General features: G+C 45.1%; 1 protein-coding gene across 8 annotated transcripts; it reads left to right on the top strand.

Moving 5' to 3' along the window:
- The first annotated feature begins 1,318 nt into the window (after nucleotides 1-1,318).
- On the top strand, nucleotides 1,319-30,225 carry LOC128328437 (solute carrier organic anion transporter family member 1A2-like). Of its 8 annotated transcripts, none has more exons than XR_008309216.1 (16): nucleotides 1,343-1,585; nucleotides 2,028-2,062; nucleotides 3,965-4,069; nucleotides 4,367-4,508; nucleotides 6,288-6,420; nucleotides 7,589-7,698; nucleotides 8,278-8,427; nucleotides 13,720-13,818; nucleotides 15,903-16,136; nucleotides 17,918-18,082; nucleotides 20,096-20,291; nucleotides 21,563-21,728; nucleotides 23,253-23,437; nucleotides 25,904-25,991; nucleotides 28,282-28,399; nucleotides 29,855-29,990. XR_008309216.1 is itself a non-coding variant. In XM_053258422.1 (16 exons), exons 3-16 carry the CDS (start codon nucleotides 3,998-4,000, stop codon nucleotides 30,078-30,080), a joined length of 2,061 nt encoding a protein of 686 aa, XP_053114397.1. In that variant the 5' UTR covers nucleotides 1,396-1,585; nucleotides 2,028-2,062; nucleotides 3,965-3,997; the 3' UTR covers nucleotides 30,081-30,225. The 8 variants fall into 8 exon arrangements, 5 of the variants coding, with proteins under 5 accessions (XP_053114397.1, XP_053114400.1, XP_053114398.1 ...); XM_053258422.1 differs by having other exon boundaries at nucleotides 1,396-1,585; nucleotides 25,904-25,968; nucleotides 29,855-30,225; XM_053258425.1 differs by lacking the exon at nucleotides 2,028-2,062 and having other exon boundaries at nucleotides 1,396-1,585; nucleotides 25,904-25,968; nucleotides 29,855-30,225.
- The last annotated feature ends 30,723 nt before the right edge of the window (nucleotides 30,226-60,948 follow it).

The raw sequence follows: 60,948 nt of genomic DNA, 5'->3' as shown, positions 1-60,948 counted from the left end.
GCCAAGGGTAGACAAACAAGTTCCAAGATTTTGATGCAATAAGCACACAACTGGGGTAAGTGCTGAAATAGTTTATGGTCTATAAGCAATGATTTGAAAAGAATGTGATACAGAGTAAAGAACAGATGTCTTAGGTCCCTTCTGCTTGTCAGGATCCTCCAGAGATGGCAGAGGATGGATCCCTGGGGCTGGCGGGTACATAACACCATCCAGGGACTTTGGTCTATATGCTGAGGTCCATCTCTGAAGGCAATCTGCTGATTTATATATGATTGCCTTACTTAATTGCCTTTATTGCTGACACTTTCTGATTGGTCAGTGAAACATTGCCCAGATAAGATAACATTATGAGGCTGTACTTATTCTGACCTCCCTTCTCCAGGTAGTTGGCCTGGAAGGCCGCCAACAAACATCACATGGACAAACACTCCGTAAACTATACCCAAATATACAGATAGGCAAAAAAAGGGGTTCACACCACTGAACCTCCTTGCCATTTCCTTCCGCTGTACCACTAGAGGGCGGGAATTCCATTTCTACTCTGGACAGTGTACCCGAGCACACTATCCTTTAAGAATAATGCCCGAATAAGGCATCCTTTAAGAATAAGGGCTCCTATTTCACAATGTGGACAACAGACATCCTGACTAATGAAGACCTCGTGAAAGGACATAGCGCTTGTCCAACAAGCAAGCCAGTTCTGCGACATCAGGATCTTCTGTTTGAGACTAGCATTATGCTTCCGCAACCACCCTAGCACAAACTGGGCTCAAACTGGGCACCAGTGCAACCAAAGCATACAACCCGTGCTGTAGCTGAAGCAGTGTGCCCTGGCCCAAGCATCTTGTATGATCTGTGCTTGTGCTGTGCTTGTGCCTTTGGTGATGGCGCAGTGACTCTCTCTCTCTCTGCAGCGATGCAACTTTGTTAGTTACACAAATGCTTCATTAGGATGTCAGCCTGGGCATGTATGTATTTCTCCCAGCTAATTCACTTGTTTACAGTGGAATACGGGAGCAGATCATTCAGAAAGGTCAATGTACAGTGTGTTCCGGCAACTAACATTCTGTACTCTTTCTTTTCTGCTCGGGCGTCCAGCACATGTGTTGGGTGGGGGGAGGAGATCTAATTGGCTTCTTAACAAGATCATGTCTGTAACAAAGGCAAGATTTTCACTTCTCAGCAAATAATAGTTTCCTGATGACAAAAACCTCTCTTGGGACTGATGAGGTCCAATTCCATTTCCCCCCCCAAGAACTGAAGGAAACATGTTATTTGTTTGGAAGAAGGGGGCCCTGGCACCCTGCAAGCAAATTTAGCAATCATGCACCAAGAGAGAGAGAGAGAGAGAGAGAGAGAGAGAGAGAAGAAAAAAGGCCGTGTGTGTGTTTTTAGTGCTTTTGCTTCAGTGACTGTGGGGACATTTGGAAGCATGTAAAACAAGGTGAGCCAAAGTTCTGCAATGCTGTGAACTCATCTCTTCCCCCACCACCACCAAAGGAGGCAGATCCCTGACAGTAATGCTGGTCTGGCTCCCTGCCCTAAGACTACCAAGAATCGCGGTCTGATCAAACAAGTGGCACAAGTAAGTTCTTGCTCTGCCTATTGCAATCTCTTCATACTTTCCCTGAAGAGAAAGTGACTTGATGCTTGTTGGAATGTTATAGCAAGAAAATGGCATCGTCTTGACTGAGGGTGCTTTTAACATGGAGGAGACCCTTTAAAACTCTGCAGAAGTCAAGATTCAGAAGAACTGGTGTTGAATTAGTTTGGACAAGAAGGCAGGCGATGTGATACTCAGGGCCTTTTTAATTTTTAAAGTACACAGCATTCTACTATTGAACTGCAATGTGTTGACTGGGAAGTCTCTTATGAGCTATTTGTAGACTTACTTTCAATTGCTCACTTATTATGTCTTCCTTGTTCTTATGTTACTTAATATTGGCAGAGATATAAAAGAGCAACATTAGCGTTTTTTATTGTTAAGATGGACTAAGTTTTGTTGCGGTAACAATATTTCTTTTTAGATTGTGAACCTTCTGGGGACATCTTATGTATGTATGTATGTATTATTTCTCTGTGTAAAGCGCTTTGAACACTTTTGCTAAAAAGCAGTATATAAATATTTGTTGAAATACTTGTTGAAACTTTTAAAAGGGACTTTTAAAACACATTTAGAGAGGGATTTTCCGCTATTAGCCATGATAGTTAAAAAGAATTGCTATGTGGAGGCAGTGGCTGAGGAAGGGAGTGCTGATGCAGCAAGAGGAGCAAGCTGACAGCACTACCCAACTGCACTGGAGAAGGTGTTCGAGTTCGGAGGGGGTAACTTATATATCTGCCCCACCTGCAGCCGAAGTGTACAAGTAAAAAGGGCACTGCTAATTCATATTGTCTGGAGACATGGAGTTAAAGTTCCAAGTAAAGTAGTTTATTTTGGAAATCCGTCAGATAGAAAGTCTATGTGCCTAGCTGCTCACCACATCACGAGAGAAGTAGGAAGAAGACTGTCCAGAGGTGCACCTAGTTAATTTCGGAGCCTGGACCTAAAAGCCTTTGGAGGCCCCCCGCCCTGCAAATTAAACATCAATTAAGCATCATTATGCTTGGCCGGGCGACCACACACCCAGGGACAGACTATTGGTTTCCGGGCAAAATACAAAGTAATAGTTATAACTTTAAAAGCCCTAAACAGCTTAGGCCCTGGGTATTTAAGAGAGCATCTTCTTCACTATGAGCCACACCTCCCATTGAGGTAATCTGAGGAGGTCCATCTCCAGTTACCGCCAACTTGTCTGGTGGCTACACAGAGACGGACCTTCTTGGTTACTGCCCCGAGACTGTGGAATGCGCTACCTGCGCAGAGGCGTATCTAGGGAAAATAGCGCCTAGGGCAAGCACTGAAATTGTGCCCCCTGTCCAAACATCTGACACCCATCTTTCAGATAACTTTACCATAATATCAACTGAAAAATACAAGTCAAACTCGTTAATCTTTTAATATTTTGAAAACTATTTAGCTGTGGACGTAGCCAGACCAAAAAATGCTGGAAAACTACAAATTTCAGTATGCTGGGGCTCATGAAATACCCAAAGACTATGTAGAGGTGTACTTGGAAAACTAAACAGAAGTGCCTGTCTAATCCTCTACTATGCATTGTAGCATCACTATTACATAAGTTTTAAAAATCAATGGAGAATTTGACTGTTCCCAGATACTCTGAAAATAATTAAAGGATATGCAGAGTAAACTGTGTCACTGCTTGGAATATATTATAGTATTTCAGAAAGACAGTTAAAATGAGAGAAAGAGAGCAAGAAACTCTCAGTGGGCCTTAATACTAAGGATTTCACACTGATTCAAAGACAAACTCACAATTCAGCTCAGTATTCACAAGCCCTGATTCTCTGTACATAGTGCCAAACTGAATATGTGTAAAGTGACTTATGTTATATTTATTTATTTAAAAAATTACCTGTAGCCTCTTCAGGGGGCTTCCTAAAGGCCATGGGGGGGGCAGTCTGCAAATGTTCCCCCTCCCCCCACCAGCCTCTTAATTCACCGCCGCAGCCCGTCCCAGGCTGATTTTCAGGCCTGTTTGGGCCTGCAAAGATCAGCGTAGTGACCATTTTGGAGGCCACCACACATGCTCAGATGGCCTCTGTGAGGCCTGGCATGGCTCATTTGAGCATGCGCAGATGAACCAAACATGGGAAACTCCTATATCGGGCAGCAGCGATATAGGAAGGTGCTGAAAGGCATCACTAACATTAATCTGCACCTAAATTGCATTTATTTGCTGGTAGATAGGTATACCTAGGACTGCAGCCCAACACTTGAAAACACTATTTGGCTTTGGAAGAGTTCTTAGCATCACTTGGGGAAAGCACCCTACATCTTTTCGGTTTCTATGACCATTCTAGAAGTTATTACCAATATTCTTTCTTTCTTTTTCTTTCAAAGGTATTTTAATAAAAACACTACAAGGAAGACTCCATGGCCACTTCGAAGAACAAAATGAGAGATGCTAAGAAGCCAGTTAGATACTGTTGTATGTCCAAGCTAAAGGTATCAGGATATTATAGTTCCCTTGTCCATTTAACCCCGTTTGTTACAGCTGCTCTGTAGAGATGTTTCAAGGAAATTTCTGAGTGACAAGAAAAATCACTTACCTCAAAGCCTCATAGGATCATTCACACAAAGTCCTGGGACCCATTTTGGTAGCTATGGCAATGGCCAGTTGTGCTCCAGTCCTCTAGCCCTTCATTTTGCAGTCCCTGGGGATCAGAAAACTGAGGGCCCACATTAATTCTACATAACAATGTCCTGTTATATATTTAAGGTGTTTCCCTCATTCTCTTCTAGGTGTTTCTAGTGGCATTATTTTTTGCCTATCTGGCCAAGACCATGTCTGGGGCTTACATGAGCAGCGTGCTTACACAGCTCGAGCGTCGGTTCAACATCTCTGCCTCGCTGGTTGGAGTTATTAGTGGAAGCTTTGAAATGGGTATGCAGGTGGTTAAGATTATCCCTTCCTTCGAGATGTCTAGCTGGCAGCTGCACCTCACCCTCTCTAAGGGTTTGTCTTAAGGCTGATTCAAAGCACCCTCCATTTTCCCTGCCTCATTCTCAGATGGCAAAAACGGAGGGTAAATTTTGCTGATTATTCAGGAGAGAAAAAACCCAGCAAATCAGCATTTTTGTTGAGAAATTTCTCAGCCCACTGGCAGCTGCTGTTTTCTCCTCAGAAATTCCCTTGAAATGACACTAGGTCAGTGGTTCCCAAACTGGGAGCCTCCAGATGTTGCTGAACTGTTATTATTATTAATTATTATGAGTGATTATATTTATTTATTTAACATATTTTTATACCGCCCAAAACTTACATCTCTGGGCAGTTTACAACAAAATAAAAAACAGAAAGTAAAACAAGAGTTAAAACAAAAACAAAAAGTTTAAACTACAGCTCCCATCAGCCCCAGCTATAATTTATTGTGGCTGGGGATGATGGGAGCTGTACTTCAGCAACATCTGGAGGTTCCCAGTTGGGGAGCCACTGCACTAGGTCATGACCTAGCATCATTTGCATGATAATGCGGAGGTAACTTTGTGGCAGCCAACAGCACCTGGCTGTTGGGAAATGCCATACACCACTTCTGTTTCCTCAGTCACTACAAAAGAGGTCATGAGAAATCATTGACCTGAAGAAAATCTGCTTGCCACCATAAATTGACAAGGTGCCCCCCCAAAACCTTCTTAGAATTTATCTTGGTGCACTTCCAAATCACCCCTGATTTTGGCACTTCCAAATTTTGCCCAAGACGCCAAGGCCCAAAATGAGAATGTTTGACTTAGCATTAGCCTATCCAGATGATTAAAAACAAGTCCCAAGTCCCAGAGGCTATTCTTTGTGCTAAATTAATGGCCAAATCCGTCACCAATCACATAATGGCCTGTTTCACACAACCATTTGAATCTAGGATTAATGTGGGTTACCAACATTTGCATGATTGTGTCAGAATCTTTATTATTACAGTCATTGATCAGTGGAAGGAAAGACACTCAACAACACACAATAGGTTTATGTATATGATATACATAAGATAAAATAGTAAAGAGGAATCTCAGATTCATCTCAGGCCATAAACCACCTTGGCATGAGTTCACACAATTATGCTAATGTCGGTAACCCACATTAAACCTAGACTGGTTTAATGGTTGTGTGAATCAGGCCAATTTCCTGTCACAAAATGGATGGGGGTGGGAATAATCTATTTGACACTCTATAAAAAAGTATTGCAAACTGATGTGTGCTCTAGTAACAGCCTGGAATTAATGAAAGAGAAAAAGAAAAATTGTTCACAAAATGTTTGGTGATGTTTGAGGACAATTGGAACCTTGCTGCAACTGTCCCTTGATTGGATGTTTTCCCAAGCCAGCCCAACCCTATAGGCAGTATAGGCAGATGCCTGTGGCACAATTCCAGTATTTCTAGACATACTGGGAAAATCCTCCAGAAGACAAAACTTCTCCTCACTTTACTCAGTTCTCTTCCATGGGGCAGGGAAATGAGGCTGCAGTGAGGAAGCCACTTGAGGAGTAAACCCAATCACCCTCCTCTTCAGTTGCATAATAAAACAAGATTGTTTGGAGGGGAAAACTTTAATTTTTGCTTAGGCCAATGAAATGGCTCAAGTAAGCCTACTTAACACACCACTTTCAATGCATTATACTTTGAAGTGCTTAACTGTAGCAAGACCATGTTCTGTTTTCTTTTTTTCTGTAGGCAACTTGCTGGTGATGGCGCTTGTGAGCTACTTGGGAACAAAACTCCACCGACCTCGCATAATTGCTTTTGGTTGTATAGTCATGGCTCTGGGGTGTTTTTTGATAGCACTGCCTCATTTCCTGATGGGAAGGTGAATCAGAGCACACTTTATTTTATTACATTTATGTGAGCATGTAAAAATGAACTGGTGTGGATTTACCTATGTACACATGGCTGAATTAGTGGGTTTACCACTAATTATTTTCCTTTGAGCTCACACGAAGGCAGTTCACACGATCACTAAGAGGGTAGGATAAGCATCCTACCCAGCTTTGGGAGCTGTGCACACACCCAATTTTCAATTTTCTGTTTACTAACAACTAGGTAAGAGGAGAGGGGAGTGAGATGGGAGCTGTCCTACCCAGTGCTAGCTCCCAGCACCTTAATGAGCTAGGAGGAAGAACCGTCCTACCCAACTTCTATTTCACGCTCCCCAATCTTCCTATCTAGCTGTTTGCTAACAAACGATCAATAAGATGACAAGTGTCCTGCTCATTTTTGGAAACTGAGCATGCTCCCCAAACAACGGTATGATCAAGGGATGCACATGAGCACTCCCCCCTCCTACCCTGTTTACTCAGAGATGATCAAAAATGGGGAGCACGCACAGCACCTGAAACTGGGTAGGATGCTTATTAATGATAGTCAGAACAATTTTAAATGCCTACTATTTTAAAGCTCATCTCATCATTCCTAGCATAAAATAGATTGAGGTCTTTCACATGACCTTGCTGGGTAGGGAGGGCTGCAACAAAGGCAGGATCTTGCCTGCCTTTCCTGGCAGACAAGCAGCTGCTGTCCGCCCTCCACCACACTACGTGCCCACGTGAGCAGTGGTGTGGTAGATGGTGGCACTGGGAGTGGGAGGATTTCCTCCTCCTCCCACATACCAGGATGCCCCAGGGCATGAGTGTGGCAGCTGCTCTCATTAAAGCAGCTGCTGCACTCGGCACGGCCGCTCCTCCCCTCCATCTCACTGCCAGTAATGGTGGTGGGCCAGTGGAGAGCCATTCAACCCAGCGGTGATCATCCAGATGGGTTGGCATAACCCCAGCTAAACACTGGGTTAAAAAGTGGTGCTTGGCACAAGGGCTTCACATGCACATCTAGCCCAGGTTGGGCTGCCCAACCCTGGGTTAGGCTATGTGTGTGAATACCCTTATTGTCATGGCATCCAATATAATACACTGAAGAACATAAAATAAGGAAAGCGAGAGAGCTTACCTTCATTTTGTGTACATTTGATTTTGCTTTAACAGGTACCAGTATGAAAGCAGTGCTTCCTTGGCAGAAAACTCTTCCGCAGACCTGGCTCTTTGCTTTGCAAGTCAGAACCACTTTTCCTTGCCTTCCGAAGAACCCTCAGAAGGTGAGGTTCCTCTTTATAGTTGATATTTGCCCTGGTCTTTCTATTTAACTAGATGTTCCGTGAACTGAATTCTTGGATGAAGAGAGCTGGTCTTGTGGTAGCAAAGTCCCCTTTGCTAAGCAGAGTGCTCTCTGGTTTGCATTTGAATGGGAGACTACATGTGGGAGCACAGTAAGATATTCCCCTTATGGGATGGGGCTGCTCTAGGAGGAACATCTAGGTTTTAAGTCCCCTTCCTGGCGTCTCCAAGATAGGGCTGAGAGAGACTCCTGCTTGCAGCCTTGGAGAAGCTGCAGCCAGCAAGATGGACCAATGGTCGGACTCAGTATAAAGCAGCTTCCTATGTTCCCTGGTCTTTATAAGGGAGTTTCAGACTAATACTTTTTTTCTGGGTGAGGTAGAAAAAAGAACTGACATTCCCATCAAACTAGACCCGCAGTCCTCTGCAAAGCCAGCCACCACAAAGGGTGGATAATCCCTGTGGGCAATCCGTATTTCATTACCTATGGATGGAAAAATATGTGAATGCTGTACCTATGAAAGCCTTTGTGCAGATCTTTTTGTTTCTCCTATTTGCAGAATGTGATGAGAAACAGGCTGGATCCTTGATGTGGGTATTTCTGCTGGTGGGAAACCTCATTCGTGGCATTGGTGAAACTCCTATTGCTCCTCTAGGCGTTTCGTATGTGGAGGATTTTGCAAGGACAGAGAATTCTCCTTTCTACATTGGTAAATTTACACACACCCCAGTTTAGGGTCAAATTACAGGTACTTAAAGCAGGTGCATTGCAAGTGCATGCACCATCTTTAATGTAATTTATCAGTCAGATAGCTCCGCCTTCTGCAGATCAGAACCGTGGTGGGAGGAGACAAGCTTCAACCCTCTTTCCCCCATTTTGGTCCTTATCCTGACTGGAGCCCTCACAGATGCTATTTGTCAAAGAAAAACATTCTTGGTAGTGCCAAAAGCAGCAGGGGAAGAGATAATCCTCACTGTTACAGTGCGAGGAGGACTACTAGGGATAAGTATCATTCCCCACTGTGGTGTTGATCCATGAGAGTCTTGATTTGGCTTCTAGGGAACATTAAAAAGGAAATATGCAGTTCAAAGCACATGCATAAGGTCAGGGGCATAGCAAGGTTGACGTGGGCCCAGAGACGAGATTTTAAAATGGGCCCCTCCCTCACTGAAGCTCAGCTCATGAAGTAAAGATATAGGAGATATAGGAGCTCATGAAGTAAAGATATAGGAGCCCAATATAGGATAGGATAAAGATATAGGATAGGATACAGATATAGGAGCTCATGAAGTAAAGATGTAGGAGCCCAATATAGGAGTTTCCGATAATCTGGGAAACAAACCAGCAACTTCTTGCTCCCTAGGCAAGTTACTTCCCCACTGCGCCATTAGGTGGCTCAGTTATGAACTTGGGTAAGCCCCCTTTAAGAAACAGGTCAGGGGCGTAGCAAGGTTGACGTGGGCCCAGAGACGAGATTTTAAAATGGGCCCCTCCCTCACTGAAGCTCAGCTCATGAAGTAAAGAAATCTTAAATGAGGCTGAACAGAGGTAACAAAAAGCATAGTAAAATTTATATCCTATGTGCCACAATAGAACATCATCCTAAATTATTTTAAAGAAGGTTTTGTAAATTGTGAATGATGCAAGTCATTTAATGGTACTAGAGAATGCTGTTCTGGTAGCTCCAGGTCTTAACACTCACATCAGTTTTGGAGGATGAATACAACTGAGGGAAGCTGGGTGCGCAGCTGGGGGAGTCAGTCATGTGACTTGCCTCTGGGGCCCTCCCCAAGGCAGTGGGCCCCCAGACAACTGTCTCCCCTTGCCCTATTATAGTTACGCCCCTGCATAAGGTAGTGTGTAGGCTGGCCCTTAGTATTAAGGTTTGGATTAAATGCAGGTTCTAATAAAGTTGTGGGTTTTTACATGTAGCCATCCAGGGTTTTCTTTGTGTAGAAGAGAAGAATATGAATTCAGTGACACAAGTAAACTTTGGGGCATTCAAGATCCAACTACACTTGATTTCAACTACCTTTCACATTGGCAGAACTGGGTCTTTAAGCCCAGAAGAGAAAAGAAAGTGTATATGTCTCATTTGAAGAGCTAAAGGGATATGTGGATGGAGGATGGCGCACAGCTTAACTCCTTAACTCCATGTACAGCTTAACTCCTTAGCTGGCACCAACATCACCTTTCACTGAGTTTCAATATCTGAAGTAGATCTTGCCGGGGGGCAGGGTGGGGGGAGACACTTCAGGGGAAGTAAGCAGACTTGAGTATTTGAAGACTTTGAGTATTCTGCCACTGTGTTTACTTTTAGGACTCAGTTCTTTATGAGGGTCATATAAAGCTTTATGATACCTGCTTTCAAGGACTTCTGTGATTTCAAGAGATATAAATCTCTCCCTCTCCTAATAGCAGCTAATCTCACCTAGGATTGCTACATCCTGGTTATTTGGCTGTTTTCTAGGTGTTGGGTATCTGATACCTGTTTGGGCCATTAGCTTCATTTCTAAAAAAATGAAGGCTTTAGCCCTTTAGCCCTTTGTATCCAGAGATACAAAGCAAAAGGTGCAGGCAATATTCTGCCCTGTTGTCTATGTATGAGAGAAGTCTGTTCCCACTTCCCATTGGTTCAGCCAATGAAGTATGTTCATTTGACATGTAGGGATGCAGTGATATCTTGCTTTGTTTCTTTCTTCAATATGGTGCCCAGGAAAACGTACCATTTATGAACCTTCCCTCCCTTAAAACACATGATCCAGCTTCCCCCAATTTCATTTGCTCTTCATTCCAGGATGTGGAGAAATGGTCTGAGAAAATCCACAAGTATTTCTTCTTGGGAGGGCCCCTGAAATTCCTCTTTGAATTTTGGTTTATCCTTTGAAGAATTTTGAATTTCTCTCTTTCTGCTTTCACTTTGGCAACATTGGGTTCCAACTCTACCTGGGGGGTGGGGGGAGGGAAAGTTTGCATAATTCAATTAGTTTTATTCTGCCCCCCCGTTAGTATTGTAGTCAAAGATAAAGATGACACTTTAAAGTATTTAGCTTGGAAAGGGAGGGAGGGAGGGAGGAAGCAAACTACATACAGTAGGAATTACATTAATGATTTTCCATGCTTAAGAAAAGCAAGGACTAATTATGAAGGGTACTGCAATCTCTGCAAGTGTTGCTTTTCTGTACTTGGATATCTTACACCAGGGTTTCTTAACCTTGGACCCCCAGATGTTGTTGGACTACAACTTCCATCATCTTCAGCCACAAAGGCCATGTCTGGGGATGTTGGGAATTGTAGTCCAACAACATCGGGGGCCCAAGGTAAAGAAACCCTGTCTTACACCAGTGCTTCTCAACCTTGTGTCCCCAGATGTTGGACTACAACTCCCATCATCCCCAGACACAATGGCCTTCAGGAATTATGGGAGCTGTAGTCTTACTACATCTGGGGACACAAGGCTAGAAATCCCTGTCTTACCTTGCTTCCACACAACCAAAAATGGGGAGCACACACAGCCCCCAAACCTGGGTAGAACACAGTTTTTGATTGTGTGAATGTCCTCACTGTATGTGCTTGATTTGTACATTCGACATACAGTTTGCATAATATAGCTGGATTCTCACAATCACAACTAGGTGAAAAATTTAATCAAGATCAGCGAGGCCCATGATTGTGAGAATGCAGCACCAGCATCTGTCTATCTATCTATCTATCTATCAATCATATTTTTATACCACCTGATATGTACATCTCTAGGTGGTGTACAAAATTTGAAATAATATTCAAAAATCAACACAGATTAAAATACATGAAACAATTAAAACAGTAGCATAAATAGCAATAGCACTTAGCACTTACATTTATATACCGCTTTATAGCCGGAGCTCTCTAAGCGGTTTACAATGATTTAGCATATTGCCCCCAACATTCTGGGTACTCAATGTACTAAAACAATTATTAAAACAAATTATTTAAAATAATTTAATAATTTAACCAGCATATATAACTAGGCTCGTCTATCAGATTGTTTGACCAGGATTGCTTTGAAATTCTGCATTCTCACAATTTATTCTGCAGAGTTTGCTAATCCTGATTAATTTTTGAACCAGGACCTTTGTGACTGTGAGAATGCAATCTATGCAAATTAGGTTGCTCAGATTTCAAAAACTGAGCTAAGCCAACCATAATCCTACCCCAAACAGTAGGCATCAGAAGCATGACTTCACTTTTCTTTTTTGTGGCATCATGGCCTGCCAGATGCTTGTCAACACACACCTCCCTCTCCCAGGAGGTCTATGAACCCCCTAGTAGCTGCTGTGAACAGTTGCTGGGCTGCCTTCAGCTCCAGCAAGTTGCAACTTGTGCAAGCTTACTTTCATGGCATTTGCTGTTCTTTTCTCTTTCTCTTTTTCTAAAAATTAAATTATACACATTACACTTACAATGCAAATAGTTCCAAAAACTCAGACCAAATCCCCTCGTGCTTAGTTAGAAAAACAAAATATAGTCTTTAAAAAAAAACATTTGTGGGCTGCTAAAGTAAGTAAATCAAAGATCCATTTTTCAATGGGGCTATTCTCACGATTAACAAAATTCGGGCTAGGAGAGCCTAGCCGGATTTTTGTTAATCGTAAGAACTACCGGGCTCACAAGCAAGCCCGGTGGTTCTTAAGCGGCTAACCCGCTCAAGTAGCCCGCCCCTTAGCCCGGGTTTGCGGAGTGAGCGCTCCGCAAACCCGGGCTATCTGCTCTTGAGTAGCTGTGCCATGGCTACTCGCGAGTAGACCCATGACCAGGAGGCAAAAAGCCACCTCCTGGCTCCAGGGGTTTCCCCAGTATGACCTGCGCACTCCCCAGTATGCCCTGAGCAGACATACTGGGGCTTCTGGGGGCTGGGTGACCCCCACTCCCCCCAGCCCCCACCGGCTCCGTCACGGAGCCGGCAACCTTGTGGGCAGCCGATCTGGCCACCCAGGGCTCCCTGCTCGGTCATCTCCTTGCTCGGTCATCAGCTAAGCCCGCTCTCCCCGCAGTTTTGCAGAAAGCGCGTCTCATGGATTGTGAGACCCGCCTCAATACCTGGAGGGTATTTACATTTCCAGTTTTGTAGAATAATGCATTTAGCCACCAGAAAGGCCCTAGTAAGCCATTTCCATTGATTAAGGGTTATTCCTTCTACATAAGAAGGCAATCCCAACAACACTCAAATAGGATCTAGGAGATATTCCCTTGCTATGACTTATCTTTTTCCAGAATGGAGATATTACCTTACAATTAAGGAACAGATGTAAAAGTCCTGCATCATCATCCCCACATTTGGCAAATTTGCTCAAGCCTCATTCACAGAGTCTAATTGCCAGCGTGGTGTAGTGGCTAGAGTGCTGGACTAGGACCGGGGAGACCCGAGTTCAAATCCCCATTCAGCCACGAAACTAGCTGGGTGACTCTGGGCCAGTCACTTCTCTCTTAGCCTAAGCTACTTCACAGGGTTGTTGTTGTGAGGAGAAACCTAAGTATGTAGTACACCGCTCTGGGCTCCTTGCAGGAAGAGCGGGATATAAAATGTAAAATAATAATAATAATTATTATTATTGGAGTCCAATAAGAACGAAAAACTATTTTTGTTCGACTAATTTAAGATTCAAATAATAAGATACTTTGGCATTTTCAGCCAAAATCACACCCCATTGATGTTGTGAAATCAAAACATTCAATTACAAACTCAATTTAATTCTTTCAGAATCAACTGGAGGTGCTACATAGGCTTGGATAAAGCATATTATGAGCCTGATTAGATTCACATTTGCTGTTCTCAGTCACAATACTTTATTGCACCCAGAAGTCAACCACAACGTTGACACATCTGTAGAAGCCTATTATAAAGAAATATTAACAAGTGGCTGAAACAGCAACACAGACAAGTTTCAGAAAAGAAGCAACTTTTTCATGAAAAGTATTGTTCCTATATATTTTATATGTTTTTCTCTTTCCTCTGCTTTAGGCTGCCTACAGATCGCAACTATCCTGGGTCCTTTGTTTGGTTTAATGACTGCTTCATACTCTGCTGAGCTATTTGTTGATGCTGGATTCATAGACCTAGGTAATACAATTACAATGGTCAAAATCCATATGCATTGATCAACAGGAATGAGTTGCTAGGCCTGTGCAGTGCCAAAAACGTTGGATTCCAACGTGACAGTAGCATTGTTGAGGGGGGCCACACCAGCCCCTCTCAACTGTTGTGTTGGGTCAAAGATCCGACCTTCCCTCCCTTGCTGTCTCTTCCTCCTTCTCCACTACCACTATCTGTGATTGGTGTTGCATTGCTTCAGCTTTGTTCTTGAGTGGGGAATGCACCCACCCAAGGAGGCTTTACACACAGGGCTTCTACCCCGAATATCCTCCGGGAAAGAGTGTGTGCATTCACACACCAGTCAAACTTACCCCGAGGTCCCTTCAAGATCCTTGGACCCACTCCACACACAAGTTGGGCTTTGTCTTGCGAATCCTATCTGATCTTGAGGTATTTCCGGGTTTTTAAAATGCTGGTTTTAAACTCCTTTTTCTGAAAATGCTGGAGTAAATAGGGAGAGGCACAGGAGTAAATAGGGAGTAAATAGGGAGAGGTCTAATGATGTAGAATCATTAGCATGATAAGAAGGATACTCTCTTTACAAATGAAGATGTAGCTCTTCAGTCCTTTCTCCCTCTCCCTGCCCCCCACCATTGGCTAGAAGGAAAACACAAAGGAAAACATGTGAACTTGCATCAAAAGCAAACTGAGAGCAGAGAGGAGGGGCTGCTTCCCTCAATGCCACGAGTGTACTTTGAAGTGGCTTCACTCAACATTTACCCGCAGCATGAAGCCATGTGCAAATAACTCCCAGGAACTGCTTTCCTCAGCTTGAGAACAAAAGGGATTGTTCATTAACCTTTCCTTAACTTTCCCTCTAGGTCCTGTTAATGACATACATTTTCCTGGGATTGGCAGCTTTTTTGGACTCTGCAGTCATGGCTGCAGCCTCAGAAAGAGCTCAAAACTCTCATTGGAGGCTCCAAGCTCTGCTTAGGTGGGCTGGGTTGCTCGTCCCACATTTATAGCATCGCTTCCCCACAGTCTGCTGCTCTCCAAATTTGGCCTCTGGGTTATTAGGACCATGTATGTCCTCTAAGGCCACTTCTTCCAGAACTGTAATAGCATCTTTACTGGATAAGGATATGGTGCCATCCCCTTCTCTTCATCAGCATCCGACTTGCAGTGTAAAGCAATGACTGACACCCAGGTACAGTCACTACCGTTTAGTTTGGGAGTGAGGCTGGCTAGGAAAGAACTATTCCTGAATCTCTGTGAAGCTGTTGCCAACATCGTAAGCAGGACTTGTCTAGAATGTATATAATAGAGTGCTCAGAGCACTTAAGATAAAGGCTGCATTCTCACATAATGGGAGACAAGAGTTGTAGGGACCTGTGGTTTCCTTACTGCTACGTCCAAACATATGCAACTCCAGTCCTGTCCATAGTGCGACCTGAGGTTTCGCTACTGGGACTCCAATTTGAACCCTCCTTCAGGGTTTGTAGTGAGTTTTGCTGCTCTAAACTGAGGGTAGACAGAGCCTCTGTTCTGTCTGAATGCAGCACTTGAGCACTGAATGCAGCATTCGGCTAGCCTGGAGTTGAGGGAGGAAGCTCCTCTCTTGCTTCTTCCCTGATTGGCTGTGCGGGCTGCCCTTCAAGCAAGAAGGAAGCCCTCACAGACAGTTCTTCCTCCTTTCCACAGTCTTGCTAATGCAGAGAGGACGCTCGCCCGAATGTGGACAGTAGAGCAGGGGTGGGGGTGGGGGGAGCGGAACCATGGGTCCATTGTACCCACGGTTCCTTTTGACATGCGAATGTGGCCAGTGTCTCAGTAATCCTTACAACAACACTGTGGCTTGCTTGAGGCTGCCTGGTGAGGTCAGCATGGCAATTAAACAGGGACCTCCTAGTTCACAGCTTGGGCTCTTGCAGTCTTTTGGATCTGGTTGTCAGATGTCCACAGTTGATCAGTTCATGGAGGTTCTACTGTATTTCCTTTCTAGAATTAAATGTTCTTGTTAATAAATATAATGCCATGATTTATCCCAATCAAAGCACCATCAAGGGGGGAAACCAAATTCTGAGGATTTATTCTTCATTTCTCTCTAGAGGATGTAACACTGAACCTCACCGATGCTCGCTGGGTTGGGGCCTGGTGGCTGGGAATTCTGGTATGCGCAGCGGTGAACGTCCTTGTTGCAGTCCCCTTCTACTTCCTGCCCAAATCTCTGCCAAAGGAAGGCGAGGAAGACAACACAGAATTGGCAACCAAAGGAAACAAAACATTACTCCAAACCGAAAGTCCGGGTAGTACCAGAGAGAAAATACGTGAAATTGCTAAAGGTGAGCAAAATAACTTTTACACTTCTTTTTCTCTGTTTCATCTTTTTTTAAACAGAAAAGACTCTGTTTTAGTCCCATCAACCTCAATGTGATCTATGTTGTCATTTACATCTAGAAGAAGGGAGTCCCCTTTCCTTCATCAAAATCCCAAATGGTCAGAGGAGGACTCCCATCCACATATCCCCTCATTAGAAGGGCCAATGTGTGAGCAGAGCCATCATCTTTTGTAACTGGTCTCAAGGTTTGAAAGATGGATGTATAGTTGCACATATATTGGGTGCCTTCACATGTAACGGTGGTATGTAAGTAGAAGGGAACCACCATTCCTGGTGAGTGCATTCTCGTGGTGTGAGCCGGTACTTCTGCCCCTTTCCGTGTTGTCCATACTCAGAAATGCAAAATCAGTTGTCCAAACTCAGGGATCCAGGGGGGATCCGGGAAATTACAGGCCAGTTAGCTTAACCTCAGTGCCAGGTGAATTGATGGAAAGCATACTTAAGTACAAAATTGTTAAACATATAGAAGAACAGGCCTTGCTGAGGGAGAACCAGCCTGCCTTCTGCAAGGACAAGTCTTGCCTCACCAACCTTCTAGAGTTCTTTGAGAGTGTCAACAGGCATGTGGATAAAGGTGATCTGGTTGACATACTGTAGTATTCTTGGACTTCCAAAAAGCATCTATCTATCTGTCTGTCTATCTATCTATCTATCTATCTATCTATCTATCTATCTATCTATCATATTTTTACACCACCCAAAACTTACGTCTCTGGGCGGTTTACAACAAGATTAAAAAAAGTAAAACATTAGTTAAAAACAAAAACAAAAAAAATTAAAAGCCATAAATTTAAAACACAATTTAAAATTTTAAAACAATATTCTAAAAACAACATTAAAACAATCAAAACAATATCAGTTAAAAGTCTGGGTGAAGAAATGCATCTTTAGAGACTTTTTAAAAGATGTCAGAGATGGGGAGGCTCTTATTTCACTAGGGAGCGCATTCCAAAGCCTCGGGACAGCAACGGAGAAGGCCCGTCCCTGAGTAGCCACCAGACGAGCTGGTGGCAAATGCAGATGGACCTCTCCTGATGATCTCAATGGGCGGCAGGGTTCATAACGAAGAAGACGTTCTCTTAAAAACCCAGGGCCCAAGTTGTTTAGTGCTTTATAGGTTATGATCAACACCTTGTATTTTGCCCGGAAACATATTGGCAGCCAGTGTAACTCCTTCAATATGGGAGTAATATGGTCTCTCCTAGACAAAGTCCCCCACCAAAGACTCTTGAATAAACTTAGCAGACATGGGATAAGAGGATAGGTTCATGTGTGGATTGGTAACTGGTTGAAGGACAGGAAACAGAGGGTGGGAATAAATGGACAGTTTTCACAATGGAGGTAGGTAGGAACTGGGGTCCCCCAGGTATTGGGACCAGTGCTATTTAACTTTTTCATAAATGATCTAGAAGTTAGGCTAAGCAGCGAAGTGGCCAAATTTTCAGATGACAGTTTTTGATTGCATTGTATTGTATTTTGGATTTCATTTTCCTCCCTTTTTGGTCTGTTGTGATTTGATTTGATGTGTTTGTTTTAATGCTGTGTTGTGACCCACAGTGGCCCAGAGGACAATTTGTTATGGGGCAGCTAACAAATAAAGTTTGTTGTTGTTGTTACATGTGGAGCCATCCATAGCTTCCTTCAAAGAGTCAGATCCTCTATTGTGGCTATAAGACTGTACTGTCACTGTGACTGAGAATCAGTGTTCTCTTCTTTTGTTTGCAGATTTCTTCCCCTACTTGAAAAGTCTTTTTCACAACAGGGTGTATGTACTTTTTTTGTGTATCACTGTGTTGCAGTTCAGTGCTGACATTGGGATGATTACGTTTTTGCCAAAATATCTCGAGCAGCAGTTTGGAATATCTGCATCAGATGCTATATTTTTAATAGGTAAGAGAAGTGTGTGTGTGTGTGTGTGTGTGTGCGTGTGTGTGTGTGTTTTCACTGGAGGATTTGCAAAAATGGAAGAATAGTACATGGATGCCTCGAAGAGATTCCAGAGGAAAGAGCAGAACTGCTAGGATTGCCTGAGAGCACTATAGCTTTAATAGAGATAGAAGCACCTCAAAGACTCAGGTGTGGCTAGATGTTTTCAGCTCAGGGTCTGCTGCCCACTCAGCACCCAGAGCCCCAAAGGCTTCAAAGCAGTCCCTCACCCCATACAGCAGTATAGTACTGAAAATATTCAAAAGAAGGCTGTATTCCTTAGGAGACAAATTGCTTAGAATCTCTGGAGCTGTACAGGCAGCTCTTAGTTGCCTGTGTAACTGATTTCCCCAGTCCATTTATGTATATATTACCAGACTATGGCAAACACCTACATCAAACAGCAGAGATATAGGAAGATGCTGAAAGGCATCATCTCATACTGCATGGGAGAAGGCAATAGTAAACCCCTCCTGTATTCTGCCAAAGGAAACCACAGGGCTCTGTGGGCGCCAGGAGTCAAAATTGACTTGACGGCACACTTTACCTTACCAGAGGTGTAGCTATAATTGAGCAGATGGGTTCAAAGAACCCGCACCCACCCCAAGCTCCAAAAGGACCCCTAGCACCACCTCTCCTTATTTTCTTCATTATCTCCCTCACTCAAAGGGGCCGCTGGGTAGAGGGGTGAACAGTACACAGGCTATGCCCCAATACACACACACACACACACACACACACACACACACACACACACACACTTCAAAAAAATCTAACAAGAGTATCTAAGGTCTTCATTGCTGTTTAAAGAGTAGAACCGATTATTGCAGGAAATATGGGCTGCCAGCCCATATTCCCTTCCTCCTCCATAGTGTGTCCTAAACGTTAGCCTGTGCCAAGTGAACCAACAAGTTGTACAGTCCCCTGCCTTCAGGTCAATGGCTTACATTCTAAGCAGCAAGCCACCAATTCAAGGGAGATTCAATTCAAGCTGCCAGTTCAAGGGATGAGTGCTCACTGATTCCTATCCATTGTACATACGCCAGCAGTCTCTGCTGCTACTGAGGATTGGGAGGCTGCATGCCTACTAAGGAATCACACCAGCTATGGTAATCTCTTTGGGAGTGATTGGAGCATCATTACGACTGTGATGGTGCACCCCTTAGCAGGAGCCTTCCCACCTTCGGAAAACAGTGTGGGTGCAGTGTATAGTGGATTAGAAGCTGTGAGCATGCCTCTCCCTTGAAATGGCTGGCCTCCCACTCTACAGAATGTAAGCCAATATCATTAGATGTCCAAGTTGCATGCAAAGAGAAGGATCAAATGGCTTTTATCAAATGGCCAGGCTTTTATGTTAATATTTTATATATATAAATATATATAATATATATATATATATAATATATATATATATATATTATATATATATATATATATATATATATATATATATATAATATATATATATATTATATATATATATATATATATATATATATATATATATATATATATATATATATATATATATATATATATATATATATATATATATATATATATATATAATATATATATATATATATATATATGAATGACCAGGAAACCTGATCGTGTGTGTGTGTGTGTGTGTGTGTATATATATATATATATATATATATATATATATATATATATATATATACATATACACACACACACACACGATCAGGTTTCCAACAATAATATTTATTTAATTTTATTTAACACACTTTTATACCACCCCATATGCAGGTCTCTGAGTGGTTCATAATCTAAAAACACACGAGCTATACAAAAGCATCTGAGGGGATCCTTGTGGTCCCTGGATCAAATGTTTCCCTATCACATTCACACTGAAATTCTACTGGATGGATTTTGTATTTTGGCAGCAGCTTTGATGTGAGATGTACTTCCTGATCAGTCTAAAACCATTTTATTTTCTTTCTTTCCCTGTAGCTGTTTACAATTTACCTGTAATATGTGCTGGATATTTTTTTGGAGGCCTTATGATGAAGAAATTCAAGATAAGCACCTATACAGCTGCCCACATTGGCTTTTGGAGTTATGTGGCTCAATATCTCCTCTACTTTACTGCTTTTCTCATGGTCTGCAAAAGTGCTGCTTTTGCCGGCTTAACTGTCTCCTATGGAGGGTATGCGCCCATTCTAAGCCAGTATTTATATTGCCTGAGCATAGGGTTACCAGTGGTCTGTTTTTCCACAGGACCAGACCGATTTTCAGATTTTGCAATGACAGGGTTGTAAAAGGGGAAACCATTTCTCCCAGTTTATTCTTGCATGCATTTGTTTATGTATATTTCTTTCGTATGCCCATGTTGCACAGGCAAGATTTACAGTGCATAGGTAGGAGGAGAGATGGTGGCAGTAACAGCAGTGTGCCATGTTTTATGGTGAGCTGGCTTGACCCGAGGAGTTCATCGTTTGGGACTGCTTGTGGCAGCAGTGGCAATGCAGATGCTGGTTTCTCCATGTTATTGCCAGAATTTAGCCCCTCCTAACTGAGCAAAGAGACACCTTTTAAAGTGATGGTTCTCTTACGTTTAGCAGAGGGAGACAACTGGCCCTATCCAACTTCCGCACAGCATCCCTCCAGAGGCTGTTGCTGGAAACTGCCTTATGTTTCTTTGCAGAATGTGAGCCCTTTGGGGACAGGCATCCATCTTATTTATGTATTATTTATTTTTCTATGTAAACCACTTTGAGAACTTTGGTTGAAGAGTGGTGAAGAAGAGGAGGAAGAAGAATTATTTCCACTATTATTTTATTATTACATTTTTATCTTGCTTTTCCTCCAAGGAGCCCAGAGTGGTGTACTACACACTTACGTTTCTCTCCTCACAACAACCCTGTGAAGTAGGTTAGGCTGAGAGAGCCCAGAGTCACTCAGCAAGTATCATGGCTGAATGAAGATTTTAACTTGGGTCTCCCCGGTCCTAGTCCAGCACTCTAACCACTACACCATGATGGCTTTCTCTATGGAAAGCACCAAGGAGGACAAACTCTAGCACTAAGTCCGAGGAATAGAATTGTCCCTGGTGTTCTCTGGTCTTTCCCTCTGTTCCCTGCAGCTGAGATTGGCCCTTTCCCTTACAACAGAGTGGCTCACAGGTACAAGTAGCTGCCAGCCAGACTCCGTGATATCTCTGGAGACTCGACACTTCCCCACCTTTAAAGTCTTCTCTTGCTCCCCCTCAACCTTTACCTCACCTTCTATGAGGAAAATGGAAAAGATGGCAGGAGGACCTTGATAATTTTTCTGACTGCCCTAGAATGCTAGGGCAACTTAGTTATTCACATATTAACACATAGATAAGCTCCTTTTGTGGTGCTATCACCCGAAGTCAGCCATTGAGTTCTTTCAGCTTTTCCTATACTCCTTGCTCATCTTTTGCATATTTTTCAGGATCAATCAAGTCTCCTATGAAGAAACAACCTTGTATGCGGACTGCAATCGTGGTTGTGGCTGCCCAGCCAAAGTGTGGGACCCGGTTTGTGGAGAGAACGGAATAGCCTACATCTCGCCATGCCTTGCTGGATGTGAAGTCTCAAATGGAACTGGGAAAAATACAGTAAGGCATACCTCTGAGAAGACTGATGACTGTCATTAAACATATGTAAATTCAGTAACCCAAAAACCTTCAGTTTAAGATGATAGTTAAGATGCTTTACATTTTCATTGTGCTCTAAAAAGAATGGAAATTGCAAATTAATGCGCCCATCTCAACTTCTGCACTATATAAGCTGTAAAGATTTTGTACAGTCTGGTATATGATGATGGCTTTAGAAATGAGGCTCCATACACCCACACTTTGCCTTGATCAGAGATGCATCGGGCTGAAATTTATCAGGGGCATCTCTTGAGGGTCTGCAGAACCAATTTGATTCGAACCAGGTTCTGCTCGAACTGGGCTGGTTTGACTGGTTCAAACTCAAACTGGACCAACCTCAACAAAGGCAGTCAGTTTGAGTTTGAACTGGAATGGTCCTGGTCCAATACAGACTGGCTGAACCTGGTTTCAGGGGCTTTGCTTGTAAAGGGGAATCTGGTGAGGATTCTCCTTTACAAGCAAAGGGGGATCCTTCCTCAAAAAGGGTTCTAAGGGCAGCTCCGGGGGAGGAGACGAGAGGGCACCTAACCAGATTTGGTGGCGGTGGCAGATCTTACATAGGAACATAGGAAACTGCCATATACTGAGTCAGACCATTGGTCTATCTAGCTCAGTATCGTCTTCACAGACTGGCAGCGGCTTCTCCAAGGTTGCCAGCAGGAATCTCTCTCAGCCCTGTCTTGGAGATGCTGCCAGGGAGGGAACTTGAAACCTTCTGCTCTTCCCAGAGCAGCTTCATCCCCTGAGGGGAATCTCTTCCAGTGCTCACACATCAAGTCTCCCATTCAGATGCAACCAGGGCAGACCCTGCTTAGCTATGGGGACAAGTCATGCTTGCTACCACAAGACCAGCTCTCCTCTTCCTCCAACTCCCCCAGCAGCAGGGGCTGGCAGTGGCCTGCGTTGCTGGCAGGGGGGTGGGTGCACTGGCAGGGTTTAGAAGAGCTGCTGCCACTGCAACCAAAGCCTGTAAGGTGCCCTCTTTCTGTGCCCCCCGGCTACCTTTAGAACCCTTTTAGAGGAAGGAGACCCCTTTGCTTGTAAAAGGGGAATCCCGGATTCCCCTTGACAAGCAAGGCCTCTTGAACCAGGTCGAGCCAGTTTGAACCAGTTTGGCCAAAGAGATCAAACAGACTGAACTGCCTCGCCCCTAGTTTGCATTTTAATGTGAGGCTACACGTGAGCACTGTAAGATCCCTTAGGGGATGGGGCAGCTCTGGGAAGAACAGCTTGCATGCTTGAATGCAGAAGGTTCCAAGCTCCCTCCTGGCATCTCCAAGACAGGTCTGAGAGAGACACCTGCCTGTAACCTTGGAGGAGATTCTGCCAGTCTGTGTAGACAATCCTGAGCTAGATGGACCAGTGGTCTGACACAGTATAAGGAAGCTCCCTATGTTCCTGAGTCTGTTCTACCACCAATATCCGCTGCTGGATTTAGGAACTGCCCAATAAGTCTTTAAATAATTTCAAATGATGTTTTGGCAGGTATTTGGAAACTGCGCCTGCATGTCAGCATCAGGATTTCCAGCTGGAAGTGGCTCGGCGGTGCTTGGCCAATGTGACAGAAAGGAGGACTGTGGCATGATGCTGCACTATTACTTAATTTTGTGCTTAATCTGCTGTTTAATTTATTCTTTTGGCGCCATGCCTGGTTACATGGTCCTAATAAGGTATTTTTTTTTTAGGGGGGCACCTGCTTAAAAGAAAGCAGTTGCAATTAGGGATGAGCAGATTTCCTCCGCTCCATTATTATTATTATTATTATTATTATTATTATTATTATTATTATTATTATTATTATTTTACTGCATTTTTGCTGAGGCACACAAGAGTGGAGGCTAGCCCGATTTTTGCTGATCGTTAGAATAGCCCTAATCGAAAACTTTTCGAAAACCTGGGTAGCAGTGATTGTGTGGAAGCAAGGTAGGAGAAAAAGCTACCCAGGTTTTCCACTAACCTTGCTTCCACACAATCACTTCTACCCAGATTTTCCGCTAACCTTGCTTCCACACAATCAAAAACTGGGAGTACACACAGTTCCCAAACCTAGGTAGAACACAGTTTTTGATTGTGTGAATGACCTCGCTGTATGACATAAAAACAGTTCGAGACAATCCAGTCATTAGGAAAATAAAACACAGCAAAAATACAATAAAATAAAACAGCAACAAATATTAGATTGAATTAGTCAGTCTATAAAGAAAATCAGCCATCAGAAGTCTGTCTGAATGAAATGGTCTTTGCTGCCTGATTAAAGGCAGGTAATTATGAGGCGAGGAGCACTTCTGTAATTATCCATAGCCTGGCATTTCACTGACTTCCATCAGGCGGGGGATGTATTTTGTGATGAATGTTTGGGAATCTCAATGTAAGGATGGAATGTCTTATGCTAAGCAGCTCAGAATGTGCAGCCCCGGAATGACACTGCCCACTCAGTGCATGCTGGGTGTGACGATTCTGTCCCACCTACCCTTTGATAAAGCACAAGGCTGATGGACTTATTTTACTGGTGGAGTAATAATAATAATAATAATAATAATAATAATAATAATAATAATAATAATTCGATTTCTATACCGCCCTTCCAAAAATGGCTCAGGGCGGTTTACAAAGAATAATAACAAACAAATAAGATGGATCCCTGTCCCCAAAAGGCTCACAATAAAAAAGCAACGTAAGATAAGACACCAGCCAACAGTCACTGGAGGTACTGTGCTGGGGGTGGATAGGGCCAGTTACTCTCCCCCTGCTAAATAAAGAGAATCACCATGGTAGGGGTGGGGTCGGGGGACTGAGAGAGCTGATAGAGCTCTCTCCCACAGAAACCATCAGTTGGTGTTTGAGTGTCCCTCCCTCCCTGGAGAATTGTTTGGTTCTTGGCCAGTTGTTCTTTTAGGCCCCGGGCGGGTAAGAATGTTGGCTCCTCATTGAATTGGCTGGCGTGGAGGGGGGAGGGGGGCTACCTCATGCTTTTCGGGAGGGGGGGAGGCTACCTCATGCTGTTCTCCATAGTTAGCAAGGTTTCTTGGTCACAGGGACAGGTGCAATGCAGGTTCACAGGGCTGTCCTTAGAGAGCCCTGGCGAGATAAGGGCTTGGGGGCAAATCAGCCAGTGTGGGGCCCCCTTCCAGTTAATTTTAATGGGGGTTAAAAGAGCAGGGCCTGGGGCAGCTGTCCTACCCCAAGGACAGCTGGCCTGGTTAGCTCCAGCCTATTGTTGAGCACTCTAAGGCACATGGCTTTGTGTAATGGGGAGTTTCAGTCATTCCCTAGAGGCTTCACAGCTCAGGGTAGTTGGGCTGGGTCTTCTTTTGGCACTGGGGCAGCCTTAAAAGCTGCACAGTTTGAATGGAAGGGGGAGATTTCTTGCGGGCCCCTTGGCCCTACATGGGTTGGCTAAGAAGAGCCGTGTTCAGCCTTTGGGCCATGAGGCTTCTTCAAGTGGGGGTGTAATTACCAAACAAGGGCTGGATATATAGGTGTGACATCTTGGCTCAGAAGCAATCATGCTTACATGTAGGGGGCTGGAGAGCCCATTTCTGCTGCAGCATTGGCTGGGTTTGACTCAATAAAGTTGTGGCCCTTAACCTCGAAGAAGGTTAAGGGCCACAACTCATATCTTTATTCGTGTGGGGGCAACGACACACCCAGAGGAAAGGAAAGAACAGTTACACCTTAGGAGTAAATGACGGTGGCACACTCTCTTTCAGTACAAGAATCTCCTAATTAGATGCCTGCAGGAGGCTTCTGCAAAGAGAATGCAAATGGAGCTGAGTTGTAAATCACACATTACATTTTTTAGATGTCCACCTAAAGATGTGGTGAATGCGACCAATGCATGTTTGCAAAGATGCTTATTCAACACATATAGCTTCTCATTCAGGAGCCAGGATTGGCTGTGGTGCCCTGATGAGTGTTCAGTCTCTGGCAAACCTCATTTGCTGCTATGTAATGTGTGAAACGGCTCTTGCCTTTCGGGATCTGAAAAGAAATTGCCTTTTTAAAGAGAAGTGGTTAAGGATATTGAAGCATGAGAGTAAATTGCTTTAACTGGAGGCAGTTCAACAGCAATAAGAGGCAAAAAGCCAACAGTAGTAAGTATCTTGTCTTTATTATAAAATGCTTTAATTATGCAGGTCTATGAAGCCTGAGGAGATGTCGTTTGGTGTGGGTCTCCATACCCTGGCAGAAAGACTATTTGGTAAGACTTGGAAAGACTATTTGGTAAGACTATGAATTACACTATTATTCACACACTATCTTGAACACACACATATATCAGTACACTCCCTATCTGTATCCAGGTTGATTTTTTAAATGAATGCAGGAACATACAAAAATGTGTAAGAATATACAGACATCTGTACAACATAGTAAGGCTGTTCACAAGAGCAGCCCTATCCAGCTTGTGCAGCCCTAACTGAGTAGAAACAGCATCGAGGCGAATCTTGGTGCTGTCCCGCCAAGTAGCCCGGGGGTTTCCTCCATGCTTTTACTGAGGTAAGAAGGTGCGCTTGCACCTAATTACCCCAGTCCCCAGTTGTGGGTCTGCTTGAGCTGCCTTCAGCCCGAGCAAACACAGAGCCGGGCACCTAGAGCGGCTGACTCACAAGGAAACCCCTCAGTGCACCATGCTCCTCTCACAGTGCATTGTGGGATTTCTGGAGACTGGGCTGCATTTTCCCGTCCTCCAGGATGCCACGTGGCTCATGGCAGCACCGATTGTGTCGGAGCACGAGCCACGTGGCCTCAAGAGCACATCGGATCGTCTGGGGGGAAGGCAGGTGCAATCCTTACAGTGGCTGTTCCTGATGTCTCACTTGCATTCTTTTAGATTGCGAGCCCCTTTGAAACAGGGAAACATTTTCTCATTCTTTTTCTTATTTTTTTTGTTCCCTTTGCTGTGTAAAAGCTTTGTTGAAATGTGGTAGATAAATAAACTTAATAATAATAACAACTCTGGGGATAGAAGGCAGTTTCTAGTTTTGTACTGGAGACTTGTATTATATCAAACAAATTACAGAGTACAAAATACCTGAAGACTCTTTATTGACGCTATCTCCATAGACTTCCCGAAGAGACTGATGTGGAAGTGATAACAAGCCTGTTAACAGCAGTCAAAATGGACATAGTTCATTTCAAAAAATCAGTTCCTCCTCCTCTGAGAGGTTCTATAGCATATGAGACGATAAGCTCATTCACACGACCAAAATCCCTGGGGGCAGAGTGGGCTGGGGGAAAGGCAGGAGCCTGTCTCCCCTCCCTCACATGATTGAAGCTCCTCCTGGGCTCTGCAGCACCACACACCCACACAAACAGTGCACAAGTGCTCTGGGAGTGGCAAAGGGGAGGGGGGAAAGCAGGCTGTGTCCTCCTGCATCCTACAATGCACTGCACGTGGAACATGGTACATTGGAGTATTTCTCAACTGCTGGCAGCCCAAACACCCACGCCACCAGGTGGTAAGGGAGGACACATGTGCTCCCTCCTCCCTCACAACCTGGTTGATTAGTGCCAGGATTAGGACAGATCCCGGCACTTCTCATAACCTCATTGTAATCATATTGAAAATGACACAATAGGCTTGTTCATCTGGTCATTAACTGAGTAGGGTAAGTGTCCTTTTTGCCCTCCCAATTTTTGGTCAGGTGTGAATAAAAAGTGAGGTAGGACATGGAGAACATGATTGTCTGCTAAGCATCAGATGAGTAGGGCAGTTTTTCCTCCTACCTTGTCCAGAAGCTGGGGATGGAATCTGAGTAGAGCAAGCTCATCCTACCCGGCTGATGCTTAGCAGGAGATCATGCTCTCCACCTCCTCCCTTGCTTTACTCACACATGACTGAAAATTGGGAGTTGGTGCAGCTCCTGAAACTAGGTAAGATGCGTGTCCTACCCAGTTAATGGACATATGGATAAGCCTGTTTTGTAACATGAAGGTCTTGCAACATAAACCATTCTTACTGAAAATGAGCTATGTTTGAATTATCCTGCATTGATAAATTCCAGGATGTTTGAGCTTTCCCCCCCTAATTCGATACAGTGGGCATGTTCAGAAGACCCATGAAAAGTAAGAAGGAAGAAAAGAATGGTTCCCAATGAGTTCATGCTCCAGCAACTCACTGGTATGTCTTCTACCCATTTCTGTGTTGTCTGAACCCAGAAATGTTGGGTGGAGAATGTTAAAACCCCTCCATCAACCTGACATTCATAACCAACATTTGAAGTTGGCTTCACAATTGTGGAAGGATCCTGACTTGAGTGCAGCAGGAGTGCATGCTCACCGGGAACTACCACTTCCTTCCTTCCTACTTACTTTCCTCAGGTCGTCGGAACTCACTCCGACAACCTAGGTTTTCCTCCCATAAATACATATATTATTTCCCTAAAACTAATGTGATGTTTTCTGTTTTAGAAGCTAGCTTGTATGAGACAAATGATTTTAATTTAATTTTTCCCCAAAATAATAAAAACCCCTAAAATGATCCTTACCTTCATGTCATGTTCTCACATAGCTGGAATTCCATCACCCATTTATTTTGGAGCTGTGATAGACACCACGTGCTTGAAATGGGGAACCAAGAGCTGTGGTGCAGAAGGAGCATGTCGGCTATACGATGTTGACACATTCAGGTATCATTATCAGATGACTCTCTTTGTCGCTTTATCAACGCTGCCAGACTGTTGAGCTTCAAGGGCTAATTACACAACACAAACTACTCTATGCAACAGTACCCACATGTCTTTTTTTATTTATTTTAACAAACCCATTTGGAGAGGAGGTAATTGAGATCAGTGAAGCAGTAGGGCTCTCTGCTCTTATTTACCCTGCTCCAAATCATCTCCCCAAGTGACTTTTCCCTCAGCAAGTTAATACTTCTTAAAATTGCAAAATTGCTGTAATGAAAATGATATTGAACATCAGTACGATAGTTTTTCATCCAAAACATTTGCCATTTATACAAGCTGTTGCGTCGGAGATCTAAGTTAGGGTAATTGGTGAATGGGGCTATGGGTAGAGATGCATATTAACAAAAAGGCAGAGCTCTCACCCAAACCATGTTCCATGGAAAGAACAAGGTCCTCGCTTGAATGCTGGAACTGCGAGATATAGTGGTCACGGTCACACATAATGCAGAACCGCTCCCTCCTCCCCCTGCACTCCTGTCCGAATTCAGACGTCACGGAGAGCTCCCTCTTGCAGCCAGGGAGACTGCAGAGAGGAGGGAGAACTGGCTGCCTAGGCTTCTTTCTGGGCTGAAGGACAGCCCTGGCAGCCAATAGCAGCCAGAGTGAGGGAGGAGCTTCCTCCCTTAACTCCAGTTGCAAAACTGCCAGTCTGCGGTGCTGAGTTCAGATGATGATGACGATGATAAAACACTGGCACCACAGAACCAGAAGTCCAGGTGGCAAACCTCACTACAAAACGAAGGCACAAATCAGTCTGGGGAGGGAAACTGCGGGTCCATTTGCTGCTGTAACTGCAGTTGCCCACATTTGGATGTACATAAATTGAAACCAGAGGCCCTTTCACCTCTGGTTTTGTGTCACATGCATATGTGGCCTGTGATTTGTGGCTTTTCTTTGTTGATGCAGTCATTGGTGCTCTTACCCCTGGACTTGGGGGCTGAGGTCCAGGGTCTCCACACCCCCTGGGCCCCCCCAAATCCTCTTTATACTGTCCTGGGTGGTGTGGTTGCTGCTGGCCCGCATTGTGCTAGGCAGCCAAGTGTGACTGTGACCTGTGCTTGAGAGACAGACAGGAGTGGGGAAAGGAATCTGTGGGATGGGAATATGATAAGGTACAAGTTTAAATGTTTCTGCTAATGCATATTTGCATACCTGCTTTATATTCTTACATTATTGTGAGTTCAGTTGCTGTTTGTGCCCTCAAGAACCCATGTGTTAAAAATACTGTGAGTGTTACGGGGTGTGTGTTTGTGTTTGTGTGTGTTTGTATTTGTGTTTGTGAATGATGCTTAACTTGCAGTGGAGGGAGGGGGCTCCAGCAAGTGGGGCGGGCTCCAAAGGTCCAGGCTCCAAAATTACCTAGGTGCACCTCTGAATGCAGTTCAAATTGTATTGCAGATTGCTGTACCTGGGTATGTCATCCGTCCTCCATGGATTGTCCTTTGTCCCTTGTGTGTTTATACTCCTCATTTTAAAGAAACGGTTAAAGAACCCAACAAGCGAGAACATAGAATTGGAAGCCAAAGAAGAGGAGAATGGAGCAGCTGAACCGAAGGACATATCTGAAGCCCAGCCATGTACCAGGTTACATCAAGAGGCAACTGGTTGTGGAAACACAGACTGAAGTACTGACGGAAGCTAATGAAGTGCTGCATTTTTCTACTTCTTATGCCTTTTGACAGTTTTGGAAGTGTTTCCTTCCTTTTAAGGCTAAAGGCCATGTGAACTTTTTCTTTAAAGTAAATGCAGTTTTACTTTCTAACCAAAAATGGTAGCCTCGAGTTTTTCAGCCGAATGTCTACTTGCATCATTGCTATGGGCCATGCTTCCCAGACCGAAACCCAGGAGGAGAGCTGGTCTCGAAACCTAGGAGGAGAGCTGGTAGCAAGTATGAATTGTCCCCTTTGATAAGCAGGAGACATGTGTGAGCGCTGAGGGGCGCACCCTGGGAAGAGCATCTGCATGCTTGCATGCAGAAAGTTTCAAGTTCCCTCCCTGGCATCTCCAAGGCAGGGCTGAGAGAGACTCCTGCTGGTAACTTTGGAGACAAAAAACAACCCGAAAATAAGTGATCAAAAACCAAGAGGAACACTAGTGGAATAAATTGTCTAATGAGAATAACATTCTGATGTCATAGATAGCCATGCAAACTGTTCATGATGAATGTGATCGCTATTCATTCGAAATTGTTCTCCAGTAATACATAAAAAAAATTATATTTAATATTTATATTTATATTTATATTGTTCTCCAGTAATCCATAAAAATTATAATGATACTGACATATCATGAATATACAATAATAATCCAGACTCTTTACTGGTGAAAAATAGTCATGAAATAGAAGCAGGTAGCATGATGGAGTCTACAAAACAATATAGTCATTGTGTCTGAACAATCATAAAGTAGAAGCAAGTAGCATGGTAAAGTCTACAAAACAACAAAGTCACTATGTTTGCCAAGCTGGATCAAGTCTGGATGAAAAACAAAAGCTGTGGTGTAGTAGATGGAAAGGAACAGTAATGGACGTATCAAACTTTCTTCAGACTGTTCCCATAAGAAATTCACAGCTGGTAAGAAGTATAAAGGCACATGCTGCTTTGTGAAAATCTTGCAAACTTACAGAAGATACATAAGGTATAAACCCATGCTGCTTTGTGAGAAACTTGCATGCTCACAGAAGGTCCAGTTTGCGAGTTTCTCACAAAGCAGCATGGGTTTATACCTCATGTATCTTCTGTAAGTTTGCAAGATTTTCACAAAGCAGCATGTGCCTTTATACTTCTTACCAGCTGTGAAGTTCTTATGGGAAGAGTCTGAAGGAAGTTTGATACGGCCGTTACTGTTCCTTTCCATCTCCTACACCACAGCTTTTGTTTTTCATCCAGACTTGATCCAGCCTGGCAAACACAGTGACTTTGTTGTTTTGTAGATTCCATCATGCTACCTGCTTCTATTTCATGACTATTTGTCACCAGTAAAGATTCTGGATTATTATTGTATACTAGAATTTTTTAGCCCGTTAAGATAACGGGCACTAGTAGGGTTGTGCAGACATGGGCTGGTCCCGCCGCTGCCGTTTCTCCTATTCCCTCGCCCAGGCTGGCCCCTTCCCCCTCTCTCTTGCCCTTCCCCCTCCCCCTGCCCTCCCCCCTGCATTCCCCCCCTTACGGCCCGCCGCTCCTCCTCCCGTCGGCAAGCAGTTCAGTTTGGAAGTGGCGGCGAAGCAGCAGCAGCAGGAGGCGGCGGCGACTGGGTCCGATGCCGGCCGCGGTGGGCCCACCACGCCACGCGACCTGCCGTGGCCGCGGCCGCCGCTTGTCCCTCGTTGTGCCCAGCTGCCAGACTGCCACCACTCCCCCCATTCCCACATTCTGCTTCTGGCATTGGGGACCACTGTGGTCTGGCCGTCCGCTGCTGGGCCGGCCCCACAACCCCCAACCGTCGGCCCGCCGCCGCCGCCGCCACCGCCATGGGCTCCACTCGCCGCCGTCATCGCTTCCCCGTCACGGCTGCCACCGCCACCATCGGGCCCTGTCACCCCACCGCGGCCGGCATCAGCCCCAGTCGCCGCCGCCTCTTGCTGCTGCATCGCCGCTGCTTCCAGGTATAGAGGTCCGGACCGGGACCCAACATGGCCGCCCGTGCCTGGGCGGCCGTATCTTTTTCGGCCGTTCTGTGCATGCGCTCCGCGCATGCCCAGAACAGCTGAAAACGACACGGGCGGCACGGCCGCACACACAGGGGTTTTATTATAGAGGATTCTTGATATGTCAGTATCATTATATTTTTTTATACATATGTATTACTGGAGAACAATTTCGAATGAATAGCGATTACATTCATCATGAACAGTTTGCATGGCTATCTGTGACATCAGAATGTTATTCTCATTAGACAATTTATTCCACTAGTGTTCCTCTTGGTTTTTGTTCACTTATTTTTGGGTTGTTTTTGGTCATCTTTTGTGATCCCCTTTTTTTGTTTGGGTAACTTTGGAGAAGCTGCTGCCGGTTTGTTTAGACCAGGGTTTCTTAACCTTGGGCCCCCAGATGTTGTTGGCCTACAACTCCCATCATCCCAAGCCACAAAGGCCATGTCTGGGGATGATGGGAGTTGTAGTCTAACAACATCTGGGGCCCAAGGTTAAGAAACCCTGGTTTAGACATTACTGAGCAAGATGGACCAGTGGTCCCACTCTGTATTTGGCAGGCTGCTATGTTCTTCTTAATTAGTGGTGCTGTTGATGATGGCTGACATCTTGACAACATTTACTAGATGGAGTCACACTGAAATGTAGTAGTTCTTTAGATTACTCCCTGAGTAGTACTACTGAGAAATTAAGTCAGGATGTCAGCTGTTCTTTTTAATAAGGGAATCTTACTTGATAAACAGAGAGGATAACGGCAGTCTATTCAGTGTTTATAGGTTTTGTTTTTTGACCTTTGTCTTGGGGAAAATCCTGTGCCCTCCTGTTCCATGACAGTCGCCACTTCAAATCTAAACTCTTGGCAAATGAGGCATGATGGGGGCAGCTGCATTTATTTGTACTCATATCTGCTGTGTTTGCATATACCAGTATCCCTGATAACAAGAATTTGCAGATGTTGTTGGCTACAACTCCCAGCATCCCCAGCGGCAATCGCCTTTGGCTGGGGATTCTGGGAGTCGTAGTCAACAACATCTGGGAATCATTATTACAGAGAACACTGCTGTGTCCACTACAAAAAGGTGTTTGCTGGTGAAAGGAGTCAAACTTTCCCCCTTGCTCCATTACCTTACCACCCTCCATCCCCTCAGCTTTTTCCTACTAGCCCAGCTCTGACACTATAGTTGAACCACACAATCACTTCTACCCAGGTTTTCCTCTTCCACACAACCAAAAATTGGGAGCTCAACTCCCAAACCCGGGTAGAACAGATTTTGATTGTGTGAATGACTTCACAATCTTCCTGAGACAATCAGGTTCAGGAGCAAATAGTCCTTATAAGATCCTTAATGGATCAGGACCAAGGCCTGCCTAGTCCAGCATTTTGTTTATTACAGTGGCCCACCCGATGCCTCTGGGAAGCCCACAACCAGGAGATGAAGGCATGCCCCCTCTCCTGCTGTTGCTCCCCAGCAACTGGTGCTCAGGGGCTTTCAACCTGGAGCCATCAAAAGGTTGTTCTCATGTACAGCCTAACCCAGGCTAGGGATGTGAGAACATCCACATGAGAACTGCTGGGATCATGCCCGATCCCAGTGGGGCAGAACCACCTAGCCCCAATTCTTGGCCCTGCTGTTAGCCAAGATTAAGGGAGTGAGTTCTCCCTTAACCCAGGCTAAGGTTTCATGTGTGAACAAGGCTGTTACTATCCTGGTCGCATGCAGAAATCAGCGCCTAGAGCACCTGTCTCTTGGGGGAATCCCACAATGCATCATGCATGTTAAGCAGAGCATTGTAAGATTCACAGCGGCCAGGACAATGAGTTCCCGTGGAGATTCATCCACACTGCTTTCGGCAGCACTGGTCATGTGCACCACCCAGGCTGAGAGCGGTCATTTGGGGGAAGTTAGGTTGAACCCTGCCTCCCACCCAGCCACTGACCATGCATGCAGTCATGTGAACATCCCCCAAGACTAGTAGCCACTGATGGACTTTGCCTACATGAATTTGTCAAGGCTCTTTAAAAGCCATCTTTCTTTCTTTCTTTCTTTCTTTCTTTCTTTCTTTCTTTCTTTCTTTCTTTCTTTCTTTCTTTCTTTCTTTCTTTCTTTCTTTCTTTCCTTACTCATCAAACTTCTGTACCACCCAAACTATCGTCTCTGGTCAGTTAACATAAACCAATTAAAACATATATAAAAGTTAAAACCAATTAAGAGTTTACAATCAACCATACAATTTAAACAGACAATTTCAGAAAGTTGAGAAAGCTTGGGCGAAAAGATGAGTTTTCAGGTGTGTGTTTCTTAAAAAATTATCAGGCCACCTTAAGTGGCACAGCAGGGAAATGCTTGACTAACGTGCAGAAGGGTGCCGGTTCGAATCCCCACTGGTATTCTATCAGTCAGCAGAGATAGAGGAAGATGCTGAAAGGCATCATCTCATACTGCACAGGAGCAATGGTCAACCCCTCCTGTATTCTACCAAAGACAACCACAGGGCTCTGTGGGTGCCAGAATTTGAAATCGACTTGACAGCGCACTTTATTTTTATATTCTCTCTCTCTCTCTCTCTCTCTCTCTCTCACTCTCACTCTCACTCTCACTCTCACTCTCTCCCCATGGTCAACCATGGTCATTTTAATCAAATGCACTGCATCAGGGAATTGATATTTAACAGCACTAACCTTATGCTCTTCGTGATATCATTGAAACACTTGTTCTACTTAAGCTCCATATTTTTCATCACTGGGAGCCACAGGTCTTGCCTTATGGATTCACACACTGTCATGAGCAGAGAAATCTGTCTAATCAGCACATCAGGTAGAGCCGGCCGATCACCCTCAGGTACCTCATTTTTCTTAAACAGACTCATCATATGGGTAACACGTCACGCAAAATCTCCATTCACATTTCAATAAGCCGTTGCTCTGTTCACTACTGCCCCCCCCCATATATTGGTGTATTGGTATTCCCCACCACAATTAAAACTAATAATATTGTACTATTATTATTAAAATATAAATATAAAGCCCAGTTGAACTTGAGGGAGCATGGATAGGGAGCATGGATAGGGAGCAAGCAGTGAAGAGACCACAACCCAGGAATTCCTTTCAATGCAAACGCTTGATTTATCCAATATCAGGGTTACATCCCCTAATAAATAGATCTATGCAATTATACTTACATCCGCTTGTACTGGGTGACCGACCCAGCCAAGTGCAGGCGGGAACCGAGGCTCTGCACACGCTGTTTCCAATGGTCATCCTCAAGAATCTTGCCGATTCGACTATCCTTCTACAACAGTCTGGGATCTCTGCCCCAATGTTTCAGTAACTTTCCATCCTGTGCTTTTCTTATGCCAAGCTGTTTGCGCAACGTTTACAGTACCAGACGTGTAGCTGTCCACCTGTAATTTCTTTATCAAGGGGCTGGGACTATCGTCTCATCTATCTTCTCATCAGAGTGTCTCCATCTGTTTTCCTAATCAGCGGCGTATCTACAGAACTTCTGTTGCCAGTCACGTATTCTTCAGCCATTTCCCCATTCCTACCTCTCATTCCTGCTAACTATAACCCTGTCCCGGCAATGCGCCACTTCTCAGCCTCTTCCAACTGATGAGCTCTGCATTCACGGACTGGATGCCTCCTTTCTCTGCTTCACACTGCATGAGGGGAAGAAAGGAAGACTCAGTTGGCGAGCAGTTCAGTGAAGCACATGTTGGTTGGGAGAGGATGATGGGCACCATATCCGTGCCTAGATGCCGGCCACACCCCTTATGCTGGTGTCAAAAGTACACTGATGTGCTGGTGGTGTCAGGGGCATTGCTGGCATCAGGGCATGGGCATGCGACCCATTGGCCTCTTCCAGCCTGTGAATACTTTGTTTGCCAGCTGAATGCTCTGGGGGGACACTGGTGGCCAGGGGACATTCATCCCCACCACTTAATGGACCGGGTCTCATGATCTGTGAGACCTGGTTTGGGGCTGTGAGCGGGGAGGGAACCCTGGGTGGCCGGATTGGCCGCCCATACGATTGCTGGCTCCAAGACGGAGCCGGTGGGGGCTGGGGAGCTCGGGGGCCATGCGGCCCCCAGAAGCCCCAGTATGCCCTGCGTGAGCACACAGGGCATACTGGGGAGACCCCCGGAGTAGGGAGGCAGCTTTTCCCTACTCATGAGTAGGTGCGGCATGAAGGCTCACCGCAGCTACTCATGATAATTAAAACCAGGTTTGTGAAGTGCTCGCTCTGCAAACCTGGTTTTAAGGCAGGGGTTCTCGAGTGGGTTACCCGCTCTAGAACCTCCGGGCTCGGCTGCGAGCCCTGTGGTTCTTACGATCAGCAAAAATCAGGCTAGGCTCTCCTAGCCCGATTTTTGCCGATCGTCTGAATAGCCCCAATGCTGGCTACAGTCCTGTGGACATGGGGGAGCTAATGTGGAGTGCAATGAGCTCAAGTTGAGAGTTGCTGCTGTATCTCTATCTACCAATTTAGTGCCAGTCCTTGGTTCCCTGCTGCATGATCAGGGACACTGCTTAGAGGAGAATTCCAAGCGTTTTAAGCCAGGCTGTGGACAGAGATCAGAATGGGAGGAGATCAAGATGGTCTATGGGAGGATTGCTGGTCTTGTGGTAGCAAACATGACTTGTGAGTGTGTGGGGCACCCTGGAACTTCCGGGGGGCTGCGCAGCCCCCAATCCCCGCAGCCTCTGCCGTCTCCATGATGGAGCTGGCAGTCATGTGGGTAGCCGATCCAGCTGCCCAGCTATGAGAGTCTGCTCGTCTGTGCAGAGAGCGGTCTTAGATCCCCATCAGGCGTTTCACACGTGTCATGTGAAGCACCTCAATATCTATTTCATTAAACTCTTAATATTTTTGATTTCATTTCATTTCAAAATGAGGGCTCTCTTATTTAGTAGGGGGAGTGGAACTGTCCCTATTCAGCCCCTGCATATCATCCCTCTGGAAGTGGGGATCTAAGACCCCTCTGGGAGAGGGGCCCTCCCAGTGGCTATTACTAGTGTCGCCCTTGCGTTTCATTTTAGACTGCGAGCCCCTTTGGGGCAAGGAACCATCTTCTCATTCCTTTACTATGCAAACCACCTAAAGATAACTTTTCAGTCCACAAGCACCTCCTGAAGGCAAAAAATTCTCTCAGGACTGATGAAATTCTGATTCCTCATTTTAAGAAATGAAAAAAATGTGCCGCTTGTTTAGAAGAAGAAGAAGAAGAAGACCCTGGTGGTGAGAATAACCCTACAGGCAGTGGTACCTTTTAGTATAGACCTCCAAGCAGAAATCCAGGTAGTGTCTCAGTGAAGATGGGCGACAGATCAGCTCAGCTGTGGGCAGAACTGCAGGTGGCCCCTGAGGCACCTTCATCCAGCTCCTCTCCTCTGCTCTCCTCTCCCCCAAGACACCCACTAGAACATCTCTCACCAAGTGGCTGGACTCAGAGCTTCATCTGCTGGAAGGTGCTATTGGGGGGTGAGCAAAGAGATTGTTTCTGCTTGGACTGTGAAGGTGGTTTGCAGGGGGTGAGTGGGTGGGTTTGTGTGCACAAGGAAGAGGGAGAAGACCATTTTGAGCTGGTTGCTTCTGCTTGGGGTGTAGGAAGAGAGAGAGAGACACCCATTGCTGAAGAACCTATGAGGGGGTAATTGAACCTTCTTTGATATTTTTATTTTTATTTTAAGGTGAACAGCCCAGCCTTGGTCCTTTTCTTTCCCCACAGGATCAGGGGCATTGCAAAGATTTGCTGCTTTGGCCGATAGGGCCTGACTGGCTCACAATCCCCTTTTTGATCATTAAGCTCAATCATGCCCTTTTCTTCCCAAGAACAATTAGGTTTTTGTTTTATTTTTTAAAGAAGTCTTTCTTTTTATAATACAATGCAGTCCTATATAAGTCTGCTTGGAAGTAGGCCCCCCTTGTGGTTAACAGGACTTACTCCAAGTTAAGTGAGTGTAGGATTGTAGCCTCAACTCATAAGGAGACACTGAAATGAACAAGATTCAACTCAGACTGGCAGCAGCTGGTCCTCCGGCAATGCCACAGCTAAAATGGGAATTTGCATTTCCTTCCCCACCCCCACCTCTGCAGTCAATACCCTATGAAACTGAACACTTGTGAGGCAATGTGGGGCAGTGGTTATAGTGTTGGATTAGGATGGGGAGCACCTCGTTTCAATGTTCAGCCATGCCACTTATGTGGTAGCAAGCATGACTTGTCCCCTTAGTTAAGCAGGGTCCACCCAGTTGCATATGTATGGGAGACTTGATCTGTGAGCACTGTAAGATATTCCCCTCAGGGAATGGAGCCGCTCTGAGAAGAACATCTAGGTTCCCAGTTCCCTCCCTGGCTTCTCCAAGATAGGGCTGAGAGAGATTCCTGCCTGCAACTTGGAGAAGCTGCTGCCAGTCTGTGAAGACAATACTGAGCTAGATAGAGCAATGGTCTGATTCAGTATATGGCAGCTTCCTATGTTCCTATGAGTGACTTTAGCCCAGCTGCTGTCTTTCGGCCTAACCTACCTCACAGGATTGCTGTGAGGATAAAAGTGGTGAAGAAGAACCATATACACTACCCTAAGCGTCTTGGAGGAAGGGCAGGATATAAATGTCATAAACAGGACACATATATGCAGTGGCGTAGGGAGGCTCCCAGAGGCCCAGGGACAAGGTTGTTTTGGGGGCTCCACTACACACACTTAATGTGCGTGCGCCCCAGTGCTGAAGCCACACCCCCTACTTCTAAGCCCCGCCCCACCACACTTCACCCTCTATTTACCCGTGGCGGCTGTGGTGTGTGGGCTTCTCGGCAGGCTGGCCTCCCCATTCCCTGGCCCCTTGACCCTCCAAGCCTGGGATGTTTGCACCCCCTTGTTCAATGGACACCATGAATATATAAGTATATTTAGTTCTGTCTCCGGTAGTTTGTATTGTAGAGCCCCCTATAAAGTGGATTACTAGGAACTGAGTTCTGTAATGGAACTTACTCCTAACTATAATGTGTTAACTCTGTTTTCTACCCTTGCCTCAATTCTCAAGTTGCATTTCCCTTTTCCCATAGGAAAGGGGAATTATGACCGAACAAAATAGCTTCTGTAAATATTGGTTTGGATTTGTCACATTGTGGAATATAAAACAAACCTCCACTCATATCTTCAGATATTGCAATTAGGTTTGGAAGAGTATAATTCTATGTTTTCCTGCTGTAATAGCTGTTTTGTTTTGTTACTGTGAAAACCTGTATGTTAAAAGAGCAACATATTTTCTTTAGGGTTGAAAACAAGCAGCTGGTACTGAAGCCTATTAAATCATGTGGGTGTGAATTAATAGCAACAGTTATTGTGCTGATTCCTAAGGTTGAGCTTTCAGAAATATTTTTAGAAAGCATTAAGGGGTATGAAAAATAGAAAATACACATTCAAATGGTTTTTCTGTTATTTTTGTCAAAGTTCCCTACAAAGGAATTTATTAGTTATTTAAAGAAGAAAGCTCAGTAAGAAACAATTCAGAAACAATTCAGTAAGGTGCACTGCAGATATATTAGATCAGTGCTGTAACAATACAGATTGATTGAGATATATTAAGTGATGCCAGATCTTTGATTGTGGCAAAAGTGATCATTTGGCAAGTGTAGGCTAGACTCAGGCACGCTCTAGCTAAGCCAAAACCTTGCATTTTGCTGGCCTTGAGTTTAGTTGGCCAGACTGCCCACATTCCACTCTCGGCTTATTCATTCATCTATTATTCATCTATTAAATTTATCTTATTTATTTTTCTATGTAATCTACTTTGTGAACTTATAATGATAAGAGGCATATAAATATTGACAGTACTAGTAATTATTCTGCATTTAATTGGCTTGTGTTGTTAGCTTTCTTTGGTTGTAAACCGCTTAGATATTCTTGATTAGGTGGGCTACAGCTCTCCGCATGCATGTGAATCTCTCTCTCACACACACAAGAGTGGAGGGAGAGGATATGCACTGCATGTCTCACAGGTGAAGTCATCCACATTACTTGCTCTCTAACTGGTGGGGCGGGGTCTGGGGGGTGGGTGGGGAGCATTGAAGGCCATTAGGTCCAGAGGCTGAAAATTACCTAACTGCACCACTGCCTGCAGGAAAGCTTAGCAATCATCCAAGAAAGTGGCTGTCCGCCCCCCCCCCCCGCATTTTAAAGGAATTTAAATGCTTTTGTTTCAGTGTCTAGAGATGTTTCAAAGAAGTGATACAAGGTGAGCCAAGGTTTTGCAATGCGAGGGGCAAATCTCCACTTTTCTAAGGAGGCAGATCCCTGACAGTGATATTGGTCTTTCTCCCTGCCCTAACATTAAGAGCAAACACTGTTTGATAAAACGAGCCACGACTAAGTGCTCGCTCTGACAGAACTAGTGGCACCAGCAAGATCTCACTCCACCTCTCTCATCTTCCTAATAATAATAATAATAATAATAATAATAATAATAATAATAATAGACCTTGAAGAGCACCGTGACCTCAACACCATAGGGGCCACAGAAATCACCATCAGCCAATTACAAAAAGCAGCTTTACTGGGAACAGTCTATATTCTGCGATGATATCTATAACAACAGCAACAACATTGACAATAAAATTCACCCATCCCAGGTCCTTGGGAAGGACTCGATGTCTGGATAAAACAAACCAGTCAATAACACCTGTCTGACTGTGTAAAATAATAATAATAATAATAATCGACATAGCAATACCAGGGGATAGCAGAATAGAAGAAAAAGAAATAGAAAAAAATCACCAAATACAAAGATCTGCAAATTGAAATTGAAAGGCTGTGGCAGAAAAAGACCAAAATAATCCCAGTGGTAATTGGCGCCCTGGGTGCAGTCCCAAAAGACCTTGAAGAGCACCTCAACACCATAGGGGCCACAGAAATCACCATCAGCCAATTACAAAAAGCAGCTTTACTGGGAACAGCCTATATTCTGCGATGATATCTATAACCATTGACAATGAAATTCAGCCATCCCAGGTCCTTGGGAAGGACTCAATGTCTGGATAAAACAAACCAGTCAATAACACCTGTCTGACTGTGTAAACAAGAAATAATAATAATTCGATTTTTTAAAAACTTTAACCAAATGTCCATTGTTTTCTTTCAAAAGGACATAGAAAAACTACAAGGAAGACTCCATGGCTACAGCAGTGAGCAAAATTAAAGATGCTAAGAAGCCAACTATATTCTGTTGTATGTCCAAGCTAAAGGTATTGAGATGTTACTGCTACTACTACTACTATTTACAGAGGCTCTACACACGGTCTGTGTGTAGAGCCTAGCCTGCTCTCCCTGCAGACGAGCAGGGAGCTTGCCCTGGGCAGCCGGATCAGCTGCCCACATGATTACTAGTATGCGGGGCATTCTGAGGAGGCCCCTGAGGCTGGGAGGCTTGTTGGGGGTCTCCTTGTGAGTCACCACAGTGCAGCGCCACGGGCTTTTCTTCATTCTCTTCTAGGTATTTCTACTGGTGTTATTTTTTGCCTACCGGTCTAAGACCATGTCCGGGTCTTACATGAATAGCATGCTTACACAGATTGAACGTCGGTTCAAGGTCTCTGCCTCACGGGTTGGAGTTATCAGTGGAAGCTTTGAAATGGGTATGCATGTGCTTAAGATTTTCCATTGCTCTGAAATGTCTGGCTCACAACTCCACCTCAGCCTTTCTAAGGGTTTTATCCGAAGTCTGAATCAAAATGCTGCCTTTCATTTTATCTGCCTCATTCTTGGAATGTAAACACTGTGCTGGAGGGATTTGCCAATTTTTCAGCCCAGGGTGGGGTGGGGTGGGATGAGTAGCAACTGGCTGCTGAAAAGTGCTGTGCATCACTGTTGTTGCTTCAATATTTGCCAAAGACCCAAACATCACTTGCTTCCCTCCATTCAGTGAGAAGATGCCCTGGAACATTTTTAGAATGTTCTGGTACACTTCAAAATCATCCCTGGTTTTGCCACTCCCATATTTCGCCCGAAATGAGAAATGTTGAGCAAGCAGCAGGAGTCCCTGGGCAGGCGAATGAGTGCACCGAAGGTTCGGAAGAGAAGGTGGCCACACAGCAGATGACTGGCGGGTGCAGTGGTACCCCCCACAGCTTGGTACCCTAGGCAACTGCCCAAGTGTGCCTAATGGATAGGCCAACCCTGCTTGGCCCTGCATTAGCCTATCCAGATGATGAAAAGCCATTGCTGGAGCTGGCCTGCATCAGGCCAGATCCGGTACTAGTTACACATGATCCCATCAAAGAATGGTTGGAAAAGGGACAGGGGGGCAAAACAAGATTGGGGTGGGTCATGGGGCAAAAGGGAAGCTGGGTAACCCCCCCCACCTTCTCCTCCCCCTATGTCTTTGCTACAAAATAATTATATGGACTTAGTGAAAAACAAAACAGCCCTTTCTCTCACTCCTAGGCAAATGATGAGGCTATTCACACGTGCAGTGGAAACTGGACTAAGGGAGTCCAGCCCGCTTACGGCCGGGCGGCTCCCACTGGCAAGCCCGCTTAATTCCCCCCACCCTTAAACGAGGTTAGCAGAGCAAGTGCACCGCTAACCCAGTTGTTTTGATAGTGTGCCACCGCAGTGTGGCTTTGCGCCATGGCGACTCATGAGAAGACCCCTGACCGGGAGGCTACAACAAGCCTCCTGGCATCAGGGGGCTCCCCAGAATGCCCCATGCACTCACACAGGACATTCTGGAACTTCCAGGGGCCAGTCGGCCCCCAATCCCTGCCTCCCCAACCAACTCCATGACGGAGCCGGTAATCATGTGGGTGGCCAATATGGCCGTCCAGGGTGAGCTGCCTACTTGTCTGTGAGGAGAGCAGGCCAAGCCCACTCTCCCCACAGAACCCTCTTAGGCTCTCTACACTGCTCATGTGGAGAGCCTTAATATCGGACACTCTCCGTGCAGGCAGTTTCACACACATTCTTGCATGTGCACATTCCGCTGTATGTATAGGTATTAGGTATATATATATTTAAACACACACACATATATATCTATCACCTATACATACATACATTCATAGTAGGCATATTTGTGTGCGTGTGTGTGTGTGTGTGCGTGCGTGCGTGTGCATGCATCTTCCCACCTACTTACCTCCCTCCTGGAGAGGGGGCTCACCTTTTTTGATCTGAGATGAGACCTCTGATCCGGATCCAACAGCATGCTGGTGAGTTGGGGAAGTGTGTGGGGGAGCGTGAAGAGCAAGCTGTTGCCCACCCAGTTGCCCACCCTTCAAGGACCCCATGATAATTTGCCCACCACTCCCATCTTGTTCAATTATAGCTTTGCCCCCAAGGTGGGGATAATTTGTCTGGTTTTTTGTTTTTTAATCTACACTGATGTGTGTTGTAGCGGTAGCCTAGAAATAATTAAAGAGCAAAAGAAGAGTGCACAACATGTTTGGCTGACGCACCTGTTTTCCCAGGCCTTCAACGGATACCAATTTTCAAACTTTTAATGTGTTTTTATCTATTTTGTCTTTTTGTGTATTTTAAATTGATATGATGTTTTAGTTCTGTAAACTGTCTAGAGATTTTGATATTAGGCAGTATATAAATTCAATAAATAAATAAATGGGGGAAGCCCTTTGAGGAGGAAACGTCATCCGTCCCCTCAATTGCATAAAACAAGATGGTGGGCGGTGTCAACAATCTGGCCACCCAGTAGGGAAGTCTAGGATGATAGTTCACAAAAGACCAGTCTGGGTTGCAGAAGTGAAACACAGCTTGGAAACGGCTCTCTCTCTGGCTCAGGCTGAAGGCTGTCGACACTAGGGATGACGTACGTTGTCTTCCAGCGGCTAACTGCAAGCTGTAGACGTGCTTTATAGTCCAAGCTGATAACTCTTAGCTGGCAAGGATTCAAGGCTTATCAGCACTTACTTCTCCTGATGGATTCCAGATGTGCCTGCCACCTTCTGACCCATCTCTGCTGTGGAGTCAGTGGGGGTTGCCTGCATAGCTCATCCTCCTGTTCGTCAGTCCCTGTCTCTGCCTCAGACTGCTGTGCCTGCTCTGAGACATCAGCCGAACCTGCCTCAGCCATCTCTTGGGAACCAACAGCCGGGCTCTGCCCCTCAGCTACCCCTACATCAGCTGAAGGGCTGTCAGCATCCCCTTCCTCCCCTCTATCTGAGAGCAAGGGCGTGACAGGTGAGGGCAACTTTAATTTTTGCTTAGCTTAGGGCAGCTACATATCTTTGGCCCTCAAGCTGTTGTTGGACTACAACTCCCATTATTCTCAGCCACAGTGGCCCATAGCAAGGGATAATGGCAGTTGTAGTCCAACAACAGTTGAAGGGCCGAAGTTGTGCAGCCCTGCCATAGGGCCACTTAATAGCTAGAGTAAGCTCGAAATTGCCTTGGTCATCCTGGTGGATGGCCTACTCTCCTCCTGAAATCCACAATACTTGGTCATGCTTTAACTTTAGCATGCTCTGTATTCTCTCTTTGTGAAGGTAACTTGCTGCTGCTAACCTTTGTGAGCTACTTGGGAGCAAAACTCCATAGACCTCGCATAATTGCTCTTGGCTGTACCGTCATGGCCTTGGGGTGTTGTTTGATAGCACTGCCTCGTTCCCTGATGGGAAGGTGAGTCTCAGTACTGTTTGCTTATTATATTTACACGAGTGTGTGAAAGTGAACTGGTATGGACATGACTGAAATATAGTTTTTGACACTATTTCTCCCCCAGTTCATTTTCTGTACAGAGCTCCATTAAAGCATTCACAAACCGTAACACAAGGTCTATTTGACTAGCAAAAAGTAATCGCTGTTTTTAAGCTCATTGTTTATAATGTTTGGTGATGATATTACTATATTGATGCCAGGGAAAGTCGGCAGAGTGATGGACCTCTGCCGAGGTGGAGGACCAGTTAGGATGGTTCGCCTCCAGGGACTTATGGGCCCTAATAGATTCCTAATGGCTCTAAGGGATTTTCCTGCTGAGAATGCAGACTGTCAGTGCCCTAGTCTCCAAATTGTAGTCTCGCCAAATTTTTTTGCTTACCTCGCTTCACTGCAACTTCCCAGTGCTCTAAAACGTGGGGGAATGCAACCCCCCCTACAAAAAACTGGCTGACATCCAGACTGACAAAGCGCCCATGCAAACATTCTGCAGAAGTGCAAGGATACGGCACTAACTTCTTGCACTAAATCTGCAGCTTGCATACCAGACTGGTGTTTGCACAAAACACCCTTCTGCCTGCACATTTACAAGGTGGGCAGCCTGTGGTGGGCCCCTTGCTGGCGAGCCTCTTCCTTCATCCATTAATTTTGCTGGGGACTTTGGGGCAAGTGCACAACTTGGTGATTTTGTTCAGTGATGTGATTGACTTGTGTGTACACAACTTTGTTGTGTAAGTCATTTGTTAGTATGGTACATAGGAAGCTGCCTTATACTGAGTCAGACCATCTAACTCAGTATTGTCTATCCCAGACTGGTAGCGACTTCTCCAAGGTTGCAGGCAGGAGTCTCTTTCTCTCAGCCCTTTCTTGGAGATGCCAGGGAGGAAATGTGGAACCTTCTGCACTCGAGCATTTAGGTGCTTTTCCCAGGGTGGGCCCATCCCCGGAGGGGAATATCTTACAGTGCTCACATCTCGTCTCCCATTCAGAGGCAAACAGAGTGGACCCTGCTTAGCAAAGGGGATAATTCATGCTTGCTATCACAAGACCAGCTCTCCTCGTCCAATAGATGTCAGCCACTATTTAAAAAAAAGTTGGGAGGGGGTTTCTAGCCAGCCGGGGGCGGGGTCCGAAGCGAGGCACCAGTGCCTGAGAAAAGGGGGCATGGCAGCAACAAGTGGTGTGGTGAGGGAGAAGCAACTTGGAATGACAAGCCACAATCAGGAGAGCAGTCATTGATGTGGCCATCGGGAATGCAGCCATCGATGGGGAGCAGAAAGTGGTGCTGGCCGATGATGTCAATTGATGTCAATTGGCCAGTGACAGGATCGTGGTTGGGTGAGGGGAGCTTGATTGAGAAGGGAGCAAAGTCAGCAGCCGATGCCAACAAGGATTGGGGTAATAAAGGCAGAGGGGGGTTGGAGGATGTCCAGCCCGTGGGGTACTATTTAATGAGGGCCTGGCCAGGGATGAGGGCAGGCAGCACAAAGGAGTGGCTGGGTCCCCCGGAGACAGGCCACACACAAAGAGGTCTGTTCTGAACGGCCTTGTGTATGTAGTGCTGGGCAGAAAGGCAGAAGGATCTTCTTAATACACAAAATAAAATTAGCTGTGGTAGTTTCTTCTTGATTCAGTCCAGACACATATATCATTGCATGCAAGTATAATCCGTATTTCAATACCTATGGATGAAAAATCTGTTAAAGCTTTATCCATGAACAACTTTACACAAATTTTTTTGTTCTGTTACCAGAAGGTGACAAGAAAGAGGCCGGATCCGTGATATGGGTGTTCCTGCTGGTGGGAAACCTCATCTGTGGCATGGGTGAAACTCCCATTGCCCCTCTAGGCATTTCGTATCTGGAGGATTTTGCAAGGACAGAGAATTCTCCTTTCTACATTGGTAAACCCGCACTCACACCAGTTTAGGGTCAAATTGCAGGTTACTTAAAGCAGGTGCATCCTAGATTTTTAATGTTGGACTAGCTGGCCTGAGCACAGAGCATCTGTGTCTCTAGTTCTCCCTCATTCTTGGTCCCTCGTTCTCAGCCCTTCACCCCTCCACTTCCCTCTTCCCCCCTCCAATTTTTTTTCCTATCTGGCTGGCTGCCTGGCCAGCCACTTTTTCCAGCCACCCGCTGCTTTCTTCCCCCACGCCTTCTCCTCCCCCCCCCCACCACAATGTTCTCTCCCCCCATCTCTGCCACTTTCTCTTCTCCCCACCGCCGCGTTCTCTTTCCCCCACTGCTTTCTCTTCCTGCCTGCTGCCACTGCCGCTTTCCCTCCCACCCGCCCACCCATTCGCTGGCCTTTCAGTTGGCCTTCTGTTTCCCGCCACCGTCAATTTCTTCTCCCCCTCCCCTCGCTCGTGACCTCTCGTGAGAGTTGCCACACATGGGATTAGCAATGGGTACGTCTAATTAACCCCCTAGAGGCTCTTCTCTCTTCCCACCACAGAAAGCACTGCTGCTGCCACAACTTAAAAGTAATTGTTTACTCCCCTCCCACCTGCCCTACCTTTAGGGAATCCCCCTACCCACTCCCCTTCATTGGTAAAGGGGAATTCTCACTGGATTCCCCTTTAACAGTAGAGCTCAAAGCTGTTTTGGTTCGAACCAGGCCTAGTTTGGTTTGAACAAGGACCTGCCAAGGCCCATCTGGTTTGACCCCGAATCTTTCAAACCGGGCCAACTTGATGTCGAGATCAGCTTGAACCGAGCTGGCTTGCACACCCCTACTTGTATACTCCTTGCTCATCTTTTGCATATTTTTCCAGGATTGATCAACTCTCCTATGAGGAAGCAACCTTGTATGCAGACTGTATGCTGGCCTTGGGCCGAAATAAACAATACTACTACTACTACTTGTATGCAGACTGCAATTGTGGTTGTGGTTGCTCAGCCAAGGTGTGGGACCCTGTTTGTGGAGAGAACAGAATAGCCTACATCTCGGCATGCCTTGCTGGATGTGAAGTCTCAAATGGAACTGGGGAACATACAGTAAGGCATACCTCTCATATCAGCATGGGATGATCGTATCATGCTAGCACAAAGATGTCCTTAAATGGTTTCGTGGTTTAGAGCATAGTGGTCTAGAGCAGAGATTCTCAATGTTGGGTCCACAGATATGATTGGACTTCAACTCCCATAATCCACAGCCCCAGTGGCCTTTGGTTAGGGATTATGGGAGTTGAAGTCCAATAACATCTGGGGACCCAACGTTGGGGATCCAATAACATCTGGGGACCCAATGTTGGGGATCCAATAACATCTGGGGACCCAATGTTGGGGATCCAATAACATCTGGGGACCCAACGTAGGGGATCCAATAACATCTGGGGACCCAATCCCTGGTCTAGAGCTTCCACAGCTGACAAATCTAACTGCTACATGGGTCAATCCAAAATGGGAAACTTGGCAGAACCGCAAGGAATCTTCTGGTGGTAGAGTTGGCTCTCCTTGCCAGAAAACTGTGGGGAGTCACACCAGCTGTCGTATGTCAGCCTAGGAGCTTTGCAGGCAGGTAAATTGCACAACTACGCTAGTTGTGTAAAAGCAAGCATGGTACAACTTGTGTTACAATGGGTTTACTCTAGTGTAACACGAGATGCCCAATTTTTGCAGTTATTCACTAGTGCAAAGAGTGGGCAAACCTGGCCCTCCAGATATTGTTGAACTGCAACTTCCATTTTCCCCAACCACAAAAATTTGTCCGTTTTAATGAAAAACAAACAAATGCTGTAATTGTGATGCTGGGCACCTTCATGATTGGCAACCTTGGGTGTCAGCATCATTACAGTGTTTTGCTAATCAGATGATTCTGCCATAACTGTGAGCAGCACGATGGTGGGGGTAACATTCAGATGCAAGAATTCCAGACCCACTTTCACTGCTGTACAACAGGTGTCTTTAAAAAAAAATTAATCTGAATAGAGCTGCAATGATGCATCTATGTCCTGAAATCACGGGTATTAACCTCACCATGAAGTTTTTCACACTGGGCTTTTAAAGTGCTTTAACTCGCATCTCCTCTGGAATGGAGCGGGTACATCTACATATTGGCCAGATTTACCCCGAATTCCCTGCGAGTTATCAGGGAGCAGTTCACATACAATTCGGGTTTTTCACTGTGCATTAAGAATGTAGCCTGATTTATATCCAGGGTTTAAAAAATCCACTATTTGCGTTGATTTTTTGGGACAACTTTGAGTTTGCAGTAAAGCCTCCCAGTAAACCCGCGGTAAAGCCTGCTGTGTGTAAAAGTCCAATGTGTTAGAAAACTGACCTTTGTTGTACATATGAACTTAGACATATGAGAACAGCCCTGTTGAATTAGGCTCAAGGCCCATCCAGTCCAGCATCCTGTTTCACACCGTGGCCCACCAGATGCCCCTGAGACGCCCACAGGCAAGAGGTGAGGGCATGCCCTCTCTCCTGAAACTGGTATTTAGAGGCATCTTGCCTCTGAGGCTGGAGGTGGCCTGTAGCCACCAGGCTAGTAGCCATTGATAATCCTGTCCTCTGTGAATTTGTCTAAGTCCCTTTTAGAGCCATTCAAGCTAGTGGCCATCACCCACCCTGTAGATTAATCCCATAGATTAATTTGCATGGTGTGAAAAGTACTTCCTTTTGTTGGTCCTACATTTTCTGGCCTTCAGTTTCATAGGATGACCCATGGTTCTAGAGTTGTGAGAAAAATTTATCTTTGTGTTGTGTGAAAAACTACTTCCTTTTGTCGATCCTAAATTTCTTGGCAATCAGTTTCATGGGATGACCCTCCTGGTAAAGGAGGTGCTCTAGGCCTCTGATTATCTTGGCTGCCCTCTTCTGCACCTTCTCCAGTTCTGTAATGTCCTTTTTGAGGTATGGTGAACATTTATTTATGAACATTTTGAACTCTTTAATATGACAAAATCTCTATCAGGTAACAAAAGAACGACATGTCTTACCAAATCACATATCTTATTTGCTTAAACTTGCAGCTCTAAGCTGAGAGTGTGTGTGTCACAATTTGATCCATGGGGAATACATGTAGAAACAAGTTATGAAACATATCAAATGCCAAAAAAAGTAACATGTCTCTAAGTCTGGGGTCCCCTTTGAGCTTGAGACCCAAGCCAAATGGCCCTCCTGGCTCCGCTCTAAGAACATAAGAACAGCCCTGCTGGATCAGGCCCAAGGCCCAGCATCCTGTTTCACACAGTGGCCCACCAGATGCCGCTGAAAGCCTACAGGCAGGAGTTGAGGGCATGCCCTCCCTCCTGCTGTTACTCCCCTGAAACGGGTACTCAGAGGCATCCTGCCTTTGAGGCTGGAGGTGGCCTATAGCCCTCCTACTAGTAGCCGTTGACAGACCTCTCCTCCATGAAGTTATCCAAACCCCTCTTAAAAGCCATCCAAATTGTTGCACCACATCTTGTGGCAGAGAATTCCACAAGTTGATTATGCATTGTGTGAAAAAGCACTTCCATTTGTTGGTTCTAAATTCCCTGGCAATCAATTTCATGGGATATCTCCAATATCTCCGGCTTGGCTGAGCAACTTCCCACAATATGTAATTACATGATTTCAACTGATGTTTTGGCAGGTATTTGGAAACTGCTCCTGCATTTCAGCATCAGGGTTTCCATCTGGAAATGGCTCAGCAGAGCTTGGCCAATGCGACAGAAAGGAGGACTGTGGAATGATGATGCACTATTACTTAATTTTATGCTGACTCTACAGTTTGTGTTTTTCCTTTGGAGCCATGCCTGGTTACATGGTCCTAATAAGGTATGGAGTGGGGGAGTCTGCTTAAAAGAGCCCAGTGGCAAGTAGAGATGAGTGATTTCTTCACTTTTGTAGCTGTTATCTGACACATGTATTTTCCATCTGTATGCCATGGGTTGCTTGCTCATACTCCAAAACCAGGGGAGTGGGGACAATGGAGGAAGGAGGTGAGCATCTCTGGGCTTCTGGGGGCTGGGGGGGGGCCTGCCAGGGCACCCCCTTGCCGCCTTCTGCACCCAGACAGCAAACAAAGCACTCACCAGCTGAGAGCGCAAGGTGTGCCCTTTCCTGCCAGATTGGTGTTTCATTCCAGTGCTGTCTGGCTGGAGGCTTCTTTCCCTGCCTCACTCCCAGTGAGGCAGAGAAAGAAAGCCCCAGCCAGTCAGAGCCAGAATGAAGCACTGATTGGGCAGCATCAGAAGGGCTGTGCAGCTCCTCTTCTGGGAATTGACCACACTCCCTGCCTCAATGTGCGCCTCGCAAGACAGAGGAAAGAGCAACCATTATCAGGAATGGGTGGCTCAGCCTCGCTCCTGATTCTCCCCAGTAACTGTTTTGTTACAGCCTGGCTGGGAACTGACTTGTCTGTAATTACCCTTAAGATAAGTGCCATTGTTTTCCAAGGAGGACCAGGCAGGCCTCTGGAAAGGCAAGCCACCATCAAAGATCTACTGACCACAATCCCTGCCTCCTCTCCTCTTCCCAGGGCTCATGTCAACCCGTGGCATCTGCTGGCCATCTAAGGAACTGCATCACTAATGCTTCAAACCACAAGTTAAAATGCAACTGTCCTCAATAGGGAAAAGATCTGACGTAGAAAAACAACAGCTGTCACCAACACCTTACCGCCAGCACACCACACGGTCCTGTTTGTGAAGAAATAATTAAATATTCAATATGAATAACAACAACCCTGTGAAATTCAAACACCTCTGGCATTACTGTACTGATTATGGTTATTTAATCAGCACCTCAGCATATCCCCTGACATTAGCTATCATGGATATGGTAAGAGCTGAGCAATCAGGGTGCAGCAAGGCAAAGAAGTGAGGTAGAACCCGACTAGGAGCAAGGAGACACACTTTCCCTCCAGTATGATTGTGCCTCATTTGCACGTTACGCAGAACCACAGCTCAATGGGCCAGCGGGTCCACACATGTTATGTCCCAATGCAAGAAATTGGAGTTAGGTGTGGTGACAAAACTGAAGTTTCAGATTTGGCACTCCAGTCTGAACCCTTAGGTCATAGTGAGTTTCACTGCCACAACCCAAGGATTTATGCAGCCTGCATTACATATGAATGCAGAAAGACAGACTGCATTAACTCCAACTGGAGTTGTGGAGTAAGCTCCTCCCTCAACTCCAGCATGATTGACTGTGCAGGCTGTCCTTCATTCAAGAAGGAAGCCCTCACAGCCAGGTCTCCCTTCTCTCTGCAGGCTCACTGACTGCAAAGAGAACGCTTTCCATTACATCCAGATTTGGACAAGAGAGCAGGAGGAAGGAGTGCGGAACCGCGGGTCCATTGGATCTGTGGTTCTGTTATGTGTGAATTCGGCTGTTGTCTGAAAAGTGCATCTTGCCCATGATTTCTGGCAGTCACATAGGCAGCGGCATAGGGAGCTTGCTGGCAGTCCAGGGACAGGCTCCTGCTGCCAACCCCTCCTCCCACTGCTGCCTTCACGTGTGTGCCAGCCACGCCCCCTGCATTGATGTCAGATGCAGGGGGTGTGGCCAGCACCTGGAAAGGACTACACGGCCCCGCTCCCATTCCTTCTCAGCTGGCAATCAAAGAAAGCACTCAACCAGCACTTCATTTGCTGACTGGGAAAGAGTGCGAAAGAGGCCGTGCCTCATGGTCTCAGCTGGCAAATGCTTTGTTCACTAGCAGGGTGCAGGAAGAGGAGGGACAAGATGGTACCCGGCCGGGGGGTGGGGGTGTGCCATGGCAGACCCCTGTGCTCAGCGGCCCAGAAACATTTGTCCCCCCTTCTCCAATAGTGGCTATGGCACTGCACATAGGGTAGGTTTTTAAATATATATATTTATTGATATTCATCTGCCTTTTTGACAAGATACACAAGCCAATGTGCAAGATAAAAACTGACCAAGATATTTTTCTATCCCATTAGTCAACCCAATTGGAATTCAACTGAGAATGGAATACACAGATAATTCAGGTCAGCTGCATTCTCCACAACCCGGGAAAAGCTTAACAGAGCCAGCTGATCAGCTGCAGATCATGGAGTGTACAAAATCTGGGCTGCACTGAGCTAGAAGGCCCCATAGATTCCAGACTTAATCTGGATTCTGTCTAGCTGTGTTCCAATCCAGAAACCATATCCAGAATAGGAACATAGGAAGCTGCCTTATACTGAGTCTGACCTATGGTCCATCTAGCTCAGCATTGTATACACAGACTGGCAGCGGCTTCTCCAAGGTCTCAGACAGAAGTCTCTCTCAGTCCCATCTTGGGGATTTGGAACTTTCTGCATGCAGCTGCTCTTTCCATCCCCTAAGGGGAATATCTTACAGTGCTCACATGCAGTCTCCCATTCAAATGCAAACAAGGGCAGACCCTGCTTAGCAAAGGGAACCATTCATGCTTGCCACCACAAGACCAGCTCGCCTCTTAAATACAGAACCAGGAAATCTGGGGAAGAATCTGGTAAAGCCAGATTCCCTGAGCATCTCTAATTGCAATTTTACTGATGTGTGGAGGTGTTGCTGAGGCTTATATTTCAGAGCAAATATCTTCAATTTAGTAAAATGAGCTTCCTGCTGCACACCTCCTGTTTCAGAGAACAATGGTTTGTGGGGAAGAGAGGGATTCCCTGTGTGTCTGGTTTGGCACTGCAGAGCAGAACTGGGAGTGTGGGATGGGGTGCCATTTTTGTGGGAAAGAGCCATGCAGCCAACACCACTCCATGGTCACATGGATTGCAACACACTGAAGCAGATCTAGTTTTACTGGGCATGCATATGAAGGGCACCAATCCGGGACTCATTTTCTTCAGTGTCATATGAGCTACACCAACCTTTCTGTAGCACATTCCAGTAGAAAAAGCAGGTGAATATACACCCTTAAATGTTTTTCCCCTATACATCCCATGATGAATATTTGGGTGTCTGGAACATAGGAAACATCCTTATACCGAGTCAGCCCATTGGTCCATCTAGTTTGGGAGTGTCTAAACCAGGGATTCTCAATGCTGGGTCCCCAGATTTTATCGGACTACAACTCCCATAATCCCTGACTATTGGCCACTGTGGCTGGATGATGGGAGCTGTAGTCCAAAACCAGCTGGAGTGCTGAAGTTGTATAGCCCTGGTCTACTCAGACTGGTGGTGGGTGTCCAAGGTTTCAGGAAGGAGTCTTTCCCAGCCCTACCTGGAGATGCTGCCAAGGATTGAACCTGGGACCTTCTGCATGCAAAGCAGATGCTCTTCCACTGAGCTATGGCTCCATCCCTTAAGAGGAATATCTTACAGAGCTCACATGTAGTCACCCATCCAAAATAAAACCAAGATGGGCCCTACTTAGCAAAATGGAAAATTCATGTTCACTGCCACAAGACCAGCTCTCTTCCCTGTCTCCTCAATAGGTGCATGAAGCAGGCTTCCAAAGAGGATGCAAACTGGGCTGAGTGCTTCAAAAAGGCTTCTGAGTCTTTAAAAAGGCTTCTGAATCTAGGCCAGGCCTGCTCAACTTTGGCCCGCCTGCAGATGTTGGCCTACAACTCCCATAATCCCTGGCTATTGGCCACTGTGGCTGGGGATTATGGGAGTTGTAGTCCAAAAACAGCTGCGGGGCCTAAATTGAGCAGGCCTGGTCTAGGCCAATTTATAGGTACCGGGATGTAGCCAAGTGTCAGAGCATCTCTTTTGCATACAGAAGTCCCAGGTTCAATCCCTGGCCTCTGGAGGTAGGGCTGGGAAAGACTCCTGCCTGAAACCTTGGAGAGCCGCTGCCAGTCAGCGTTTACAATATTGAGCTAGAGGGACCAATGGTATAACACAGTTTCTTGTCTTCCTATGTACACGTTAGGCTCCTTCTCATGACCGACACCTGATAAGAGAAGCGTCCAGCCAGGCTCCAAGTCTGGTGTGTGCTTCCAAGAAATGGCCATGGCCCGGCTCCAATCCCCATGCACACTCCCGAGAGATGGTCACGTGTCAGCAACAATTGAGATCACAGGAGGGGAAAGTGATTGTGTGCTAGCCGTGATCTGGGTTGGATGGCAGCAGCCAACCCACCTTGTGTGTCCAGCATTGCATCAAGAGGGGACAAAACAGCATCATCATCATTATTTCTTATTTCTTGTTTACACAGTCAGACAGGTGTTATTGACTGGTTTGTTTTATCCAGACATCGAGTCCTTCCCAAGGACCTTCCCAACCAGTATTAAACCCTCTGTTTCTTTCTTCAAGCTGCCATTCTTAAGCCATTGCCAGGTCTTGGTGATGTCTGATTTTCCACTTATATTGTGTAAATATTGACCATGCAGGGGCTTATTTCTCCATTTTTCTGCTCGGTTCTTGACTTGTTCTTTTTTGTAGGCCTGTTTTGTTTCATTGGTGTTGAATAGTTTCGCGTTCTTGACCATTTCAAGTGCATCTTCTTCACTGTTCCTTATATATTCTTCAAGGCCTCTTTTCTCCTCCTCTACTGTTTGATGGACTTGCAGCATTCCTCTTCCACCTGAGCTGCGAGGGAGGTAGAGACTATCTACATCACTGCGGGGGTGCAGAGCATGATTGATGGTCATGATTTTCCTGGTCTTACGATCTAACGTCTCTAGCTCTGCCTGGGTCATTATTCCTGCAGTGTATCTAATAACAGGTATAGCCCAGGTGTTTATGGCTTGTATGATGTTCCCACCATTGAGTTTGGACTTGAGGATTTTTCTGACTCTCCTGATGTATTCACTTCCCATTTTTCTTTTAACTTCAGTGTGTGCGATGTTATCAGCCTGGAGAATGCCCAAGTACTTGTAAGGTTCTTTCGCTTCCAGGTTCTTGATGTTGCTTCCATTGGGCAGTTCTATTCCTTCTGTTTTTCTTATTTTCCTTCTGTTCATTATTAATGCAGCACACTTGTCTAGTCCAAACTCCATTACTATATCGCTACTGAATATACGGACAGTGTTTAGCAGTGATTCAATTTCTGACTGGGACTTTCCATACAATTTCAGATCGTCCATGTACAGCAGATGGTTGATTTTACTTGATGTTTTAGATGTTTGGTATCTGAGGCTTGTTTTGTTTAGTATTTCTGAAAGTGGGGTCATGGCGATTACAAACAACAGAGGGGATAGTGAGTCCCCTTGGAAAATGCCTCTTCTAATGCTAACCTGTCCAAGTGCCTCGCCATTGATTGTTAACTGTGTACTCCACATGCTCATTGCTTTTTAAATAAATATCTGAATGTTTTTGCTGACACCACTTGTTTCTAAACATTTTAGATTCCATGTGTGAGGCAATGAATCGAAGGCTTTCTTGTAGTCAATCCATGCAACACTTAGATTTGTTTTTCTTCTCTTGCAGTTTTCTAAAATCATTTTGTCAATCAGCAGCTGGTCTGTTGTGCCTCTGGTGTTCGGGCAATTTCCTTTCTGTTCAACTGGAAGCTGTTTGTTAGTTAATAAGTGTTGCATCACTTCATCTGCTATTATTCCAGTTAATAATTTGAACATGGTTGGCAGGCAGGTTATCGGTCTATAATTACTTGGAACTGCACCTTTTGCTGGGTCTTTCATAATGAGATGAGTTTTCCCAGTTGTTAGCCATTGTTCAATATCACCTCCTTGCAAAATGTGATTGAACTGTTTTGATAGTTGTTTATGAAGGCTTGTTAGGTGTTTAAGCCAAAAGCCATGCAGTTCATCGTCGCCTGGCACAGTCCAATTTTTAATTTTCTTTGCTCTTTCACTTATTAATTCTGGTGTTATTATTAGATCTTGCATTTGTTGGTTACATTTTTTGACCTCTTTCATCCAGCCTGCTTTTTTATGGGGCTTCTTGTTGTTGTTGTTGTTATTATTTCTTGTTTACACAGTCAGACAGGTGTTATTGATTGGTTTGTTTTATCTAGACATCGAGTCCTTCCCAATTACCTGGGATGTCAGAATTTTGTTATCAATTTTGTTCTTGTTGTTATTACAGATATCATCGCAGAATATAGGCTGTTCCCAGTAAAGGTGCTTTTTGTAATTGGCCGATGGTGATTCCTGGGGCCCCTATGGTGTTGAGATGCTTTTCTAGTTGTTTTGGAATTGCACCTAGGGCGCCAATTACCACTGGGATGATGATGATGATGATGATGATGATGATGATGATGAAGAATTTGATTTCTATACCGCCCTTCCAGAAATGGCTCAGGGTGGTTTACACAGAGAAATAACAAACAAATATGGCCCTCAAACCATTGTAAGTAGTCTTTCTGTAGGTATAGGATCATAGGGAGCTGCATAATACCAAGTCAGACAATTGCTCTACCTAGCTCAATATTGCCTATACTGACTGGCAGTAGCAAGGTTGAAGTGGGCCCTAGGACAAGAAGTGAGGACGGGCTCTTGGGCCCCCCTGCCTTCTCCCCCTCCTGTCTTTGCTTGAGAAGAACTATATCGACATGCTGAAAAACCAAAACATTCTTGGCATGTCCTTTCTCTCACTGCTATGTACACAATATCACACACTCTCCACACTCTGATCAGGAGCCAACAGCTTCCCAATGAGCCGGGGATGCTGGAGGAGAGAGTGAAGAGTGAGATGTTTCTTAGCCAGTGCCTCTCCCCCTACCTAATCATGGGCCCAGGGACATTTGTCCCCGCCACCCCCCCCCCTTGTTCAAATGTAGCTACGGTCTTGGTTCTTCTAATGCTCTTGTTTTCATGGACAATACAGAGTTGCTTGCCTAGAGTTGTCAGAGTTTCTGTATTATTCTACTTTGTATGCTCCAGGCAGTTTTAAGTAATTTTTTAAAAAAGACTAAATGCCATGTGAACTTTTTATGAGAAAGTAAATTGAGTTTATTTTAAACTGTAAGCTTGTGTCTTGGAGTTTTTCTTTCCAGCTAAGTGTCTGCTTACAGGATATTTTCAGATTGTGAGCCCTTTGGGGACAGGGAACCACCTTATTTATTATTTTATTTTTCTATGTACACTGCTTTGGAAACTTTTGTTGAAACACAGTATGCAAATTATGTAGTAGTAGTAGTAGTAGTAGTAGCCACCTCATCACTATGGTCCATGCTATGGTCCAGGCTGAAACCCAGGAAATCGTGTGTATGTATTTGTACGTGTTTTTTGTTTTAAAGATAATGTTATAGTGACTTGATGAACAGCCGGAATGTTGGCAGTCTACCAAGAGTTTGTATGTTCTGGGGTCCTTGTGTTGGGGAAAAGAATGAGGGTGCAAGGGTAAGACATTAAAGCAAAAGCAAAATCCTGTGCTCCCCAGCACCACCAAGCCTGGTTCGATGGCAGTCCGCACTTCAAATTTCAACTCTTGGACAAATTTCACATGATGGGGGCAGCCGTGTTTGTTCACATATGGGCCATGTCTACATACTGTGGTGGGGGCACTACAAAAAGGTGGGACAGTGGCATAACCAATTTTGAAGGCACTCATGTTCAACAATTTAACACTGACTCCCCTTTTTTGTGGTGCCATATGTGTTACCAATTTTTTTAGGCTTTCTTGCCTTTTTTGCCTCACCGCTAACTTGCCCGCCATGGCCACTGCCTCCTCCACCCACAGGCTGCCTCCATTCACTTGCCTGCTTCCACCCAGATTACCTGCCACCTTTGCGGCAAACCCACCTCTGTCCCTGCACACTGTGGCTTGCTAATCTCCAGAAGCAGTGTGGTATAAGAACATAAGAACAGCCCTGCTGGATCAGGCCCAAGGCCCATCTAGTCCAGCATCTTGTTTCCCACAGTGGCCCTCCAGATGCCGCTGGAAGCCACAGGCAGGAGTTGAGGGCATGCTCTCTCTCCTGCCGTTACTCCCCTGCAACTGGTACTCAGAGGCATCCTGCCTTTGAGACTGGAGGTGGCCTATAGCCCTCCGACTAGTAGCCATTGATAGACCTCTCCTCCATAAAGTTATCCAAACCCCTCTTAAAGCCATCCAGGTTGTTGGCTGTCACCACATCTCATGGCAGAGAATTCCACAAGTTGATTATGCATTATGTGAAAAAGTACTTCTGTTTGTTGGTCCTAGATTTCCTGGCAATCAATTTCATGGGATGACCCCTGGTTCTAGTGTTATGTGAGAGGGAGAAGAATTCCTCCCTATCCACTTTCTCCACACCTTGGATGATTTTATAGACCTATAAAGTATAGGTATAGTGATGTCATGGCCTTATGTTTGTCATCAGATGTCTGTCATCAAATGTCTATGTGTCCGATGTCAGAGATGCAATTTTTGGGCGTTATAAAAATATGTTAAATAAATAAATGTGAGGACTGGGGTGGGTTAGCTGTGGAGACAGCAGGTACTCCAGGGTGGGGAAGACAGACAGGTGAGCAGGAGACCATAGGCAAGTGAGGGGCCTTAGGGCAGTTCATGTTCTTTAAACACGTCCATCTAATTACAGTAATGCCCCTGACGTGAAAGGAGCTGAACATTTCCCTCCCTATCCTCACCAAAATCCATCACTTCAGTATTTTTTCTACCAGTCCATCGCTGACATACAGGAAGTGAGCCCAGCTGGGTGAATAGAGCTTGAAGTGATCAAGTGCAGGGAGATGAAGATGGGAGTGGAATGGACTCAGCACTAGTGTGGAAACCTTGGGGCTGGCAACATATTGGTAAGGACTCCCAGAGTATATACATGGCCTATCCACAACTAGTGTGATGTGGTTCCTTCTCCCTAGATGGAGTCCTCAGGAAATGTTCTTCTGCACAAGCAAGCGTTAAACATCTCTCCGGCATTTCTCTCTGGTTACTCTTCATGTGCCAAGGTAACCTGGGAAACTGGAGAAAATACACTGCACTCAAGTCGCACAGTGGAGCCTAACAATAAGACTTTGTTAGTTAATCAGTTCAGTTGAGTTAAGGGGAAAAAGTTGCCAAGTGTTTTAAGGCCACTAATCTTCGGTTGATGTTTCAGTGTGGTTTTGATCAGGATCTCAACAGTAGACACATAACCTAGTAGGTCTTTTAAGGCATGAGCCTCCTCTTTGGATTCTGTTGCCCCTGGTGACTGGTGGATGATGACAGATTCAACACAAAATTGACACCATTAAACAGGCTGTTCAATGTGTTGCTGCCTTACATTTAATCTGTTATATATAGGAACAGCTGGTCCCAGATCCAAACAAACTGGGCCTCTTTTGTAGGCTGCTGGAAAATATTTCACAGTATCACACCAATTTTTTTTTAAAAAAAATAAATGGCATGGGATACTCTAATCTGCTTTAGCAGATTTTTCAGAAAATTCAGTGAGTGACTTAACAATAATCCAGTAGTGATACCAGCAGGTTCTTGAATTCTTTTCCACTAAGGCTGGTTGCAGACTTCTATATGTTGGAGGTGTAATTTGTATGAGGGTACACTTATGCATACTGTTTGGTCGTGTCTGGCTATTATGCCATTATGGTTTGAAATCCATAATATTGTTAAGATGACATTGCAGCAATCATTGCCCGTCAAGGACGTTCATGTTTTGTTGGGGTACATCCCAGCATATGGAATCTAGCATTACATCAAGAACTGTGGAGTCTTCATGCTTGGGGTGGGGTGGGGTCACCAAAAGTATTATAATATAGCACTGGAAGGACAAATTTACTCCTGATTTGCAACTTTGGATAACTGATATGTGTTCCTTGTTAGCATTTGAACTGCTCTTTTTCTGATGGAGAGGTAAAGAAGAGGAATTTTCAGCGATCTGGCCAAATTTTAATGAATTGTTTCTCTTTTGAACAAAAAGAGAGATCCTTAAGAGAAGGTGGTTATCCCACCCCTCTCTCCCCACCCCTTTTTCCTTGGTAGGTTGTATTTTATTATGTTAAACTTATGCTTAAGGGATCCCTTTTATATTTCCCCCTTTTCTTTTTCAGTTATACACACAAATAATTGTTATTCTAGATTTTGTCATATGCACTGCTGAAATTTTATGGAATTAAAAAGCTGGAGAAAGAATTATTCTGCTACCACCTTCTCCCCACCAATGCCCTACATCCCTGTGGGTATATAGAGCTCTTGCACTTTCTTGGTCTGTACTAGCTTCAGGGGCTTTCCAAGTGCTGTTCTGGAATCTAAACAGGATCTGCATCGCATCCCATAAATTTAGCATAATCTGTATGTAAAAACCTCATTCTACCAAATTAATCTCAGAACAGAACCAGCAGCATCACTCAGTTCTTAAGTGAACATAGGAACATAGGAAGCTGCCATATACT

This window comes from Hemicordylus capensis, chromosome 5 (genome assembly GCF_027244095.1).
Source record: "Hemicordylus capensis ecotype Gifberg chromosome 5, rHemCap1.1.pri, whole genome shotgun sequence".
NCBI classification, from domain to species: Eukaryota; Metazoa; Chordata; class Lepidosauria; order Squamata; family Cordylidae; genus Hemicordylus; species Hemicordylus capensis.
This window is presented reverse-complemented; position numbering and strand designations above follow the sequence as displayed.

Bases quoted from the DNA above. Each gene is read 5' to 3' on its own strand.
- LOC128328437 (XM_053258425.1), top strand. From the start codon at position 3,998: ATGGCCACTTCGAAGAACAAAATGAGAGATGCTAAGAAGCCAGTTAGA. The intron at 13,819-15,902 runs GTAATACAATTA...ATTTCTCTCTAG, and splicing joins TGCTGGATTCATAGACCTAG to AGGATGTAACACTGAACCTC. The intron at 21,729-23,252 runs GTAAGGCATACC...ATGTTTTGGCAG, and splicing joins ATGGAACTGGGAAAAATACA to GTATTTGGAAACTGCGCCTG.